At 35.4% G+C, this 72,089-nt stretch overlaps 3 protein-coding genes across 3 annotated transcripts; 1 reads left to right on the top strand and 2 right to left on the bottom strand.

The window, feature by feature from the left end:
- Window positions 1-34,925: 34,925 nt before the first annotated feature.
- Window positions 34,926-37,368, bottom strand: LOC132612654 (zinc finger BED domain-containing protein RICESLEEPER 2-like). The gene is made up of 3 exons (XM_060326768.1): window positions 37,265-37,368; window positions 35,290-36,680; window positions 34,926-35,059 (listed from the first exon to the last, which is right to left on the bottom strand). Exons 1-3 carry the CDS (start codon window positions 37,366-37,368, stop codon window positions 34,926-34,928), a joined length of 1,629 nt encoding a protein of 542 aa, XP_060182751.1.
- Window positions 37,369-56,976: 19,608 nt separating this feature from the next.
- LOC132614593 (ABC transporter G family member 1-like) lies at window positions 56,977-64,959 on the top strand. Its single transcript, XM_060329077.1, has 9 exons — window positions 56,977-57,262; window positions 58,782-58,861; window positions 60,725-61,189; window positions 61,609-61,692; window positions 61,796-61,921; window positions 62,346-62,540; window positions 63,002-63,088; window positions 63,203-63,461; window positions 64,434-64,959. Exons 1-9 carry the CDS (start codon window positions 56,986-56,988, stop codon window positions 64,820-64,822), a joined length of 1,962 nt encoding a protein of 653 aa, XP_060185060.1. The 5' UTR covers window positions 56,977-56,985; the 3' UTR covers window positions 64,823-64,959.
- Window positions 64,960-69,991: 5,032 nt separating this feature from the next.
- On the bottom strand, window positions 69,992-70,806 carry LOC132612653 (F-box/kelch-repeat protein At3g06240-like). The gene is made up of 2 exons (XM_060326767.1): window positions 70,617-70,806; window positions 69,992-70,533 (listed from the first exon to the last, which is right to left on the bottom strand). Exons 1-2 carry the CDS (start codon window positions 70,804-70,806, stop codon window positions 69,992-69,994), a joined length of 732 nt encoding a protein of 243 aa, XP_060182750.1.
- Window positions 70,807-72,089: the final 1,283 nt, after the last annotated feature.

The following is a 72,089-nucleotide window of genomic DNA, read 5'->3' as shown; positions in this document are numbered from 1 at the left end:
GATCAAACTTTGATCCATTTTAGAACGAGTCCTTTTAGTTAACCAGATGATTAGTGATGAGTCAGAGTCTGATTTCTTGGCTCTAGACCGTGTGAAATATGGATGCTCCGCCAGTTCCCCTTTAGCACAAGTCAACCTTTTATTTTGAAAATAATTTTAAAAAGAAAAAAGATAAAACAAGAAAAAGAAAAAAAGAAAATGAGTCAGTATACGGTAAGGACATATTATTGCATATAAACACATTATTGCACATAATACATCGCGTTTTATAATGCAAGGGACCTCTTTATGCCAGAGGTAGGCCTAACGAATATTTGAAGGACAATCATGTCTTTTATGTATCATTCCACAACTCCTCCTAAAAGTAATTTGCAAGAATAAAAATTATTACATGCCAATAATACATCTCAAAATCAACCTAAGATATCTAATACTTCAACTTCACTAATTTCCTTTGGTTGTCTTCAACCTCCGGCATTAATTAATGCTCCACGGCAACCTGCAACAAAATGTCAGTTTCCTTGAAATATTTATCTATAGAGTATTAGGTCCACATATTCCACATATTTATCCTTCAAATAATGCACATAGATAGTGAGTAGTGTCACTTAGAGTCATAGACTCATTTGGACATTTGGTAAGGTTGACTAATGAACTTAATACACCAAGGGTATTAAGCTTCCTAGGTTTAAAATGATGCATGTCCTTACAAGGTTTTGGTTTCGCTCTACCCTAGGTAGACTAAGAATGGTTTTCCTATGACACAAGGCTCCCCCAAGCGGACAACTTGGAAGTGGAAAGTCCGTGGCCGTCGACTGCACCGCCGATCGACTAAATCCACAAGACCAATCCAACTAAAGGGGTAATTTAGTAGTGCACGGGCGCAAACTGCGAAGCCGCTTTAAGTGTGTGAATATGTGTGAGTTTTCCAGGAGTAGAAGAAATATGAGCGGAATGCCAATTTAAGGAAAGCAATAACATCAATATTTACATAAGGAATAAAATAAAAACAACCAAAAGCACATAAGGAAAAAGCAGTAATAAAGGCAAAAAGAAAAACAAACAAAATATCCAACAAACTATTAACCTAAGTCTGTTATGGTTAGAGCCTAAAGTCCCCAGCAGAGTCGCCAAGCTGTCACACCCCATTTTAACCGGATAGATTAAGGAGTATGACGTATTGGTGATTCCTATTTATTTTATTTGAGGAGTCGCCACCTAATTAATTTAATGGTGAATTAGGACACCTAGAGATTAACTAAGGTAAAGTTAAAACTAAACCTCCGTTAATAGTCTGCTTAACCAGTGTGATTCTAGGTAAGGGCTCTATATTATCCTAAAGGGAAGGGGTTAGGCATCCTTTAGAATCCGTCAACTTACGGTTATCCGACCAAACTTAGGTTAATTAAAAAAACACAGTGCTTAAATTATATAAAATGAAAAGTTTTGGAGGAAAACAATGTCAAAATAAGATTTACGAAAAAAATGTAATATTTTGTATAAAAAGAGAACTTTAAAGGCTATTTTAAAATAAAACAGGGTTGTTAAGATCTTGAAGAAAAAAAATATGATAATGCAATTTAGATATGATTTGTGAAATAATTTGCAAAAAACAAAAAAGAGATTTTAAATGTTGTTTAAAATAAGCTATAAATATTGCTAAGCTTTAAATAATAATGTTGTTTTAAAAATGAGACTTGCAACATGCAATGACTTGCATATAAATAGAAGTTTTTAATAAAAAACCTAGCCAATTTAAAATGGGAATAAAAATTACGCTTATGTAGCAAATCTAAACTTATTTTATAAATAGAAAAAGGTGATAGAATTTTCCTCCCTTTTAACTTTGCTTGGTGTTATTTGGCTAAAGAATAATATATGATTCAATGAAGCTTAAGAAATGTTTATAGAATATACTTTGAGTTTATATTAGCATGTTAATGATATTTTAATTTTTTTTAAAGATAGCAAGCATAGATTATAACTCTTTTAACTCAAAGTATGTAGTCATGCTAATTACTCCAAATAAAAATAAATGTTGTAAATACTATAAATAGTTTTACCATATATAGAGAAGAATGAGACTTAAAGTATTAATTACTAGTTTCTTTTCTAAGTCAACTACCCATCATGCTAAACTAAACCACTAATTTACTAGAGTTCATCTAAGTTAAAAAAAGTAAAGGGGTTAGTCGAATAATACAAATCCAATACATAAAGTAGAATAAGATAAAAAAAAGGGGGCGGGAATTAAATGGATCAGCCCGTTTTAAGGCCCAACTGCTACGGATTCTGCTGATGGAAATGAGCTCAGCCCACATATTTTGGTCTGTGGACAAGAGGCTGGACAGAGAGGGAAATCACATTTCGTTGGGCCTTGGCCCAACATCGAATGCGGAAGACGAGTCTCTCGAAACTCGTACGCGATGGTCATGCAACAAAATAAAACAAAAGGGTTAGTATCTAATCGATGAATGTGGCTAAACAATATAAGATGCAGATTCAATAACTAAACATGGCTTCATACCAGTTACACTACTAAGCAAAACAAACTAAAAGGGCTAAGTATAGCTTTTAACCAACTGACATACTAAACAAAAACAACCTAAATAACTGAACACAAGTTTCTTACCACCTGCAACATTAAGCAAACAAACTAAGTAGTTAACCCAGAACAAAACTACTCATGATGGCGTGGGAACCAAAACCAAAATAACAAGGGAATGGACCAGATCTGCCCGACTTTAGCCACTTGAGGGATGAGGGGTACATGAGTATATGCTTGAGACATAAAGGATAATCTTGGGTTAAGAAAACATTACCATAATAAATATCAGCTTCTATACTTCATCACACCAATCACAGCATCATATCCACTCTAATAATAGACTAACAGAACCAATACTCAAGCAAACAATAGCTTAAACTAGACCACCACATACTGATAATCAGATCCAAATATATATCTGAATTCTACTTCAGATCATTCAATAACATAGGATATATGCTTAACAAGGACAAATTACACAATGCATTCGTATATATTTAAACCAACAGGATGGCTTAAACAAAAAGTAAACTACACATTAATCAAGAGCATCTAAACATGTCTTAAACTGAACTAACATATAATGCAGGCAAGCCGACAACAAGTAATTAAGCAGGACAGTGAAACTACATTCTCTACACATTTAAACACACCCTAGGGATATATTGAGCTAAACAGCAAGTTAAGTATAGAAACAGATTACATATCAGGACTGGAAGATAAAGGATATGAAGTTTACTGACTTTGAACTGAAGCAAACATCATTCTAAACCAGCAAAGCTAACCATATATATACTTATATTAACATAAAGTCATTTAACTATACCAACGGATGAATGTGCTTGCATACAATTGAATCAATAGTAAAATCACAAACCACAATATTGCACCTACTAACAAAATATTACTAAACTGATGCAGGTTCTGCCAACATAATTTGAAACCAACCAACATCTAATCTTCATTATGGAATGACCAACCTTGTTATGACAACCAAAATTAATCAGCATGGAATGCTTACTCAATATAATACCGATTTAAAGGTCACTTAAGGCAGTTGATCTAACATGCTATACTAATCAACCAATTCAACTTTAATATAGCTAACTGTTGCAGGTAGGTCGAGCATAGAGGATCAGGTTAAAATGGTCTATAGGGCCATGAAAATTAGATCAAGCCGAGATGCCTAGACAAATTCTATTATCAAACTGAAACTAAAGTATTAGAAGAAGAGAAAATATTTATGCTGATAACATGAACAGGCTCACACATATTAAGCTTTCATATGAAAAAATGATTAAAGCAACTTGAATTAGATAGGAACAACACAGCTCACACATTTTTGAACCAAACTAAAATCAAACTCCTATGTCCAACATATCCGATGGCATAAAAAGAACTAACTTGGCGACTAAACCATCATGCAGGATTGATTAAATACGAACTGATGTCCACATACAAACAGACTTATCCATTAAACAAGCTAACCAACTCTAACCAAACAGCATATAGAATAGCAACTGAAGGATGTGAAAACAAATAGAAAAGGGGAATTACCTTCTCCGGGTGCAGCGAAATGAGGCGCGGAGTCTCGATTTATCCTCGAACACCACTAAATCTGAATTTGCACGCGCTCGAATTCAAACAAATATTAAAGCAAAACAGAAGAGAATTTAATGCTTGAGACAATATCTAGAAAATGGAAAACTGATATTTTACAGGGAACCTCGTACGATTAGGGACTGGTATTTTTAGAGGTATTCGAAGTTGAAGAATTCAATATTTTGGGAATTTTTGTGACTGAAAAAGAGGACCTAGTTCTTGAGGGATCGAAAAATACTCCAGTTTCTTTGGGGCTTTCACCGATCTAAAATCGATTCTTGGGGGATTTACCAATATATAAAAAAGAACCTCAGATTCTAGGGGGTTTCGCCTCTCCCGCCCAGCCTCCCCAAATGGAACCTAAAATTGAGTATTTATAAGAACAATTAGGGTTTGCTACGAAAAAAAGATGAGTGAGGAAAGAGAGAAGAGCGGGGGGACAAGGTTGAGTGGGATGTCGGAGAGGCATGGGTGTAGCAGTGGCGTGATGGTGTCAGACGCATGGTGTAGTGGAGGCGTCGTGGGGGAGACGATGACGATGAAAGAGAGAAGTGGGGAACGGCAAGGTGAAGTGGAGGACAGAGGTAATCGTGGGAGTGACAGTAGCGAGTGGAGATGATGATGGCGGAGACAGGTGTGGTGCGGCGTGGGGTGTGTCAGAGGTGTCGGTGATGAAGTGGGAGTCACGAAGGGGGTATGGGTGTGGTGGAGATGGCGGTGATGGAAGAGGGAAAAGGAGGGGCGGCGCTAGGGTTTTTTGGGGGGAAGAGGAAGAGAGGCGGAAGGAAGAAGAGGAAACGAAGAGGCGGAAGAAGATGAGAGGTTAGGGGAAACCCTTATTTTGTGCGAAATGGGTCAGACCCAGTCCATAAATGGACTGGGTTAATTCTTTTTAGACCGGGTATTAAGAGAATAGGCTAATAAATTAAAACACGAATTATTCTAAAAATTGAGATAAGAGGTGTGGACTAGTCCAAAAATATTAGAGATTAATCGGACTTTGATTTGGGGTCCGGTAAGTCAAATCACGAACTGAGTGCAAGAAATAGTTCGGCTTCTAAATTTGAATAAGAGACCTATTTAAATAACTTGTGTTAAAATATTGATCGACATGAAATGCGCAAACATTAATGCTCAGATAAAAAATGGCGTTGTAATAGCCGTGTAATAATATTCCGAAAATCCACAGTAAGATAAATACTATTATTTAATTATACAAAGATAAATGCGATGCGTGCGCGTAAGCTGGTAAAATGCCGAAATGATAAAAAATTATGAATTTGTAATAATAGTAATAAATAATAATGATAATAATAATAATACTAATAATAATAATAAAAATGCGGTAATAGTAATAAGAATAATTAATAGAATAATGCAATAGCGGTATTGATAAGAGGCTAATAATTATAGTAAACATAATATATATATTTTTATTTTTTCCAAAAATATTAGAAGCGCGAAATAGGTATTTCGGAGGAGAGGCGGGACAAAATTGGGTGTCAACAACTTGTCCCTCTTTGCCCGGTAATGATGAAAAGAGTTGTCGGGCAAAGACGTTGACTCGATAGCCTATTTTGTCCCGGCTAAAGGAAGCTTGAGAAAGTTATGACCGAACTCCGGTCTCTGAGTTGCCTACATATCTCGGGCTGTACGAGAATCAGGTCGAGTGTAGTTCTGGGACAATTACGACACTTGAACCCCAATTGGCGCGAAACTTGCAAAATATTGTCTCAGTGCTGAATTATGATAACACTGGGTATTGTGATAGAAACTTGAGAATTCTGAAAATTGAATTGTTGGAACGCAAGAGAATACTTGTAATTAGAGACGAATGTTCGAGGTAGATCTTTGACCCGTGTCGGGAAGTCTGATTATCCTTCCCGACAAATTGCCCCAGTTCGCTGCTGAAGAAAAAGTTCCACGAGTTGATGTGTGATGCCAACTTTGATATTGTCAAAAGCCACAAGCTACAAAACAATTGTTAGCAATAAAGAAATAATATGTGTAAATAAGACAGGGTTGGAAAAGTTTACACTTGTAACCCCTGTTTCGAAAGTTGAATCCACAATATACTTTGGAGATGAATTAAATTTACGGCTTCCAATTGAGTCGATATTGAGATCCACTTTAACGAGAGCTAAATCCAAAATTGAATTTGAAATACCCCTAAATTGAATTTGAAAATACCCGCATTCTGAGGTGGGTGCCTGAACTGAAATATAAGATACCCGCATTCGGAGGTGGGTGCCTGAACTGAAATATAAGATACCCGCATTCGGAGGTGGGTGCCTGAACTGAAATATAAGATACCCGCATTCGGAGGTGGGTGCCTGAACTTGAAATATAAGATACCCGCATTCGGAGGTGGGTGCCTGAACTGAACATTGAAATACCCGCATTCTAAGGTGGGCGCCTAAATTGAAAATTGGCATACCCGCATTCTAAGGTGGGTGCCTAATTTGAACATTGAAATACCCGCATTCTAAGGTGGGTGCCTGGATTGAAGATATACATACCCGCATTCTAAGGTGGGTGCCCAAATTAAATTTTGAAATACCCGCATTCTAAGGTGGGTGCCTAAATTGAAAATTGACATACCCGCATTCTAAGGTGGGTGCCTGGATTGAAATTGACATACCCGCATTCTAAGGTGGGTGCCTAGATTGAAATTGACATACCCGCATTCTAAGGTGGGTGCCTAAAATTGAAAATTGACATACCCGCATTCTAAGGTGGGTGCCCAAATTAAATTTTGAAATACCCGCATTCTAAGGTGGGTGCCTAAATTGAAAATTGACATACCCGCATTCTAAGGTGGGTGCCTAATTTGAATTTGGAAATACCCGCATTTTAAGGTGGGTGCCTATATCATGTCCACTTCCCATGGTGCAAAAAATGTAAATCCACATCCACTTTCAGGGTGCAGAAAAATAAATCCAAGTTCACTTTCACAGTTCAAAATATAAATCTACGTCCGCATTTCACGGTACAAAATATAAATCCACGTCGACTTTGACGTCCGTATTATACGGTACAACAGTAAATTTACATCTACTTTCACGTCTGCATTACACGGCGCAAAAATAAATTCACTTTTACTTTCAAAAACATAAATCTGTATCCACTTTCTACAATTATATGTATATTTTTTTTGTAATATAATTCTATTTCCACTTCCATGCTCGCATCCACAATGTAAATGTAAATCCACGTCCACTTTAGAAATAGTATTGTAAAAAGATATCCACATCTTAATCCATGTCCCGTTGTGACGGAAGTTAAATATATAATTAACCCCCACAATTTGATATACGATGCAATATTTCGATCTTGTTATCTTATTAACACACTTCATTCTAAAAGAATTTGATAATGATTTGAACATGTATGAAGTGATGACGAAATTGAGGAATTCTAACCAATAACAGGTGATCAAGGTCAGTGTCCATGATTATATGTATTCGATCCATCGATGAATGTCACGAGCTAAAACAACTGTTAGTGATAAGAATCAATAGCTGGGTCTAAAAGAATTATACTTACAGCCCTTGGTTGAGAAGACGAACTTGTGTCTACTGTTGCAATTGAAATTTCGTGATGAGTGGAACGACGCCCACCGTTCGGCATAAGCTACCTTTGCATCCACGCTGAAGAGTATTTGCATTTTGAAGAAAGTTAACTTTTTGATCACGCCCATAATTTAATACATGCACCGTGTTCATGTTAATTGGACCTGTCTCAACAAAGAAAAATTGTGAGTTTAAAAGAAAATTGGTTGACTTGTGCATGTCGGGGAACTTGGCCCTTGAATTGACTTTTGTCTCGGTCGCGTCCACGTTCTTCGATGTCTCACCACATATCTTGCTTTGCCGGGGAGTTTCAGTTATAAAAAAAAAAAATGTATTTTGAAAATAAAAGTAATGAGATTTGGATGACTTTGAAAGGAAATACTTAGTGGCTCTAACATGTAACGTGATTAAGAAGACTCGATTTTTGAATTTATTCACATTTTAGAAATATGGATGGACTTGTTTAAGACCACTTTTATGCTACTTCTAAAAATTTGTCCCAGTTTCAGTCTTAGAGATGCTTGATTCTGGACAATTGAAAAATAAGAACTTATAATGAAAGTTTTCGAAAGTGATTTGACCGACTTCGAAATTTGTCCCAGTTTCAAGTCCTGGAAACGCTTGGTTCTAAACGATCGAAAAGTGAGAAAATTGTAATGAAAATTTTTTGAAAGTGATTTGACCGATTTCAAAAATTTGTCCCAGTTTCAAGATACTAAGACACATGAATTTAAGTGGTGGGAAGACCAAGTCTTGTATAAAAATCCTTATGTATTTTATAGGAACCAAAATGTTTGGACAAAATGAAGATAAAAATTTTAAGATAAAAGGGCCGAACCCGCCTCGGGTTGCCTACGTATCCCAAAGGAATCAGGCCAGACGTAGTTCGTGGTAAAAATAAAGACTTTTGAATTTTTGTTTTTTTTTTTTAATAAAGGGGGGGCCGAACCCGATATGGGTTGCCTACGTATCCGAAAGGAAATCAGGCCACACGTAGTTCCACCCATACAACAAAACACTGAAATATTTTGAAAAAGTGGCCGAACCCGATGTGGGCTGCGATGTGGGCTGCCTACGTATCCAACAGGAAGTCAGGCCAAACGTAGTTCGTTATAAACAAAATGACAGAATCTTAATTTAAAAAGGCCGTAACAAAACATAGAGGCAACATGACAAAAGGAACTAAATGTTCTAGTTGATGCCTCCGGCCTACTACAAAAGGAAATTTAAACTGAAAATACTGAAACTCCCGACGAACCGGGGCTAAGATAGAAGTTCAATTTTGCAACTCAGGTCCTGGCTCAGCAGCCTATAAAGTCAATATTTCAGCAAAGTCTTTGATTATCGCAGCATGATCATCTTCATCTTCCACGAACAGGTTCTTGACTCCCTCCACGATATCATCATAGGCAACTTCAACAATCAGATCTGAAGGTTTTGAGAAAGTTTGATCAATGGTAGGAATAGGTTTTGGCAATGCAATCTCCTTCATTTTATTTTTTCGTGCTTTCTTCACTTCTTCCTCAGTTGGCTCATATCCCAAACCGAATGTAAACTGTTGCGTAGGGAGAACGACTGGCTCAACCCGCCCATTTAGTGTTTTCCCTAGCCCAAATCCAGGTTGGTACCCATTTCTCACCATTTCTTTTGCAACCATAATTGCGGCGCATGATCTTTTGAATTCTTGAGTTTGACACACTTCACTCTCTTTAGTGACATTCACAACCTCCCAAGCGTGGTAAGCTGCTCCGTCGAAACCTCCTTCTGCCTCGATGAATGGAGTGGATTGCTCTATATAGAAAGACGTGTCTCCTTCTCCATGTATACATATTTGTTGTTGATCCCACTCGAATTTGACAGTTTGGTGCAAAGTAGATGGTACAGCCCCAGCCAGATGAATCCACGGCCTACCTAACAGCATATTGTATGACGTGGAAATATCAAGTACTTGAAAGTCCATAATGAATTCAACAGGGCCAATCAACACTTTCAACTCTATTTCCCCAATAGGACGCCTTGGAGCCCCATCAAATGCTCGAATATTCATATCACTGGTCTTGAGCTCGCTAACATTATATCCGATCTTCTTCAGACTTGTTAATGGACAGATGTTGAGTCCAGAACCCCCATCAACTAATACCTTAGCCACAAACATGTTACGACACTTGACAGTTATATGGAGTGCTTTGTTATGCATGCATCCTTCCGGCGGCAATTCTTCATTATCGAAGCTGATTCGATGACTGTCAAGCACGCGCTCAATCATCCCAGCTAACGCCTCACTAGTTGTTTCGCTTGGAACATATGCTTCATTCAAAATCCTCAACAGTGCATTTCTGTGCATATCTGAACTCAAAAGCAAAGAGAGAATAGGAATTTGAGCATTGGTCTTTTTCAACTGATCCACAACTGAGTACTCACTAGCTTTAATTTTCCTCAGAAATTCTTCTGCTTCGAATTCATTCACGACCCCTTTGGGAGGTACGTTGGTTTCCTTAAGTTGCCCCAATCTAACTAGTTCTTCTGGAGAATAGCACCTCCCAGACCTTGTCATTCCTGACGTCTTAACCTTGTCAGTGATCGTGTCCTTTCCTCGACATTCCATCACAGTTTGTTGATAATTCCATGGTACGGCTTTTGTATCGAGCACTGGCAACTGATTTGGTGCTCGAACTACTTCCACAGGCGTTGATGAAGCTCCTAATATCTCGACAGGCACACAACCCCTTATCACTACAGCCGGAGAAGCAACGGCTACAAAATCATGATCCTCCACACGATCCACAGGCACTATAAATTCGGCTGGGTCGTCAACATTTTCATCTATTCCAATCATATTTATCGTGGCCCCATCATGGATCGGGAGTGGATTGTTAACCACATTTGGTGTTGGTGGTTTGACCGTGATCTGTTTTGCTTCAATAAGATCCTCAACCTTATGCTTCAATGCGTAACAACGATCAGTGGAATGGCCTTTTACCCCCGAATGATATGCACATGTTTTAGTGGGATCAAAGCTTCTGGGTAATGGATCTGGAATTCTACCTTCCACGGGATATACTAAGCCTGAAGCTTGCAGTCTTTCGAAAACAACGCTCAGTGGTTCTCCCAATGGTGTGAAATTGCGAAACGGTTTATTTGGGCGAGGTGCGGATGCATTGTTTGGATGATGAGGTTGTGATGGTGGAGCTGGATATGTTGGTGGTCGTGGAGCTCGATATGCTGGTTGTGTGTTGTAAACAGGGTAGGATATTTGTGGTGATTGAGGTTGGTAAGATGACAAAGCTTGGTCATAGGGATGTGGAGAATATTGGAAATATTGTGAGTGGTGAGCGTTAGGCTGGTATCGCGGTGGTCGTTGATGGCGGTATGATGTGTTTCCCAAGGCCATCACCGATGCTGCTTCTTTCTCTTTTTTCTTTCCATTTCCGAGAGTACCAGTTTGTATAGCCCTACTGGTAGACTGCAAAGCTGCTAGACTTGTTATTCTCCCTGTCTTAATGCCATCTTCGATCATGTCCCCAGCTTTGATCACTTCTGCAAAAGTTTTTCCACTCATTGTCACCAAACGTTCATAGTATTCCGGTTCTAGTGCTTGAATGAAGAAAGTAACCATTTCTGTCTCCTCCATGGGTGGGTGTACCCTAGATGCTTCTTCCCTCCACCGTATAGCATATTCTCGAAATGATTCGGTGAACTTTTTCTTCAACTTTGTAATTGAGATTCTGTCAGGAGCGATCTCAACATGAAACTTGTAGTGATCCACAAAAGCATTTGCCAAATCATCCCAAGTACGCCATTTGGTGGTATCTTGCTTAGAATACCACTCCAAGGCTTTTCCACTCAAACTCTGATTGAATAGTTTGACTCTTATCCCTTCATTCTTCCCCACACCAATCAACTTTTCACAATAGACCTTCAAATGGAAGAAAGGGTTCCCCGACCCATCAAACTTCTCAAATTTTGGAATCTTGTAACCTGGTGGCAATTCTACCTCAGGAAATGCACATAATTCTTCATATCTCACGCTTTGGTTACTACCAAGTCCACGCAAACTTCTCATGGCATCTTCCAAACTTTTGAGCTTTCTATTTATCATTTCATCATTAACTGACCGTGCCTCATTTTCAACTTCGACATAATGATCAACATCTGTGCGACATTGTCCTTGAATCTGTGTCATGGGTGGAGCTGTGGTATAAGTATACACCGGCGGAACTTGATGTGTGTCATGTGCTGGCGGTATGAATTGAGCTTTTGAAGAGGTGGTTGTAAATAAAAAGGGAGCATTTTGAGTGAGGTGTTCGGAACGAACTGGCTGAGAAGTGGTGAAATAATTTGCTTGGTTAAATTCGTCCAAATTTGGGAATGGATGTGGCACAGGCAAAGTTTGACGAACCCCATGAGATGGAGTCATATGTGGTGGCGTTTGAGAAAATGACCGGTTGTGAAGTACCATGTGACTTAATTCAGCAACTCGTCGCTCCAAACGAGCAATGATCTCCAAATGTGTTTCTGGTTGATTAGAAGATGTGGGATCACTCGTGATCGGCAAACTAAGAGATGGCTCAGATGAAGTGGTTGCATTGATCAAACTTTGATCCATTTTAGAACGAGTCTTTTTAGTTAACCAGATGATTAGTGATGAGTCAGAGTCTGATTTCTTGGCTCTAGACCGTGTGAAATATGGATGCTCCGCCAGTTCCCCTTTAGCACAAGTCAACCTTTTATTTTGAAAATAATTTTTAAAAAGAAAAAAGATAAAACAAGAAAAAGAAAAAAAGAAAATGAGTCAGTATACGGTAAGGACATATTATTGCATATAAACACATTATTGCACATAATACATCGCGTTTTATAATGCAAGGGACCTCTTTATGCCAGAGGTAGGCCTAACGAATATTTGAAGGACAATCATGTCTTTTATGTATCATTCCACAACTCCTCCTAAAAGTAATTTGCAAGAATAAAAATTATTACATGCCAATAATACATCTCAAAATCAACCTAAGATATCTAATACTTCAACTTCACTAATTTCCTTTGGTTGTCTTCAACCTCCGGCATTAATTAATGCTCCACGGCAACCTGCAACAAAATGTCAGTTTCCTTGAAATATTTATCTATAGAGTATTAGGTCCACATATTCCACATATTTATCCTTCAAATAATGCACATAGATAGTGAGTAGTGTCACTTAGAGTCATAGACTCATTTGGACATTTGGTAAGGTTGACTAATGAACTTAATACACCAAGGGTATTAAGCTTCCTAGGTTTAAAATGATGCATGTCCTTACAAGGTTTTGGTTTCGCTCTACCCTAGGTAGACTAAGAATGGTTTTCCTATGACACAAGGCTCCCCCAAGCGGACAACTTGGAAGTGGAAAGTCCGTGGCCGTCGACTGCACCGCCGATCGACTAAATCCACAAGACCAATCCAACTAAAGGGGTAATTTAGTAGTGCACGGGCGCAAACTGCGAAGCCGCTTTAAGTGTGTGAATATGTGTGAGTTTTCCAGGAGTAGAAGAAATATGAGCGGAATGCCAATTTAAGGAAAGCAATAACATCAATATTTACATAAGGAATAAAATAAAAACAACCAAAAGCACATAAGGAAAAAGCAGTAATAAAGGCAAAAAGAAAAACAAACAAAATATCCAACAAACTATTAACCTAAGTCTGTTATGGTTAGAGCCTAAAGTCCCCAGCAGAGTCGCCAAGCTGTCACACCCCATTTTAACCGGATAGATTAAGGAGTATGACGTATTGGTGATTCCTATTTATTTTATTTGAGGAGTCGCCACCTAATTAATTTAATGGTGAATTAGGACACCTAGAGATTAACTAAGGTAAAGTTAAAACTAAACCTCCGTTAATAGTCTGCTTAACCAGTGTGATTCTAGGTAAGGGCTCTATATTATCCTAAAGGGAAGGGGTTAGGCATCCTTTAGAATCCGTCAACTTACGGTTATCCGACCAAACTTAGGTTAATTAAAAAAACACAGTGCTTAAATTATATAAAATGAAAAGTTTTGGAGGAAAACAATGTCAAAATAAGATTTACGAAAAAAATGTAATATTTTGTATAAAAAGAGAACTTTAAAGGCTATTTTAAAATAAAACAGGGTTGTTAAGATCTTGAAGAAAAAAATATGATAATGCAATTTAGATATGATTTGTGAAATAATTTGCAAAAAACAAAAAAAGAGATTTTAAATGTTGTTTAAAATAAGCTATAAATATTGCTAAGCTTTAAATAATAATGTTGTTTTAAAAATGAGACTTGCAACATGCAATGACTTGCATATAAATAGAAGTTTTTAATAAAAAACCTAGCCAATTTAAAATGGGAATAAAAATTACGCTTATGTAGCAAATCTAAACTTATTTTATAAATAGAAAAAGGTGATAGAATTTTCCTCCCTTTTAACTTTGCTTGGTGTTATTTGGCTAAAGAATAATATATGATTCAATGAAGCTTAAGAAATGTTTATAGAATATACTTTGAGTTTATATTAGCATGTTAATGATATTTTAATTTTTTTTAAAGATAGCAAGCATAGATTATAACTCTTTTAACTCAAAGTATGTAGTCATGCTAATTACTCCAAATAAAAATAAATGTTGTAAATACTATAAATAGTTTTACCATATATAGAGAAGAATGAGACTTAAAGTATTAATTACTAGTTTCTTTTCTAAGTCAACTACCCATCATGCTAAACTAAACCACTAATTTACTAGAGTTCATCTAAGTTAAAAAAAAGTAAAGGGGTTAGTCGAATAATACAAATCCAATACATAAAGTAGAATAAGATAAAAAAAGGGGGCGGGAATTAAATGGATCAGCCCGTTTTAAGGCCCAACTGCTACGGATTCTGCTGATGGAAATGAGCTCAGCCCACATATTTTGGTCTGTGGACAAGAGGCTGGACAGAGAGGGAAATCACATTTCGTTGGGCCTTGGCCCAACATCGAATGCGGAAGACGAGTCTCTCGAAACTCGTACGCGATGGTCATGCAACAAAATAAAACAAAAGGGTTAGTATCTAATCGATGAATGTGGCTAAACAATATAAGATGCAGATTCAATAACTAAACATGGCTTCATACCAGTTACACTACTAAGCAAAACAAACTAAAAGGGCTAAGTATAGCTTTTAACCAACTGACATACTAAACAAAAACAACCTAAATAACTGAACACAAGTTTCTTACCACCTGCAACATTAAGCAAACAAACTAAGTAGTTAACCCAGAACAAAACTACTCATGATGGCGTGGGAACCAAAACCAAAATAACAAGGGAATGGACCAGATCTGCCCGACTTTAGCCACTTGAGGGATGAGGGGTACATGAGTATATGCTTGAGACATAAAGGATAATCTTGGGTTAAGAAAACATTACCATAATAAATATCAGCTTCTATACTTCATCACACCAATCACAGCATCATATCCACTCTAATAATAGACTAACAGAACCAATACTCAAGCAAACAATAGCTTAAACTAGACCACCACATACTGATAATCAGATCCAAATATATATCTGAATTCTACTTCAGATCATTCAATAACATAGGATATATGCTTAACAAGGACAAATTACACAATGCATTCGTATATATTTAAACCAACAGGATGGCTTAAACAAAAAGTAAACTACACATTAATCAAGAGCATCTAAACATGTCTTAAACTGAACTAACATATAATGCAGGCAAGCCGACAACAAGTAATTAAGCAGGACAGTGAAACTACATTCTCTACACATTTAAACACACCCTAGGGATATATTGAGCTAAACAGCAAGTTAAGTATAGAAACAGATTACATATCAGGACTGGAAGATAAAGGATATGAAGTTTACTGACTTTGAACTGAAGCAAACATCATTCTAAACCAGCAAAGCTAACCATATATATACTTATATTAACATAAAGTCATTTAACTATACCAACGGATGAATGTGCTTGCATACAATTGAATCAATAGTAAAATCACAAACCACAATATTGCACCTACTAACAAAATATTACTAAACTGATGCAGGTTCTGCCAACATAATTTGAAACCAACCAACATCTAATCTTCATTATGGAATGACCAACCTTGTTATGACAACCAAAATTAATCAGCATGGAATGCTTACTCAATATAATACCGATTTAAAGGTCACTTAAGGCAGTTGATCTAACATGCTATACTAATCAACCAATTCAACTTTAATATAGCTAACTGTTGCAGGTAGGTCGAGCATAGAGGATCAGGTTAAAATGGTCTATAGGGCCATGAAAATTAGATCAAGCCGAGATGCCTAGACAAATTCTATTATCAAACTGAAACTAAAGTATTAGAAGAAGAGAAAATATTTATGCTGATAACATGAACAGGCTCACACATATTAAGCTTTCATATGAAAAAATGATTAAAGCAACTTGAATTAGATAGGAACAACACAACTCACACATTTTTGAACCAAACTAAAATCAAACTCCTATGTCCAACATATCCGATGGCATAAAAAGAACTAACTTGGCGACTAAACCATCATGCAGGATTGATTAAATACGAACTGATGTCCACATACAAACAGACTTATCCATTAAACAAGCTAACCAACTCTAACCAAACAGCATATAGAATAGCAACTGAAGGATGTGAAAACAAATAGAAAAGGGGAATTACCTTCTCCGGGTGCAGCGAAATGAGGCGCGGAGTCTCGATTTATCCTCGAACACCACTAAATCTGAATTTGCACGCGCTCGAATTCAAACAAATATTAAAGCAAAACAGAAGAGAATTTAATGCTTGAGACAATATCTAGAAAATGGAAAACTGATATTTTACAGGGAACCTCGTACGATTAGGGACTGGTATTTTTAGAGGTATTCGAAGTTGAAGAATTCAATATTTTGGGAATTTTTGTGACTGAAAAAGAGGACCTAGTTCTTGAGGGATCGAAAAATACTCCAGTTTCTTTGGGGCTTTCACCGATCTAAAATCGATTCTTGGGGGATTTACCAATATATAAAAAAGAACCTCAGATTCTAGGGGGTTTCGCCTCTCCCGCCCAGCCTCCCCAAATGGAACCTAAAATTGAGTATTTATAAGAACAATTAGGGTTTGCTACGAAAAAAAGATGAGTGAGGAAAGAGAGAAGAGCGGGGGGACAAGGTTGAGTGGGATGTCGGAGAGGCATGGGTGTAGCAGTGGCGTGATGGTGTCAGACGCATGGTGTAGTGGAGGCGTCGTGGGGGAGACGATGACGATGAAAGAGAGAAGTGGGGAACGACAAGGTGAAGTGGAGGACAGAGGTAATCGTGGGAGTGACAGTAGCGAGTGGAGATGATGATGGCGGAGACAGGTGTGGTGCGGCGTGGGGTGTGTCAGAGGTGTCGGTGATGAAGTGGGAGTCACGAAGGGGGTATGGGTGTGGTGGAGATGGCGGTGATGGAAGAGGGAAAAGGAGGGGCGGCGCTAGGGTTTTTTGGGGGGAAGAGGAAGAGAGGCGGAAGGAAGAAGAGGAAACGAAGAGGCGGAAGAAGATGAGAGGTTAGGGGAAACCCTTATTTTGTGCGAAATGGGTCAGACCCAGTCCATAAATGGACTGGGTTAATTCTTTTTAGACCGGGTATTAAGAGAATAGGCTAATAAATTAAAACACGAATTATTCTAAAAATTGAGATAAGAGGTGTGGACTAGTCCAAAAATATTAGAGATTAATCGGACTTTGATTTGGGGTCCGGTAAGTCAAATCACGAACTGAGTGCAAGAAATAGTTCGGCTTCTAAATTTGAATAAGAGACCTATTTAAATAACTTGTGTTAAAATATTGATCGACATGAAATGCGCAAACATTAATGCTCAGATAAAAAATGGCGTTGTAATAGCCGTGTAATAATATTCCGAAAATCCACAGTAAGATAAATACTATTATTTAATTATACAAAGATAAATGCGATGCGTGCGCGTAAGCTGGTAAAATGCCGAAATGATAAAAAATTATGAATTTGTAATAATAGTAATAAATAATAATGATAATAATAATAATACTAATAATAATAATAAAAATGCGGTAATAGTAATAAGAATAATTAATAGAATAATGCAATAGCGGTATTGATAAGAGGCTAATAATTATAGTAAACATAATATATATATTTTTATTTTTTCCAAAAATATTAGAAGCGCGAAATAGGTATTTCGGAGGAGAGGCGGGACAAAATTGGGTGTCAACAGCGACTCTGCTGGGGAGAAAGAGGTTCTAACCACATGGACTCAATTTGTTATTTAAGGGATTTTGTTTTTATTTGAGTATTTGTTTATTATTTTATTTGCCTGTATTTATTTTAATCGTTATGCATACCCTTCCCCTTGTTCCCTTATTTGTTTAAGTACATATCTACTATTTTTTTCATACACTTTATCAGTGTCCTTTTTTGACTAACAAGTTTTATTTACCATATTTTTTCCTTAATCATGCATTTTATACCCTATTTGAACGAACTACGCGCACCTGATTCTCATCAAAGATGAGATACGTAGGCAACCCTTCTTGGGTTCGGTACCCCTTATTCAAAAAATACCAAAAAAAAAATTAGATTCATATCTTTGACTTGGTTGGTACTAACACAGTTAGGAATGTGTATCGGAAAGAAACAAATAACAATCAACATGATGGACTAGACTGACTTTGTGGTAAGCTATAGATTCTTTTGGTACCTCTCGTTCACACTTTAAGTGACACTTGAAAAAATTTCTTTCATGCTTGTAAGACAAGAACAAAACTAACCTCATTGTTTCATGTGCATTGTGAGGTGAACTTTAGATAGCGTTCAATTGCATTGCATTGTGATCTAGAACTTGGCCTGAATGTCTGCTCAGGATAAATTATGAGTAACACTTGGTATAGGAAATGATCGTAGGCCTTCTTTGACCCGTTTGAGCCTTTCTAGCCTACCAAATGACATTGTCCCTAGCATTTCCGCTTTGATCCTAAAGCCTTTTCTTTGGCAACCACATTATAAGCCTATACCATTTCAGAGTGCTTACACGCACTATCCCTCTCTTGGCTCGACCTCCCTGAGCGAACTAAAAACGTGCAACCGCGGATAGAGATCCGAGCTGAACTTCCAATTAAAAAAAAAAGGGATTCAACAGTCTCAGAAAAAACAAAGGCTAAGAACGACCTCCAAAGCAAGAAGGAGCCCAAAAAAAAAACTAAGTCATTCGGGATCTCGGACATACAACCCGTTATTCCTTTTTATTTTTCACACTCCGGCATACAACCTGGAATTAGCATCAAGACTTCGAGCATACAACCCAGGTCAATTCTCTTAATCCCCACAGAGTCTCGGGCATACAATACCGAACTCCCAAAAAAAAACAAAAAAAAAAGCTCCAACTTGCAAAAGAAATCGCACAAGTACAAAAGGAAGGGACACTAAACGAAGCAGATCAATGTCAGAGCACACAAATACAAAGCACAACCATAGTGCAACGCTCAGGGAAGGATTAATCACTCCTTACCCAAATGATATCCTCCCCTTTTACCAAGCCTACATTGCAAACCCATAACAAGCCCTATGTGATTCTATGCTAGGGGTTCTCACATTAGTGGATACTGATAAGTTGGTATTTTACCAACTTATTTCTTCTTTAATCTTAGATTGTTGCTATGTTTTGATTAAAAAAATAGTGCATTTAATGTCGTTTACTTCCATTTTATAGGTTTATGTGATTTAGAAGTGATCGGAAGAAACCAAGCGAAAATAAAGTCAAAAGGAGGACAAAATGGAACAAAAACTGCACAGTTTTGGAAAACCGGGACAAAACTGCAAAAAACGGGCAGAACTGCAAAAACTGAAATCTGGGGCATATTTTGTCATTTTTTGAACTTGGAAAAATTAGGGCAGCTACAAAAGAGAGACTTGGGGTATATCATTAACATCTTTGGCAGTTTTCATCAAGTTTGGAGACTAGATTTCTACACCACACTTTGGGGTTGAAGATTTGAAGATTTGATTGAGCATTTCTTAAACCTTTAATTCATTTCTTCAATTTCTTGCTTTGTATTGATTATCTAAGTGTGTATCTTTCTATTCCATTACTTGAATCTTGTTTATGAAAATATTCTTGATTAAAGTTTGGTTTAATTTGAAACTCTTGTTATGCTTATGTATTGAATGATTTTTATTGCTATTGAAATTGGTCTTTGTTGATTTAATTAATCTTGTTCTTGAATGTTTCCAGAGGTATTAGCTAACCGTAGGACTCACCCATTTACTTAGATTGAGCTCGGAAGAGGAAATCTAGGTTGGGAAAGATTAATTAACAAGAATTTGGGTCATTAAACTCATCTAATAACTTGAGCTCGGAAGAAAATAGTTACTTGAGGTTAAATTGATTGTGTTCAATATCACACTCTAAGGCTTGGAAAAGCTTAGAGTGAAATTCATTGATTTGGTTGGAAGACTTTCAATGAGATTTTAGAAATCATTATCTATTAACATAAACCCGCTCTTAGTTGTAAAATCGTGAAATACATTGGATTGTTACTTGAGTGCAATTTCCTTTGTATCCATGCTTGTGGTCATTGATCATTTTACTCGCTTTCTAGGTTAGTTTATATTTTTGCATTAGTTATAATTTTCTCCAAAAATTAAAATATTATCTATCGTTTGGCTTTAGCTTAGTTGGTGAAGGTCCTTACTTTCTTAATCGCCTAGCATATTGTTCTTTGTGGGATCGACCCCGACTCATAGTTGGGTAAATTCTATTGCATACGACCGTGTACACTTTCTCTTTGAGGAGTGGATTTGGACGTTATTAATTTTGTCGCCGTTGGCGGGGAACAATTTGGCATATTTCGGTTAGTTTGAGATTTTAGCTTACTTGCTTTGGTTCAAACTTGTGAATATTTGTGAAAATGTGTTTGTGATTTTTTTTGTGTGTTTTGTGTTTAATTTTTCTTTTATTTTTACTTTTGTCTCTATGGCATCTTGGAATGAAAATGTGTTTGATGGTTGCAATTCATATTTTGATGATTCATGTCCATATTTTAGAGGACCCCACTTTTGGCAAGATCGTGAAAATGCTCCCGGGAGAGAGATGTGTGCACCGTCTCAATCCTATGATGGGAATATTTGTAATATCTGTGGTGGTCAAGGTGGACATTGGGGTGATTGTCCTAATTATTTTGCTCCCCCTCTCCCAAGTTGTTCTAACGAAAATGCTAGTTGTGTTTTTGAGTTTGATAGGGGCAAAGACATGACAAGTGATGGACAAAGTACCGGATATGAAGGCATCATGGCAATGCTCCAAACATACTTAGATCGAGAAGCTAAAATGGAGGAAGAGCGAAAACTCGTCCAACAATCCGTTTTAGAAAATGGAGAAGCTATGAAAAGAATGAATGATTCATTTGAGAATGCCAATTCCTCAATTGTCATAGAGGTGTCTACTCCTCAAAATGAATTGGTTGAAGAAGAGATTTCAAATTTGAAAGATGAGCCCGAAAATTCTTGTGATCACAACGAAAGTTGTGAAATTGAAGAAATGGTTCAACTTGAAGAAGAAGAAGAGCAAAATCTTGAAGAAGAAATCTCCAATTCTCAAAAAGAAGAAGTTGAGGAAATTTTGAAAAGCATAATGGGGAGGAATGAAAAATATGGGCAAGTCTTGACCAAATTATGGGAAGAAGTTTAACATGGAGATGATGAAACTGTCCAAAAGGTGTATCTCACCATGGATGGATTTTTACAAGAGTTGGACAACTCTTACAATGAAGCAAAACTTGAAAAAATGGAAATTTTGAGCTAAGATTGGCTAATGAATCAAGCTCAACAACTTGAAGTCTATGGAGATCACCGTGAAGGCATTTCACGAATGATGGAAGAATTTCTAAAAATGCATGTTGAGCAAAGTCAAGAGATGGAGCTACTTGAAATTGCTATCCGGAAATTGGAGGCCGAATTGAATGCAAAGATTGAAACATGTAATGCTCAATATCAAAGGACCATGGATTGTAATTTTGAGTTGGTTTCCAATGAAGAAAATGTCAAGATCGATTTTCATGAGCTAATGGTGAATTGCCAACTGACCAATCCAAAAATAATGCAAGATGCCGAGATTGAAGAAATGATATTAGAGTTGAATAAAAAGGTTCACAAAGTAATTTTTGAGGACTCTAGTTCATTTGTGGGCGAGGATGTCAAAAATGGAGCGAATTTGAAAATGGCGCGCCTTAGACCGCATTCCAACCATTTTTCAACATTATGCTTGGTTAGTGAAAAAGTTGAACTAACCGAGCCTATGGAGAATTTTGGAGATGAAGAACAAAGTTTTTCATTTTGAAGTTTGCTATGCCAAGAAGATAAAATGACATGCCTTACTTACGGGTCAAGAAGTGCAAAATGCGACACCCGAGAGTTGGCTTCTTTGCTTTCCTACCACCGCCTCACGAGCATCACCGGAATCTTGATTCAAAGTTGGGGCGCAAATTCATATCTTCCAAATGAAGGGAAATGTAGTAAATATAACTGTCGTGCCGCGACGTAACTTAAGCGCTTGGTGGGAGGCAACCCATCGTTTTAAAAATTTTAAATCGTTTTTGAAATTTTATTTTTTAGAATAGTTTAGTTTATGGTTTTTGACTAATCTGCAAAGTTTCAGATTTTTTGGAGTTGTTTTGAGCAGGTCGGATTTCCGGACAGCCCCAAACTAGTAGCTGCTGAAAATTGCAACATTGTTAACAGGACTGTTTTGCACAGTTTTTGCAAAATTGAACAGTTTCTGCAAAACTGTCCAGTTTCTGCAGAACTGTCCAGTTTCTGCAGAACTGTCCAGTTGCAAAAAAAAAACTGTTCAATTTTTTTTTGTCATTGTGGAGTGAGGACACTGCAATATTTTTAGTTGGGGGTGACATGTGGTAACACATTATATTTTGGTTATATTTGATTGTGTGCCTTTGCCGGACTTATTTTGTGGATAGTTGTTACAAATGGAACTTGCTTAAAGTTTAAAAACTTTTTTGTTGGCATGTTGTGGATTAGTCACTTTTATTATTTTATTTCTGTTCTTAGTTAGGTGATTTCAGAGTAAAAATGGTGTTCCCCTTGACCAATTTTGGCTTGCTTGGTACCAACTTATTTAAACCTTGGCGTATGAATTCTTGATTTTTGAAAAAAAAAATGATGATGAATGGATCAGAGTTTGCGGTGTCACTGCAGCTTCGCATGTTCAACATGCTAAGCCGCATTATGTAACTAGCCACCTTCTGACATGATATGTGTTTGGCCTGCAGTCCCGCAAACTCAACTTGCGGGACGCACCATGGGCCGCAAAATGTTCCACTGAAAAAAAAAAACGATTGAAGTAAGGATTCTTGTTGTGACTTTTAGATTCAATTTTTGACTCTTACTCTCACTAATTAGTCTCTTTAGGCTATGACTGACTTTGTGAGTTCATTTTGTTCAATTGTTTTTTGGATGCATATTTCACTTGAGTTTGCATGTGCCACATGTTGTGAGGTTTTTGTGAGTTCTTTTGCATTACTTGTGGTCTAGAACTTGCCCGGAATATATTTCAAGGCGAAATCCTAGACTACACTTGGTTTAAAAAATGATGTTAGGCCTTCCTTGGATCGTTTTTGCGCCTTAAATATCCTACCCTTGCATGTTTTCCCTAGTTAACCCCTTTTGAACCTTTTAACCTTTTCTTTGACAACCATGTTACAAGCTTTACCCTGTTGTTCATTGATTCATCTTTTGGTACTCTACCTCCTTGAAAGTGCAAACATAGGCTAAAAGCCTAAGTTTGGGGGTGATGGTTGGAAAAAACTATTATGTGGGAGTTACTTTAAAGGTGAAAAGGTGGGAAAAAAATTGAAAACTTCCTTGTTATTTTGAAAAAGAAAAAAAAGGAAAAGAAAAATGAAGGAAGAATAAAGAGTTGTGATTAATGGGAAGACTAAGTGGTGAAATAAAAAAAATGAGTGGAAAAATTTCAAAGGAAGTGTGCTTTGAATGTTGAAAATTGTAGTGCTTAGGGAGGTTTTGAGTCACTTTACCCAAATTGTGCCCTACCTTAACCAAAAGCCTAAATTATAACCCGTTTAAGTCCTAATTGATTTTGAACCAAGTGTGTCTACATTAGTGGAGAAATACGTGAAGGGCAAGCTTATGGTACTACTTGTGTGCATTTGAACATCTTTGTGTGAGAGAGAGTTAATTCTTTCTATTTGATATCTCATTTGAATTATATTTTCTAAGTGTGGGATTCTCTCATGAGTGTGATGGCACATGAGAATTTAAGTTGCGAATTTTTTCCATTTTCCAATTGAGAGGAATGAACAAAAGAAAGTTGTTTTGTGATAATAAGACAAATTTTGAAGCTTTAGTGTCATGACGTGATTTCTACTTTGATTAACATGGTGTTTGAGCACTTTAAATGAAAATGAAGTTTTGAGAAGAAGTTGGCGATTCATATGTTTTGGATTAATTGTTGGTACCAATCAAAGTCATGTGTTTGGTACCAATCAAAGTCATGTGTTTGTGCTTAAAGTAGACCTTTTTGACTTGGTATGATGTTGGTGCACTTTTGAATGGAGTCCTTTGAAGGAAATTATAATTTGATTTGCTTGAGGACAAGCAATAGTTTAAGTTTGGGAGTTTGATAAGTTGGTATTTTACCAACTTATTTCTTCTTTAATCTTAGATTGTTGCTATGTTTTGATTAAAAAAATAGTGCATTTAATATCGTTTACTTCCATTTTATAGGTTTATGTGATTTAGAAGTGATCAGAAGAAACCAAGCGAAAATAAAGTCAAAAAGAGGCCAAAATGGACAAAAACTGCACAGTTTTGCAAAACCGGGACAAAACTGCAAAAAACGGGCAGAACTGCAAAAATTGAAATCTGGGGCATATTTTGTCATTTTTTGAACTTGAAAAAATTAGGGCAGCTACAAAAGAGAGACTTGGGGTATATCATTAACATCTTTGGCAGTTTTCATCAAGTTTGGAAACTGGGTTTCTACACCACACTTTGGGGTTGAAGATTTGAAGATTTGATTGAGCATTTCTTAAACCTTTAATTCATTTCTTCAATTTCTTGCTTTGTATTGATTATCTAAGTGTGTAGCTTTCTATTCAATTACTTGAATCTTGTTTATGAAAATATTCTTGATTAAAGTTTGGTTTAATTTGAAACTCTTGTTATGCTTATGTATTGAATGATTTTTATTGCTATTGAAATGAGTCTTTGTTGATTTAATTAATCTCGTTCTTGAATGTTTCCAGAGGGATTAGCTAACCCTACGACTAACCCATTTACTTAGATTGAGCTCGGAAGAGGAAATCTAGGTTGGGAAAGATTAATTAACAAGAATTTGGGTCATTAAACCCATCTAATAACTTGAGCTCGGAAGAGAATAGTTACTTGAGGTTAAATTGATTGTGCTCAATATCACACTCTAAGGCTTGGAAAAGCTTAGAGTGAAATTCATTGATTTGGTTGGAAGACTTTTAATGAGATTTTAGAAATCATTATCTATTAACATAAACCCGCTCTTAGTTGTAAAATCGTGAAATACATTGGATTGTTACTTGAGTGCAATTTCCTTTTTATCCATGCTTGTGGTCATTAATCATTTTACTCGCTTTCTAGGTTAGTTTATATTTTTGCATTAGTTATAATTTTCTCCAAAAACCAAAATATTATCTATCGTTTGGCTTTAGCTTAGTTGGTGAAAGTTCCTTACTTTCTTAATCGCCTAGCATATTATTCTCTGTGGATCGACCCCGACTCATAGTTGGGTAAATTATATTACATACGACCGTGTACACTTTCTCTTTGAGGAGTGGATTTGGACGTTATCAGATACTTACATAACGGCCAAGCTTATGGTATCATAATTGCATGTATTGAACATCTTTCTGAGTATGAGTGTACTTCTCTAGACATCCCAAAGTTAAAAAAAAAATACTAAATATGTGTGAAAAAAGGACTTTCTTCCTAGCGAGGGTACGTGAAACATGAGGATAGGTATAATTCAAAACCTTTACTTGAAGCAAGACGAATAAAGCTTGTCGATACTTAGGTATGTCTGAGGTACCACTTGAAGCTGTAGGAATTACCAATAAGTCGATCTTGGACGATAAAAAATGGTGATTCTTATGCACAATACTAATTATTGGTACCAACTGAAGTCGAGGCATGTTATATCAATCATTGTTATTATTAAAAAAAATAACTAAATATTTTTCACTTTTGCTAGATTTTTGTTTTCATGATTTTGCTATTTTTCTTAATTGTTTATATTGCACAGTAAATATAGTTCAAATGTTGTTGTGTTGTTACTAACTCTACAGGGTATCTACATCTGGTCTCACCATAAAAAAAATCCTCATATTTCTCCGCTAAAGCATGAAACTGGGACAACATTTTTTAGTAAACTTCAAAAATTCCGCAAGGGCACATCACATTTCGCGGGAAGTATGAGAATTTTTTTTTGTTTTTTTTTCCAAACTGGGACAGAATTTTTGAGGGGCCCCTAAAAAATTCCACTGTAACACCTCGTGCATTCGGGTTAAGATTTGTCTTATAAGATGGGGGTATAATGAACCCAATTTGAGTAGAGTATAAATGGTGTTTGAAACCCAATCAAGACATGAGAAGAGTCTTTGGGCAAAACAAAGTTGAAAATCACTCTACGGGGCATGTTTGCAAGTGAGTTTATAGAAGGTCTTACTTCCAACGACCATAACCCCATTATTAATTTGGAATTTGGGAAAACTTCCTTGATGAAAGTTGTATCCCTTTGAAATAGATTTCCAACGGTATATTATGGGCCTTGAACAGAGCTATGTACAAAACGTTATGGCCATTATACGACAGACAGTCTGAGTAGAAAATTTCTACGAACCATTTGACGGTCCGTAGGAAATTTTGACGGCCGTAAAACAATTTGACGGTCCGTCAAATTGACACAGACCAGCGTAAAATGGTCACAGAAACTGATATTTTGCTGGGCAGATTTACGGTCCATTTTGACGGTCCGTCAAACAGTTATACGGTCCATTTTGACGGTCCGTCAAACAGTTATACGGTCCGTCAAATTGACACAGACCACCGTAAAATGAGCACGGAATGTCCAAATCACTGGAATTGTTTTTATCATAATTCTAGGTTGAATCCAAGTCTCAATCCAAATTCAAATAAAACAAGTCTCAAACTTCAAGAACTTCCAAGATATGTTTTTATCATAATTCTAGGTTGAATCCAAGTCCCAAATCCCTTTCTAACTTAAGTAAACCCTTCAAATCCATAGAGTGTGATTGGAACATTATTGTTGGATATGGAAAATCCTAGAACCCGAATTCAAGAGGATTGAACTTCAAAAAGGTAATGTTTCTACTCCCTAATCATTTATAGTTGTAAATTGATGAATTTTTGGGAGAATAGTAAATGGGTTTGATAAAGAGAATTATATGAAATATGCTAGGGTTTTTGGATTGTTGACTTGGGATTGTTGTATTCATATGGATGATGAAGAATGATGTCAATTACATCTAATTGAGATTGTAGAATCAACTAGAAGTAATAGAATGGGGATTGGGTGAAGAAAACACCATTAATGAAGGTTGTGGAGCTTTATGCCCACCAAGTGTTTGATAAAATGCTTAGATGAACAAAGCATGGATTTTGTTGCTAATTTAGAGTCCCTATGACCTGTATTGCTATAGATTAAAGTTGAAGGGATTGAAGGACATTGTGATACGCTCAAAAGCAGGAAGTTAAGGTATGTAGAACTTCCATCCACATGTGGGAATTTCTACGTTCTTCCCCATGATCCGTTTCTTAAAATCCATGAAGTTCAAATCCTAGGGCATTAAACCCAACATATTGGTAGCCCATATTTATGTATATGAATTTTGTATCTATATTCGTTATTGTATTCCTAATCTTCCATTACGGTTATTAGGAACCCCAGCTTAATCCATGAATCATGAATTCTTCCTCATGTGTTCTCATTATGTTTACATGAAACTTTATGATTTTATCTAGCAAGCTACAAACATGTTTTCACGTCAATTATATATATGATTACGAACTATTCTTATTACTCATGAATCAAGAACATGTTTGCAAGACTATGACAAGTTATCTTATGAAACTATTTTTACAAGTTATTTCATGAAACCATGTTTACAAGTTATTTCGTGAAATCATGATTACAAGACAAGTACAAGTTAATTCACGAAACCATGCTACAAGTTATTTCGTGGAATCATGATTACAAGTTAATTCACGAAAATCATGGGCTTCTTAGCCAATTATATTATGTTCATCTTTTTGGGAGTTGCACGAATTACCGAGAAGGCTTAGATAGCCTGAAACTATGTAGCCACCATAGGACAAGGATCGCTCCGCCTAGTTAGGACGATACCTTAATTTTACATTGAATGGATCCATCAGGCACGTTACCACCTTATACCCTGGAAAGGTATAGGGGCTCTGCTGGTCCGGCGAGGTACCAGACTCCACGTATCCACGTGGTGATATAATGTGTCGGTTTATGAAATGCTCTCCCTACTTATCATGTTTTGCTCATGTTATATATATATATATATATATATATATATATATATATATATATATATATATGTGTGTGTGTGTGTGTGTGTGTGTGTGTGTGTGTACTCATGCTCATGATCATGTTCATGTCCAAGTTTTCAGTTTCAGTTCTTATCATGTTATTCCATGTCTCATGTTGTTTCTTTCGGTTTCTTTACATACCAGTACATTCAATGTGCTGACGTCCCTTTTTATTGCCCGGGGGCCTGCATTTCACGATGCAGGTACGGATTTACAGGACGACGCTTCTGCTCATTAGGATTTGCACGTACCAGCTTATTGGTGAGCCCCATCTCATTCGGGGTTTAAACATTGTATTTCTTTATTTAGCTTTGCAACTAAAGGTATGTTGGGGGCCTTGTCCCAGTAAGTATGTTTTCCAGTCAGACTCATGATAGAGGTTTCATAGACTAGACAAGTCAGTTATGTCATGTCAGACATTTGGAGTCGTATAGCCATTTTGGCTCACTTATGTTTACACAAGTATTTTATTAAGTATTATGACTTACTACGTTTTATAAAGGCTCATCATACATTCACGTTATATTCTGCTTATGTTATGTATCATGATGATTCAGCAAGCCATGTGGTTCGCTCGGTCACATACAGTCAGGCACCGAGTGCCGTGTTACGTTCAGGCCATGGTTCGGGGCGTGACATCCACTAATGGCGCATTTCGAGATAAAAGGCACGGGATCGTCCAGCCCCACAGTAGGACACTGCATTGGCTCGTCCATCCCCAGAACAGGACACCGAAGGCATCATAGTCTAAAGACATCATTTGCTTTACTTTAACAACTTTACCCCGGACTTTACGGGATTTGCATCAAGTCTCTGAAAACAACCAGAGACATCATTCACTTTACTTTAACAACTTTATCCTGAACTTTACAGGAATTTCATCAAGTCTCCGAAAACAACCGGAGACATCATTTACTTTGCTTTATCCTCAAATTTAAAGGAATTGCATCAAGTCTCCAAAAACAACCGGAGACATCATTCACTTTACTTTAACAGCTTTATCCCGAACTTTACAGGAATTGCATCAAGTCTCCGAAAACAACCGGAGACATCATTCACTTTACTTTAACAACTTTATCCTGAACTTTACAGGATTTGCATCAAGTCTCCGAAGACAACCGGAGACATCATTCACTTTACTTTATCCTGAACTTTACAGGATTTGCACCAAATCTCCCAAAACAACCGGAGACATCATTTACTTTACTTTGTCCTGAACTTTACAGGATTTGCATCAAATCTCCGAAAACAACCGGAGACATCATTCACTTTATTTTAACAACTTTATCCCGAACTTTACAGGAATTACATCAAGTCTCCGAAAACAATCGGAGACATTATTCACTTTACTTTAACAACTTTATCCTGAACTTTACACGAATTGCGTCAAATCTCCAAAAAACAACCGGAGACATCATTCACTTTACTTTAACAACTTTACCCCGGACTTTACGGGAATTGCATTAAGTCTCCGGTTATTTACTTTACTTTATCCTGAACTTTACAAGATTTGCATCAAGTCTCCGAAGACAACCGGAGACATCATTCACTTTACTTTATCCTGAACTTTACATGATTTGCACCAAATCTCCGAAGACAACCGGAGACATCACTCACTTTACTTTGTCCTGAACTTTACAGGATTTGTATCAAATCTCCGAAAACAACCGGAGACATCATTTACTTTACTTTATCCTGAACTTTTAAGGATTTGCATCAAATCTTCGAAGACAATCGGAGTGTCACGACCCAGCCCCGTGGGCCTCGACTGGTGCCCTACTTGGACACCCCAAACAGACTTACATACTAACTCGTCATATTCCAATTTAGTTCAGATTTCACATTAATCCTTTTTAAACAGATTGGAAGCAAATATTATCTTAAGCGGTCGCACGTGCAAAAATGTCATATCAAAGTCAGAAGGGGCGGCGGAAAACACATCGCCGAATATATGCACATATACAAACATATGGGCCACCATGGCCGCTATAACAAACAGGATCGCATTACGACGCAAATCACAAACAGAACAAACACACACACGACCCATTACCCACATATATGACTACAGGCCTCTACAAACCAAAACGGAAACATATGACGGGACAGGGCCCTGCCGTACCCCTAATAGTCAAATAAGAAATATATATGCATAACAAATATATATACCAAAATATGGGCTCCGAATCAAAAGGAGCACTCTGTACTGGCAAAAGGTGTGGCCTACTCTGGCGGATCACGAGTCTCTGTACCTGCGGGCATGAAACGCAGCCCCCGAAGAAAGAGGGTCAGTACGAAATATGTACTGAGTATGTAAAGCATAGAGTACACAAATCCAAACTATAACTGAAATAAAAGGGTACAAGAAGTGAATATCGAATCAGTACATCAAGGTCCGTGCTGAAAACATAGGTATATATATATATATATATATATATATATATATATATATATATATATATATATATAATATACAAATAAAAGGAAGTCATGCATAAGGCTCAGGAACGTGGTCACCCCTCCGACACAGGTGCCACAACAAAGCATACTCCACAAGGTTTCAAATCTCCGTACACACCCCAACATAACATATCATCACAATATATCATATCATCAGAACATATCATATGCCATATCACATCATAAGTCCATAAACGGTACCCGACCCTATGGCGAGGTCTCGGGAACCGTAACACATCATACTGCCGAATATGTTATAGTACACACGATCACAAAATTGGCCCGGGATCCGGCGAACGATATCGTAATAACATGCACGAGCGGAGTAGTGAGAAACTAATGCAATTTACATGTAAAATAATGGTAAAGACTTAGTATGATCATATAACAACAATTTTAGGTAATCTAGCTTGAATAACCGGACCATATGGGGTCTGTCTCACAAAAATATTTCTGAAGTCGAATTTGTAATTCAGAGTATATATTAGAATATAATGGAGCCACTAAAACATCATTCTTTGATAGCTAGAATCATAAACAAAAGTTCCTTTTTAACATTATACAAAAGTAAGTAGGATAGGACAAACGAAGGAAGTCTCGGGGATAGTGGGCCCACCTCGGGTCAAGTCGAGGTGGCGTACATGAATCACGAACATTAGGCTCTATGGAGTCATCCATGAAAGTTTCAGAGCGATCCGATTACGTTTGTGAAAGTTACGGATGTTTGATCATTTTTCTAACAAAACATAAGAATTATAGTTCAATTACATTGAATGAATAGTACCCAAAATCAAATTCGGATTTTCATGAACAGAATTGTCCCCGAGGCTCAAATCTCAACCTAGTATATCTAGGACATGCCAAAAAAAGGAAAGGGATAGCTTTACATACCTTATTCGCGTCCTACGCTCGTCCGAGCTCAACTCCCGTTTCCACCAAAATCTACAATTGGTCATAGTTACCAAATATGAGTTACAAGCTTTTAAGAATTCAAACTTAAATCCATATTTGTCTACCTAAATTTCGGCAACATTTCCCCTATAAATTCAACATCCCCGAGAATTAACTTGGCCATAATCAACAACAACACCCACAACAATAACAACAACATCAAGAATCACAACAAAATACATTCTAACATAAATGTTCTTCCTTTTTACATTATGCAACAATTCTCATCCCAACTTCACACTTCCAACCCAATATCAACGTTCTCATATTCATTTACTAATTCAAGGTTATTCAAACACAATTTAATAACATTTCAAGCAATACTCAAGGATTCAAACAATCCCGCCAATCCCATATTCCATCCGAAGCTTCTACAAATGCAACAAAACAACAAAGTCACATTGTTTTCTTCCAAGTTCATGAATGACAACCATAATCCACATTTTTGAATTCTACTTTCATAGTTACATAAAAACCATATTAAAAACATATAATTCCCCATAACGTCATACAACCAATTTCAATGCCGACTTCAATCGTTAAACCTTTATTTACGTCATAAATGTCACAACGACACATCTAACACACTAAATGAATTTCATTTCACCTTCCCTTCACTACCCTATAGTTCACGGCCACACACCCCTTTCACACACCCACACGGTCATGCACACACACATTACAATTCCAAAATTTTCATTCAATTCTAATCGTTATAACATATATACTTCTTCCATAACATAAAAGAATAAATTCTTACCTTTTTCTTCAATTTTCCACTTGCCACAAACGTCGTCCTCTCGCTAAACTAATTATACCATGTCGAAAAGCGTCTTGAACTTACTAAGGATTCAAGAAGAACGACATTTTTGGATGAAGGTTGAAGAACTAGAATTTTTTTTTCTCTAAGCTTTCGGCCGAATGGCCTTTCTCTTGATGCCTTCAAGTTTTGTTTTGTTTCTTGAACCTTCTAATGGATGAATATGTATATATATAATTAGTCACATGACTATTTATTTGGGCTTGGGCCAAGGCACATGGCCGGCCACCCTTATACACTTGGGCCTCATTTTCTCTTTTTATTTATTGAGCCCAAGTAGTCATAAATCTTATTTGCAATTCACGAAACTAATTTATAAAATTTCAATTTTCCCTTGGCCTTCCTCCGTATTTTCGCAACAATATTTTTCATGAATATCACACATATATTAAATAAAACAAGAACATAGCCTTCATTTCCTACAAAGCAAGATTATTCTAAATTTTTCAAATGCGCAAAAACGCGGGATATAACATTCTCCCCCCCCCCCCTTTAGAACATTCGTCCTCGAATGTTAAGTTAGCCTTATAGATCTTACCAACGTTTTAGGGGAGGTTCTCTATTGGGCGACGCACACGAAGTATTTATTAATTAATGTAACAATAACAGAATTTAAATTACCTGAAGGCACAAGAAACAGGTGAGGATATCTCTTCTTCATTTCGTCCTCTGCTTCCCAGGTCATTTCTTCCTTATTATTGTTTCGCCATAAGACCTTAACAGACGGTATATCCTTGGTACGCAGCCTCCTCACCTGACAATCCAGAATAGCTACGGGTTGCTCTTCATAAGATAGGTCCCCCGTCACCTGAATATCATCTACTGGGAATATTCTATCAGGATCACCAACACATTTACGGAGCATGGATACATGAAATACCGGGTGTACTGCCTCCAGATCGGACGGTAATTCTAGCTCATAGGCAACCTCACCTATCTTCCGAATAATCTGATACGACCCGATATACCGCGGACTAAGCTTAACCTTTTTACCGAATCTCATTACACCCTTCATAGGCGATACCTTCAGAAATACCCAGTCGCCAATTTCGAACTCTAACTGTCGGCGTCGTTTATCTACGTATGATTTCTGTCTACTCTGGGTAGCCAATAACCGTTCCCGAATAAGTTTCACTTTATCAACTGCTTGCTGAATCACATCTGGCCCAATCAGTTTAGTTTCGCCCACGTCAAACCAACCAATCGGAGATCTGCATTTCCTACCATATAGGGCTTCATACGGCGCCATCTGGATACTGGAATGATAACTATTATTATAAGCAAATTCAATAAGTGGCAAATAATCATCCCCGCTACCTCTGAAATCAATAACACAGGCCCGCAACATATCTTCCAGTGTCTGAATAGTGCGCTCGGCCTGTCCGTCGGACTGAGGATGAAATGTTGTACTAAGACTCACCTGAGTCCCCAATCCTTCCTGGAATGATCGCCAGAAATTCACTGTAAACTGGGCTCCTCTGTCGGTGATAATAGACACAGGAACCCCGTGAAGTCTTACTATTTCGTTGATATACAATCTAGCATAATCCTCAGCCGAGTAAGTAGTACGGACCGGAAGAAAATGGGCTGATTTCGTCAACCTGTCCACAATAACCGAAATAGAATCATACCTGCGTGGAGTGCGCGGAAACCCTACAACGAAATCCATATTAATCATTTCCCATTTCCAAGCTGGGATTTCCATTTCCTGTAATAATCCGTCGGGCTTTTGATGCTCGATCTTGACTTGCTGACAATTTGGGCATTAGCCAACAAGCTCTGCAATATTCCTTTTCATACCGTCCCACCATTATAAACATTTAAGATCGTGGTACATTTTTGTGGAACCAGAATGAACAGAATACCGAGCATTATGCGCTTCGCCCATAATTTGCCGTCGTAACTAGGGCTGCTTATCGGGCGGATCGGATGGATTATTATGTTAACGGTTCGGCTTAACGGTTATCGGCTTTTAAAAGTACTAATCCGCTAGCCAACCTATAAGATAACGGTTGGTTCGGTATCGAATTAACAATTATCGGACGGTTATCGGGCGGTGTATCGGTTAAGTATGGGTTACCAAAATGCTCTTATAAGTCTAGCACAAGTCATCAGGCAAAATTTATGTCCAATCTGCAGTTCTAATACTAATGAAAAGGCAAAAGTAATCATCACTTTCAAAATTTTATACACTTACCAGTTACCAACACGTGTTAATTTGTCCCTTGCAGTTGCAAGTGCTTTTTCTTAGTTCATAATACAAAATATCACAAAAGCAAAGGAGCCCCCCCAGACTCAGTAGAGCATCACATTGTTGGAAGAACTAACAAGAACCAAAACATAATTGCACAACTTCTTTCAGTACATAAGAGCTTTTCCTTGCATAACTTCTTTCGCATAACTGCTGGTGCTTTTTCTATTGCAGCAACCAGAAAGTATCCTACAATAAAAAACAAAATTGTTAATATGTAAAATTTTAAGTGCATTCAAACAAACAACGAGAAGATAACAGAACATTATGAAAGTCACCTTGTACTATATGTCAACTACAGTAGGGTCTTTTCCAGCGCTGGCTAAATCTGAAGAGAAAATTATCATAATGAGTCATGTAATAAGTATAAACCATTTACAACAATAATATACAACAAATATAATAAAAAGTATTATTACCTTGTTCAAGCTGCTCGAGATTATCAAGATCTTCCTCAACGCTAACAGGTTGTTTTAATTTTTCACTTCGAAGCCAATCTTGAAGACACACTAGAGCTTGCATTAATTTAGGAGTCAATGAACTCCTAAATGAATTAGGAAGACGTCCTCCCGTACTAAATGCAGATTTAGATGCCACACTTGAAACTGGTACAGCTAATACATGACGAGCCATCTCAGCAAGAATAGGAAATCTAGCTGAGTTCATTTTCCACCAGTCTAGGATGTTAAATTCTTTACTATCATCCTCAGTTTCTTCACCAAAATATTTATCTAACTCCGTTCTAGCATCCACACGTCCACTCGCTGTTTTATAGTTCTTTAGATCTTTCATGAGTGATTCTAAAAGTCCTGTACTTTGGGTACTTACTTGACTGCTAGAAAGCCCGAAAGTAGAAGTGTCCAGTGAAGAGCAAGGTGAAGATTCTGCAAGCACGTTGCCTTTTGAGTTGGATTTTACATACTCGCTAAATAATGAAGTCATGTACTTCTTTACTTCTGCTTGTATAGATGGCCCTTTTTCCCCAAATATCTTTACAAGTGCATAGCTAACTGATTCAAGCTTGTAATGAGGATCTAAAATGCACGAAATGAAAATTATCTTATTCATTTTTGCTGGATCTCCCCAATACTTATTAAATTTTTCTTGCATCTTTTTTGCCATATCGCTTAAACCAGTGTCTTCGCTTGCCATCAATTGATTCAAATAAACAGCAACCGCACAAATTTCAAGAAAATGAATATTTGACGTAACATAACGTGATCCAGATATTTTCAAAGTAAGAAGATAAAATATCTCAAGAAATCTCGTAATTCTTTTCACATGGACCCAATCACTACTCAAAAGTTCACCGGCAGTGATTCCAATTTCAACATACGAATTTTCAAGATAATGTCTTAGGCCAATTTCACGGGAAGCATAATTTGAAAATGCATTCTCAAATTCAACAGCCCTACTCAACATCAGATAGGTGGAATTCCACCTAGTTGGAACGTCTAAACATAAAGATTTTTTGCAACTGAGTTGTTCATCGTCACAACTTTCTTTAAATCTTTTCAACCTCGCAGGAGACTGCCTAACATATCTAATTGCATGTCTAACACGTTCAATATACAAAGAGCATTCTTTTAAACCATCCTGGACAACAAGATTCATGATATGAGCCATACACCTCACGTGAAGGTGATTACCGTTCATCAAATTAGTTCCCATTTTTGTTAATTGCTTAGACAATTCTTTTACTGTCACATCATTTGAGCTTGCATTATCAACTGTGACAGTAAAGATCTTATTTATCCCCCACTCACGTAAGCACCTACTAATACCATTTGCCATATCTTCACCTTTATGGCTAATAATAGGACAAAAATTAAGTATTTTCTTGCGCATGTTCCAATCACTATCGATCCAATGGGCAGTGATACACATGTAATTGATTCTTTGTATAGAAGTCCATGTGTCAGTGGTAATACAAATTCTCTTTTTTGGTTTCTACAAAATACCTCCTCAACTTTTGCTTTTCTTCATTAAATAGATTAAAACAGTCCCTAGTTACAGTACTACGGGAAGGGATCCAAAAATGAGGTTGAGCCATTTTCATAAATTCTTTAAAACCTTCTTTTTTCGACAAAGCTAAAAGGAAGCTCATCAACTATTACCATACGACATAAAGCCTTCCTACACTCTTCTTGGTCAAATTTCCAAGAGACAGCAGCTATATCACCTTAACTACCCCCCGAAATAGATTTAAAGCCTATGGTTGATTATTTTTTATCAACAAGAGGAGTAGGAAGTTTAGGACATGTCAACAAATGACCAAGAAGAGTCGACGTACCATCTCTTGACTTAAAATAGTACAACTTATAGCAATGGCTACATTTTGCTTTCGTACCTTCGGAAGTTTCAACTTCTGTAAAATGATCCCAAGCAACATACCTTTTTCTCATTTTTTTAGCACTAGTTGACAGAGTTATCTCAGCATGACTTACTGCATTTGAAGCCTCACTTTCACCTATCACCTTATCACTTTTTTCAGCCATGTTATAAGTTTAAGACTTTGAGTCCATGTAATAAGAAAAACAATTCAATAAACAACCAAAATTAGAACAGGCAAAATATGATCGGCACAACAAATAGTAACGGAAAATACACATAGCACAGAAAAATAGAGAATTTGTTAATCCAAATACAACATAGACACATTATGGTAGTGGAAGCAAAATTGAAAATAGAAACAGAGCAAAAAATGCAACAACTTTACATCACAGGGCTGGAAATAGATGAACAGATAGTCAAGCCAAATGAAACTCTTGCAAAAATAAATCGATCACACAAGACCTTGCAGTTCATGTATTGAGCCAAATAAATTGATTTGTAGTTTTTGATTTTATCAAACCGTGGTGTGAACTTGAAGTTGCTACTTGCTAATACTAGGAAATATGTGTCTTTATGGAGTATTGACTAGGGAGAATTCTAAAAGTTGCAAAATAGAGGAAACCCCATGGATCAGAAGGGGAAAACCCATTACGAATTTACGATCATAAGTGGAAAAAAAAACTCGAAATTTACCTTGCGTGTGGTAGCAGACTAGCAGTTGCTGAGTTGTTGTGGACTTGTGGTTTAATAACAAATGCAACCCAATTTTGCGATCTTCTCTTCAGTCTTGACGCCGTGTAAAAAGCAAAAAAAAAAAAAAAACCCTAGGAATCCATTAGTTCAACTGAGTGGAAAATGAGTTGAGTGGAAAATGACAGCACTAAGCGTCTGAGTGGAAAATGAGTTGAGTGGAAAATGACAGCATTACAGCAGTTCCTATTCTTTAGTAAAATGAGGGTTATTTTCTAAATGGGCTGTTGCAACTATTGCAGCCTTATTTACTAAATGGGTTGTCTTATTAATTAAATGGGTTTGGCCTGTTGAGGCTTATTTTAAGTTTACAAATTACAATTACCATGCATATTTTATATGTTTAGAAATTATAATTACCATACATATTTTATATTTTTAGGGATAAAAATATAATAAAATATAATAGATTCTTAACGGGTTAACGGTTTACCCAATAAGAAAATTGAGTAATCCGTCCCCCGCACCGATAAGCCGTTAATTATAAAATTTAAATTCATTCCCCACCCGCTAATCCGATAACCCAATACTAATAAGCCAATAAGCCAGTTTTGCTGTTGGGTTATCGGTAGCGGTCGGTTTTGAACAACCCTAGTCGTAACCCTGCAACGTCCGGTACACATAATCTGCCTCCATATAATAATACCCCTTCAGGCCAAATTTCGAATGAAGTCTTTTCTTTATTAAGGGCCACATCTCTGTACTGTACCAGAATAGGATCTTCGAACTGACGTCGCTTTACCTCTTCCATAATTGATGAGTCAGCAACTGCTCGAACAGAAACCCCAGTATCTACAGAATCTGCCAAACGGACTCCAAGGCTGGCTAATTGATGAATCTCACGAACCAATTCTTTCTTATCAGGCTGCACGTCAGTCAAACAGCCCATGGACTTGCGGCTCAGTGCATCAGCTACCATATTGGCTTTCCCAAGGTGATACAGAATATCGACGTCATAATCTTTCAATAATTCAAGTCATCTTGTCTGCCGCAAATTCAGCTCCTTTTGTTTAAAAATATACTGGAGGCTATGGTCCGTATAAATATCAACGTGAACCCCATATAAATAATTCCGCCATATCTTCAAAGTATGAATTACCGCGACCAATTCCAGATCATGAGTGTGATAATTTCTCTCATGCGGTCTGAGCTGCCAGGAAGCATATGCTATGACTCGACCGTGCTGCATTAACACACAACCTATCCCAATACCCGAGGCATCACAATAAACGACGTACCCATCTGACCCTTCTGGAAGAGCTAAAACTGGAGCTGTAATTAGTTTTTCCTTCAACGTCTGGAAACTGCGCTCACAGGCATCAGTCCACTGAAATTTTGCTGTCTTCTGAGTTAGCTTTGTTAATGGTGCCGCAATAGAAGCAAAATTCTCCACAAATCTTCTATAATATCCGGCCAAACCCAGAAAGCTGCGTACCTCTGTCGGTGTAGTAGGCCTAGGCCAATTCTGTACTGCTTCAATCTTCTGCGTATCGACCCGAATACCATCTGCTCCGACAATATGCCCCAAGAATGCCACAGATGTCAACCAAAATTCACATTTGGAGAATTTAGCATATAATTTTTGTTGCCGAAGTGTGTCAAGTACTGTCCTCAAATGATCTGAATGCTCCTCTGCTGATCATGAATAAACTAAGATATCATCAATAAACATAATCACGAACATATCAAGAAACGGCCGGAATACCCGATTCATCAGATCCATAAATACCGCTGGAGCATTAGTAAACCCAAAAGACATCACTCTGAATTCATAATGCCCGTACCGGGTCCTGAAAGCAGTCTTCGGAATATCTGCCTCCCGTACCCGTACCTGATGGTAGCCCGAACGCAAATCTATCTTCGAAAAATATTTAGCACCCTGCAACTGATCAAATAGATCATCAATCCGGGGGAGGAGATATTTATTCTTTATAGTCACCTTATTCAGCTGTCGCCTAATCGATACACATTCGCAGTGACCCGTCTTTCTTTCTTACAAATAATACCGGCGCTCCCCAGGGTGACGTACTGGGTCTGATGAAGCCTTTGTCCAGTAGATCTTTCAGCTGCTCCTTCAATTCTTTTAGTTATGCAGGTGCCATTCTGTAAGGAGGAATGGATATGGGCTGCGTATCTAGCAACAGATCTATCGTGAAATCTATCTCCCGTTCAGGCGGAAGACCTGGAAGCTCGTCTGGAAATACATCCGGGAATTCATTGACAACTGGAACTGATTGGAGAGTAGGTGTCTCCGCTTTAGTGTCGTGCACACGGACCAAATGATAGATATAACCTTTCTGAATCATCTTCTTAGCCTTGAGGTACGAAATAAACTTACCCCTCGGCGATGCTGTACTCCCTGACCACTCTATAACTGGTTCCCCGGGAAATTGGAAACGAACTAACTTTTTCTGGCAGTCAACATTAGCATAGAAGGAAGCTAACCAGTCCATGCCCATAATAACATCAAATTCCAGCATATCTAACTCTACCAAATCAGCTTTAGTGCAACGATCATATATAATCACAGAACAATCTTTATATACCTGCCTCGTTATAATAAAGCCCCCAACCGGTGTAGCCACTTCAAATGGTTCTATAGGTTCGGGTGTTATTCCAATTTTAATAGCAACGAGCGGGGAGATATACGATAAAGTAGAACCAGGATCAATCAATGCATATACAGATCGAGAGAAAACCAGTAATGTACTTGTAACAACATTTGGCGAAGCCTCCTGGTCCTGACGGCTGGCCAATGCATATATGCGGTTCAAAGGACCGCTAGAATCTGAACCACTGCCACGGCCCGCCGGTGCCGGCATACCGCGCCCCGCAGGGCGTATAGCTGAAGGAGTAGAGGATGAACCAGCAGTTGATCCCGTCAGCTGAACTGTACCACCAGAACCACTCGCCAACGGGCAGTCACGCATAACATGGCCCTGACGGCCGCAAGAAAAGCAGGCTCCTGTAGCTCGGTAGCATTCCCCTGGGTGCGATCTCCCACAATAAGAACAACGGGGCCTGGGCGGTCTGGACTGGCTGGGACCCCTGGTCGTCTGTGAACCTGGTGCTCTGGAACTCTGGCCGGCCCTAGACGGTCCTGCACTATCAAATCGTCTACCCGTGGACTGTGTACCCCGGCCTGACGGAGGAGGATATCTGCCTGACTGCTGTGACTGAGGCTGCCCGCCTCGAAAATCTCCAGAATATCCCGCTAATCTGTCCCTCTTGGGCGGCCTCTTGTCTCGATCTCTATTGGGCTGCTCTCCCCTATACCGATCCTCCATCCCCTGGGCATTAGCCTGTAATCGGGCGATATCCATATCAGTCTGCGATGTCATTGCCATACAGCTGTCAACCAGGTAGCGGTTCAGCCCTATCACGTACCGGTGCATCCGATCAGCCATATCCGCTACTATAGCAGGCGCATATCGAGCCAGAGAATCAAACTCCAAATTATACTCACGAACACTCCGACCCCTCTGCCGCAACTGCAAAAATCTATCAACCCTCGCCCTCCGTAACTCCGGGGGCAAAAAGTGTCGGAGAAAAGCGGCCACAAACTCGTCCCATGTAGCTGGGGGAGCACCCTCACCTCTGGACAGCTCCCAGGACTCATACTAATTAGCCGCGACATCTCGTAATCTGTGCGAGGCTAACTCAACGGACTCGGTCTCTGAAGCCCTGACCAGTCCCAATGAGCGCCACATCTGCCGAATGAAGTCCTGGGGGTCCTCCTGGGGACTACATGTCAGAAAATCACGGGCCCTCAGGCTATCGCGCCTGCCATCATCATTACCTCTCAGCCCGCGTCGGCGAGCCTGTCCTGCCACCAATGTCGTCAACAACTGTACGACCTCCCTCAACGTCCTATCCTCCGCCCCTGGCTGAGGAGCTGGAGGCTCGAGCGCTAGAGTCTCTGGAGCTAATGATGGACTCGCTCCAGGCTCCTCCTGTGGTGGTGTAGCCGAACCCTTTGACTGCGGCAAAACATTGGGCATAATCTGAGCACGAGCCCGAGTAACCCTCTGCGTCTGACTAGTCTCTCCTACCATCGCCTTGCCCTTCTGGGCAGCCGTCGCCTTCTTCGGAGGCATCTTTGAAAAACACAACAACCGATCAGAAAGGAATCATCCTAATAGCACAGCTCTATCGCACGATCTAGGATTCAAAGAAAGGTAACACCCTAAATGCCCTGTAGCCACTTGTTTATAGATGTGGTGCACAACACACCGATAAACAAGACTCTATGAGACACGGCCTGTAGACATTCCGAGGACAAACCGCTCTGATACCACTTTTGTCATGACCCAGCCCCGTGGGCGGCGACTGGTGCCCTACTTGGACACCCCAAACAGACTTACATACTAACTCGTCATATTCCAATTTAGTTCAGATTTCACATTAATCCTTTTTAAACAGATTGGAAGCAAATATTATCTTAAGCGGTCGCACGTGCAAAAATGTCATATCAAATTCAGAAGGGGCGGCGGAAAACATATCGCCGAATATATGCACATATACAAACATATGGGCCACCATGGTCGCTATAACAAACAGGACCGCATTACGCCGCAAATCACAAACAGAACAAACACACACACGACCCATTACCCACATATGACTACAGGCCTCTACAAACCAAAACGAAAACATATGACGGGACAGGGCCCCGCCGTACCCCTAATAGTCAAATAAGAAATATATATACATAACAAATATATATACCAAAATATGGGCTCCGAATCAAAAGGAGCACTCTGTACTGGCAAAAGGTGTGGCCTACTCTAGCGGATCACGAGTCTCTGTACCTGCGGGCATGAAACGCAGCCCCCGAAGAAAGGGGGTCAGTACGAAAGATGTACTGAGTATGTAAAGCATAGAGTACACAAATCCAAACTATAACTGAAATAAAAGGGTACAGGAAGTGAATACCGAATCAGTACGTCAAGGTCCGTGCTGAAAACATAGGTATTTATATATATAATATACAAATAAAAGGAAGTAATGCATAAGGCTCAGGAACGTGGTCACCCTCCGACACAGGTGCCACAACACAGCATACTCCACAAGGTTTCAAATCTCCGTACACACCCCAACATAACGTATCATCACAACATATCATATGCCATATCACATCATAACTCCATAAACGGCACCCGGCCCTATGGCGAGGTCTCGGGAACCGTAACACATCATATTGCCGAATATGTTATAGTACGCACGATCACAAAACCGGCCCAGGATCCGACGAACGATATCGTAATAACATGCACGAGCGGAGTAGTGAGAAACTAATGCAATTTACATGTAAAATAATGGTAAAGACTTAGTATGATCATATAACAACAATTTTAGGTAATCTAGCTTGAATAACCGGACCATATGGGGTCTGTCTCACAAAAATATTTCTAAAGTCGGATTTGTAATTCAGAGTATATATTAGAATATAATGAAGCCACTAAAACATCATTCTTTGATAGCTAGAATCATACACAAAAGTTCCTTTTTAACATTATACAAAAGTATGTCGGATAGGACAAACGAAGGAAGTCTCGGGGCTAGTGGGCCCACCTCGGGTCAAGTCGAGGTGACGGACATGAATCACGAACATTAGGCTCTATGGAGTCATCCATGAAAGTTTCAGAGCGATCCGATTACGTTTGTGAAAATTACGGATGTTTGATCATTTTTCCAACAAAACATAAGAATTATAATTCAATTACATTGAATGAATAGTACCCAAAATCAAATTCGGATTTCCATGAACAGAATTGTCCCCGAGGCTCAAATCTCAACCTAGTATATCTAGGACATGCCAAAAGAAGGAAAGGGATAGCTTTACATACCTTATTCGCGTCCTACGCTCGTCCGAGCTCAACTCCCGTTTCCACCAAAATCTACAATTGGTCATAGTTACCAAATATGAGTTACAAGCTTTTAAGAATTCAAACTTAAATCCATATTTGTCTACCGAAATTTTGGCAACATTTCCCCTATAAATTCAACATCCCCGAGAATTAACTCGGCCATAATCAACAACAACACCCACAACAATAACAACAACATCAAGAATCACAACAAAATACATTCTAACATAAATGTTCTTCCTTTTTACATTATGCAACAATTCTCATCCCAAATTCACACTTCCAACCCAATATCAACGTTCTCATATTCATTTACTAATTCAAGGTTATTCAAACACAATTTAATAACATTTCAAGCAATACTCAAGGATTCAAACAATCCCGCCAATCCCATATTCCATCCGAAGCTTCTACAAATGCAACAAAACAACAAAGTCACATTGTTTTCTTCCAAGTTCATGAATGACAACCATAATCCACATTTTAGAATTCTACTTTCATAGTTACATAAAAACCATATTAAAAACATATAATTCCCCATAACGTCATACAACCAATTTCAATGACGACTTCAATCGTTAAATCTTTATTTACGTCATAAAATGTCACAACGACACAACTAACACACTAAATGAATTTCATTTCACCTTCCCTTCACTACCCTATAGCTCACGGCCACACACCCCTTTCACACACCCACACGGCCATGCACACACACATTACAATTCCAAAATTTTCATTCAATTCTAATCATTATAACATATCTACTTCTTCCATAACATAAAAGAATAAATTCTTACCTTTTTCTTCAATTTTCCACTTGCCACAAACGTCGTCCTCTCGCTAAACTAATTATACCACGTCGAAGAGCGTCTCGAACTTACTAAGGATTCAAGAAGAACGAGATTTTTGGATGAAGGTTGAAGAACTAGATTTTTTTTTTCTCTAAGCTTTCGGCCGAACGGCCTTTCTCTTGATGCCTTCAAGTTTTGTTTTGTTTCTTGAATCTTCTAATGGATGAATATGTATATATATAATTAGTCACATGACTATTTATTTGGGCTTGGGTCAAGGCACATGGCCGGCCACCCTTATACACTTGGGCCTCATTTTCTCTTTTTATTTATTGAGCCCAAGTAGTCATAAATCTTATTTGCAATTCACGAAACTAATTTCTAAAATTCCAATTTTGCCCTTGGCCTTCCTCCGTATTTCCGCAACAATATTTTTCATGAATATCACACATATATTAAATAAAACAAGAACATAGCCTTCATTTCCTACAACGCAAGATTATTCCAAATTTTTCAAATGCGCAAAAACGCGGGATATAACACGGAGACTTCATTCACTTTATTTTGTCCTGAACTTTACAGAATTTGCATCAAATATCCGAAAACAACCAGAGACATCACTTACTTTACTTTATCCTGAACTTTACAGGATTTGCATCAAGTCTCCGAAGGCAACCGGAGACATCATTCACTTTACTTTATCCTGAACTTTACAGGATTTGCACCAAACCTCCGAAGACAACCGGAGACATCATTCACTTTACTTTGTCCTGAACTTTACAGGATTTGCATCAAATCTCCGAAAATAATTGGAGACATCATTTACTTTACTTTATCCTGAACTTTAAAGGATTTGCATCAAGTCTCCGAAGACAACCGGAGACATCATTCACTTTATTTTATCTTGAACTTTACAGGATTTGCACCAAATCTCCGAAAACAACCGAAGACGTCATTTACTTTACTTTATCCTGAACTTTACAGGATTTGCATCAAATCTTCGAAAACAACCGGAGACATCATTCACTTTATTTTATCCTGAACTTTAAAGGATTTGCACCAAATCTCTGAAGATAACCGGAGACATCATTCACTTTACTTTGTCCTGAACTTTACAGGATTTGCATCAAATATCCGAAAACAACCGGAGACATCATTTACTTTATCTTATCCTGAACTTTACAGGATTTGCACCAAATCTCCAAAGACAACCGGAGACATCATTCACTTTACTTTTTGCTGAACTTTACAAGTTTTGCTTCAAATCTTCGAAAACAACCGGAGGCATCATTTACTTTACTTTATCCTGAACTTTACAGGATTTGCATCAAGTCTCCAAAGACAACCGGAGACATCATTCACTTTACTTTATCCTGAACTATACAGGATTTGCATCAAACCTCCAAAAACAACCGGAGACATCATTCACTTTACTTTATCTTGAACTTTAAAGGATTTGCACCAAATCTCGGAACACACCCCGAAGACATCACTTACTTTACCACCTTTAACGACTTTGCCCTAAACTTTACAGGAATCTTCATCAAGTCTCCGAAGACAACCGGAGATATCACATGGCTACACAGCCTCATCTGCATTTACGCCGAAACAAAGGCGTTATCTTCTGCACTGCATTCACGCCGAAGCAAAGGCGTTATCTTTTGCACTTGCATTTTTTGCCGAAGCAAAAGCGTTACTTTTCGCACCAGCACTGCATTCACGCCAAAACAAAGGTGTTATCTTATGCACCAGCACTAAATTCTTCGCCGTAGCAAAGGTGTTACGTGGCGTGATATCCTGGCAATTCGAGGTGTGTAGAAACTAGAAAATAAGAGTTCGACTATATTTTTATCAAAATGATTGTTTGTTCGGTCGAGCCAAAATTGGCCACGATGTCAACTTCTTTGTCCAAATACTCTTACATCATCTCCGGTCAAAGAGGGGCAGTTGTTGACACCCAATTTTGGCTCATCCTTTTCGAAATTAACGTCTCAGCACAAAATAACATAAAATGCAACTTTTTACATATTTTCAAACTTTAATACGATTTATTGATACTTATCCTTATTTATACAAAGATTAGGATTTTTATCAATTTATTGTCATTTGAATTAATTTAAATAATCATTACTTTTTCCGAGTCATCTGTACAGATACGGCACAACAGTGCAATTATATCTTAGTAAATAATCATTTTTATTTCTTTACACCACATTACATTTTCAAATATCAATCATATTTTTATTTACATTTTTTTAAATTGCATATTAATACTCACATTTTTATATGTATATTAGTTATATTTTAATACAGTTGGTTAATACAGAAAAACCTGGAGAGTTTATAATAACACAATTAATTCAAAGATATTTCAAAATTCACCTTGTTCAAATTACCGAATTATCACTCAGTGTACAGGTAAGATCTCATCTACCCCTCATATAATTTCTTTTTCCCTTCTCTCTTCTCCACGGGCCCCACACGTTTCTTCTTTTTGACTTTTTCACCTGATCCTCAAAATTTACCCCTTCTCCCCTACTTTTCAACAACACAATCTTTATTCTTATACACTCAAATTTACACTTCCTCACTCTCTTCCTCATTTTCTACATCTTTTATTTTTTTCCTACCCTTTTTGACTTTTCTCCCATTCTTTTACCCCTCATTTTTTCCAGATTTGTTTCTTCCCCCCCCTTTTTCTCCATGGCCCCCACTATTTTCCTCCTTTTTTTGACTCCCTTTGCTTTTTTTTTTTGTTTTCAATCTCACGAGATTTCTTTGATTTTTGAATAGATTTGGTTGAAAAATGCTCACTTCTCTCCTTTTTTTCAACTTTTATCTTCCATTTTAATGGGGTGACTCTTTCTCATTTTTTCGAAAAAAGGGGCTGATCCCCATTCTCTTCTTGACACTTAAAAAAAAACCTTTCATTTCTTTTCCTGATTCGTCCCATAACCCATTCCTGCTCTTCCTTCTCCTCTTTTTGAAACTTTGCTAACTCTCCCATTTTTGAAGATCTCTACCAAGCTTTCTCATTAGGTTGATTTGGTGCTATTTGATTTGTGGTGGTTATTCGGATTTGTTGTATCTCTATTTGTAAAATAAAAAGAGACTGTATTCCATGTGAGTTTTCATGATATCTTGACATTATTGTTATTATTATTATTATTATTATTATTATTATTATTATTATTATTATTATTATTATTATTATTATGTTGCTCTTGGTATAGAAATACTACACATCTGGCCGATGAAGAAATTTTCGTCGATTTTCGAGGCCTTCCCTGCACATAAGACGTTTTTTTTATATTTTAAATCGCAATATATATATTTATTATAATTTCTTAATTCATTTTGATAAATATCTATCCATTATTGACGTTTTTACTAAGTCTTATGCAGGTATCCGGAGTTACTTCCCGAAGATGACACCCAAAAGAAGTTCAAATAGCTTTTCAAATTCTTTGTTTATGTCCACTATGCTTGTAAGTTTTATATACATACTTCAATATTTAGGTTTTAGAATTTACTCTCATCATTAATTGATTAGGTGTATATACTTAACTAGTTAAATTAGTTAACTCACCTTAAGTTGCAGACTAATTTCATGTCCATTCCTTATACCTTTTCACATACCCAAGCTGTTAAATTGCAGATGACTTTTTTAAATAATTTTTTATATCACATATGTTTTAAATCTTTTTTTTTTAAAGAAAATCGTTCATTGTTAAGTAAATACCTTTATAGTATATTCATTTAAAGCTAAAATTGTTAGTCACTGTAATTGCACACTTTATTTACTTGTAAATAATCATGTAATACGTATTTTTATACATATGTAAATACTTACACCTTTTACTACATAAACATTCATGTTAGTTATTCTTTAGTCTAAATTCTATTAATATTTTTGTAAATAATAATCAAGCCTTTTTACACAATCCCTCGTATAGTTAAAATTGGTTCAGCCGGGAACCACATTTGTGGATTCTGAAGGATGCTTAACACCTTCCCTTTGGAATAATTTGAACACTTACCTATACTCTCACTTATTTTCGTAGACAATTTTAAGCTGCATATATCAATAATTTATAGGTACCCTAGCATACCTTAAATGCTAGGTGGCGACTCTGTACATAATTAATTCTTTTAGAGCCCCTAAGTTGTGCTTTGTTTAGCCTTTGGTAAAAATAGGGTGCAATACCAGTCCATCCAGAAGAAAAGTAGTTTCAAGTATCTTGGGTCTATTATGCAAGGTAGCGGGGAGATTGACGATGATGTCACACATCGTATTGGGGCAGGATAGATGAAATGGAGGCTTGCTTCCGGAGTGCTATATGACAAGAAGGTGCCACCACAACTTAAGGACAATTTCTACAAAGTGGTGGTTGGACCGACTATATTGTATGGGGCGGAGTGTTGGCCAGTTAAGATCTCTCACGTTCAAAAGATGAAAGTTGTCGAGATGAGAATGTTGCGATGGATGTGTGGCCACACCAAGAGTGACAGGATTAGGAATGAGGATATTCGGGACAAGGTGGGAGTGGCCTCAGTGGAAGACAAGATGCGAGAAGCGAGATTAAGATGGTTTGGGCATGTGAAGAGGAGAGACACAGATGCCCCAGTGCAGAGGTGTGAGAGGTTGGCCATGGATGGCTTCAAACGAGGTTGGGGTAGGCCGAATAAGTATTGGGGAGAGGTAATTAGACACGACATGGCGCAATTACAACTTACCGAGGACATGACCTTAGATAGGAGTGTTTGGAGGACCCAGATTAGGGTAGAAGGCTAGTAGATAGTCTCATTATCCTGCTTTATTAGTAGTCGTATTATCGTAGTATAATTTCTTGTGCTCTGATTTATGTTATTATCTGTTATTTCATATGCTTTGATTATTCTATGCTATCTGTGTCGTTTGCGTTATTTCATTTCCACATCGCTTTGAATCTCTTAGCCCTATCTGACTCTTTTTATGCTTTTTTTTTATTGAGTCGAGGGTCTTTCGGAAACAGCCGTCCTACCTTGGTAGGAGTAAGGCCTGCGTACACTTTACCCTCCCAGACCCCACATTGTGGGATTTCACTGGGTTGTTGTTGTTGTATGTGATGTCGAGTTTATATAGAAGTAGTAACTATCTTGCGATCATCCTTTTTATGTTAAAGGGGGTTTCTTGAACAAACAGGGGCGGAGGGAGGAGGCCGAGGGGCTTCGTCCGAACCCCATTCGGCGACAAATTACACTGTTTATACGTGATTAAGATTATTTATGTATATATAATAGACCTTGAACCTCCTTTAGCTTCTTTGTGTGTTTACTTTTTCATATTTTGAACCCCTTAGTGAAAATCCTGACTCCGCCACTATGAACGAAGAGTAACTTCAATGTTCAAGCCCACCTATTTAATGTAAGATGAACATATAGATGTCGACCTTACTTCACTTCCTTATAATGTCTTGCCTACTGTTTTCAAATAATGCTTCATTTTCATGACACAAAAAAAGCTCAAAACGACAATCGAATCGACCTTGTCCTTGTTTATGGAATTTGAACTAAAATAGACGCTTTAAGTTGAATGAAAAATTTTAAACTAAAATACGCTGGGCAATTTGCAGGATTAGCCTTCGCTAGGGGTGATCTTTAATTTTTGTTCCTCAAATCAGTGGTCTTTAATTTTTATCCTTCTCTAAAATCTCATTGGTTCCGGGTTCGAACCACGCTCAGTCAAATTTTTTTAAAAAAAATCACAAGGCATAAGTTGGGATTTGCAGGGAATAAGTTGGGTTTCAAACTCTGTCTTGAGGCCAAAAAAAAAAATCCTGGAATTTTGCAAATAAAAGTTAGACCTTAAGGCCTAATTTTGGGTAAAAGCAAACATCTGCCTTAAGACCTCCAATTTCTGCCCTGCGAATCTCAACTTAGGCCTTACAATTTTTTTTAACTGAGTCTGGATTCAAACCCAAGACCTCTGAGTATTAAGCGAAGGACAAATATTAAAGACCACCAGTTTGAGGGACAAAAATTAAAGACCAACCCAAAGACGGACAATCCGCCCAAAAAAAATGCGCTCCCATCTACCATAGATGGGCCTTTATTTATATATTACCTCCAAGATGAGGTATGGTGAAATTATTGATTTTGAAACTATGGGATATAGCATGCCCACAAATTATTGATTTTGACGTGTAGTTGTGGAAGATTTGAACTGGATGAGATACTTTGTGGGCATGCTATGGTTATTATAGTATATAAGGTACCAACATGGAGAGGACCATTCATCAGCCTACTACAACAATGAGAATTTCCTCGATACATATGCAATACGGGTTGAGACTCTTCCATGCGAAATTACATGGAATATATCAATACATGTAATGAAAGAGATTGTATTGTCACTAGATTATAAAAGACCATTGGAAAGACGAGCTGACAAAAGAATGACATCATTCCACGAGGAAAAATTTAAGAAATCAAGGTGACATGCAGCAAATGTGGTATAGAAAGGCACAATAAGAAGACTTAGCTTGTGGTAATATTCCACAAGGAACTTAAAATTTGAGAATGTTATTGTGTTTTTCTTTAATGAGAGTAGAAACTTATTACTTGGGTTCAATTTTGATAATGATAACGTTGAGTGTTGATATAAACTTGGTTATCAACAATACAATTTTGGTTTCAATTGCCTATAATGAAATCTTACCGTTTACCGAAAATTTGTATAATTAGTGTATGAATATTGTATGAATAATGCATTTAACATGCTAATGTGTTATACTAAAGTGATTGAGATGTGTATGAAAGCTATTTGTCTATGGTATAACTATATAAACTGCTTGTTGTATGAACACAAAAATATATGTCACAAACCCATGCATATTTTAAGAAAACATAAATGCATATTAATACATGTTATATGGACTACATTTTATATACACACCGCTGCATTGCTTTGATATAGATATTTAACTTACAATCTGTTAGTCATGTGTGAAACAAGTGCAAAATATAAACAACCTTGTGATGCCAAGTTTTATCCAATATGTATCAAATGTAATTTACTAAACAAGAGATTTATAACAAGATGAATTACAAGATTAAAATAATAAAATAATAAAAAACTAAGATAAATCCAATTAAAGTGTAGCATAATGAGTCACCAATAAACTATCTTTTTACATCAAACACTACAACTAGTTTACTAAATAAACTATTTTTGACTTTTCTTTTGGATCTCGGTAATTTGCGGGATAGGTTTCTTGCAAATTCTTGGCACACCTAATTTATTGATAACCATTCCAATGACTTCACTCTCATTATAGCTCTAGCAGTCCGCTTTGCCTTGCGTAATGCCACAATAGAGCACCATACGTACTGCGGGGAAGACTATGATCGAAGCAATCGTCCTTCGAAATTTCCACGAGGCCTTGACTAATATATTCAGTAAATGCAAATACATAGACTCCACAGTTACTGAAAAGAAAGTGAAAATAAAATATAAGAGAAATTTATTTTTTATGTATGAAAACTGTTAACACATAAAGATCATATTTCATATATTAAAACACATACTTTGATTCAGGATGTTGTTCTGGAAAATCATCCATCAAGATATATTCCAAATAATCACAAATGCCCTTCTCAATGTAGGCCGGTTCAGTATTCCAGTCTATGTTGAAGAAGAGGGGTATCATTTTTGCTAGTTTCTCAATAACTTCTGTAACCGCAGCAATGTGCGCAGCAGGTAATGAATCAGACATAAAGACACTTGCTTTTTATAAACAAAACAGCTAGTACCCAATGGTATTCCTTGCCTACATTAATTGATATAAGTACATAGTCGACTTTATCCCAAGCGAAACGATATTTGCAAGCCGCTTAAATCCACAGATAACTTGCGCCATATCATGATCTGGAGTGATCAGATTAGTATCATAATTGTTATCCTTAAACTGCTGGTGGATCAACTCAACCCACTACTTGAAAAGAATAGTTAGTTGTTACGTATCTGACTCGATTATTTGGCCCATACTTAGCCTGTTTCCTTGAGTAAAATATAATCATAGCAACTTGTTGAAAAACATGTCAATGAAACTATGAATCAGCTTTCAGGAAATCATATTTCATACAAATTACATACATATTATTTAATCTGATCGAACACATGTGCAGATTTTTATAAGCTAAACTGTCTAAAAACTATTACTTCAAACTGGAGCAACACAGCTGACAACAATAGATTATAACCACTTCAACTATTGATTTTCTCTACTAACACGAAATCTGGTTCATCAAATCAATCTCCACAACAGTTCAATGCACCAAGAGATTTCAAACAACCAAAACAAGTTCTTAATCATAAAACATTTGCACATAAAGTGCTAACAAACTGAGAAACTTTTAGTGGATAAATAAAGACAGGATTTCAGCACTAGAACTACTCAGTTCTAATCAATTATAATTTCACGTTCAAGTTAACCTTTTATGAATTTACAGAAAAAGTCATGAAATTACAGTTGCAATTTGAATTGCCAACTTAGTAATTGAGGAGCCAACTTTCAGTTCTTTTTCAATAGTTCTCTATATTAAGTCAAAAGACATAAAAAGTTTTTTTTAAAAAAATCCATATACCTTAAATACACATGCACATATATGCTAACTAATGTCTTACATGACATGAAAAGGTAAAAAACCACATTTCATACACTTTACATAGATATGCTAGCTAATGTCTTATATGGCCTAAAGGTAATGAATAAATAGTAATAAGTAACAAATTATATACATTTCATACAAACATAAACAAAACACACCATTTTTTCCTGATGCACATAAGTTTTTATGCACAATCTATAAGCATTTTATACACTCAGTAACCACACACATCCCCAAAAAAATAGTGCAACCTGATTTTCATACACATTTCATTCAAAAAACAGTAATCAGATAGTAATATTAAGGTAAACAAAAATTATACACATTTCATACACACAAACAAAAAAAACCTAAAAACCGATACACAATGCTTTACGTACACAATCCACATAATCAACTGTGAAAACATTCTAGAACTAAAGTATATAAATTCTATACACAATACATACAATCAAACAGTGAAAGTAAATAAAATGAATCCCAATTTTTTTTATACCTTCAATTTCGGCTTGATCCTTCTTCTTCAATGTTCAGTGTTTGGTTCCAGTCATCTCTTAAAGCTCGTTGAAGCCACAATGTTAGGGCTTTTACGAGGAGAAAGATTCATTGTTGTTTTTTACACATTATTTCGCACAAACAAATGAAAATAGGATCGAAAACACTATTAATACACAAAATGACGATGAACAATAAGAATGGTGAAAGAGTGGTTTGAAGAAGATGAATTGTATATTTTGTTGATGATGATGAAATCGTAGTTTGAAGTGGATGAATTTGCGGTCTCAAAGTTGAGAGAAAATCACATTAACTAAATTTCTGTAGAGAGAGAAATATTTTGAAAAGAGATGGAATTAAATGGGTAACTACTATCCAGAATTCAGCCAAAATCAGATCCCTAAAGTTTAGCCCAAAATCATGGGTCTGTGCATAATCCTAATCTGGTATATTTTATAATTAACTTGTTATGTTTTGTAAATAAGGAAAAGTATCCCTATATTTAGTAATATAAGATCTTAACTAGTATTGATAGGTCATTTTCCCATAAAAAAAATTATATTCGATTGATTGTTTGGACAACAAAGAAACCCCTTAAAAAGATTCTTGTTAAAGAATAAAGAGTGCTTCCACTTATAGCACATGTCCATGATATTTAGAAGCCGTTTGGACGTGATTTGGAATCATAAGATGAAATCGTGAGATGATATGCAATTTGGATTTCTTAAGTATATTTTTTCTTATAAACATAAAAACCCCACAAGTTATGAAAACCATCAAAATTTTCCCAATTCTTATACGATCTTACCAGATGAGCAAGTCATAGTTCATAAGAAAATTAATACGTTACTAGAAGGCCTTTCTATAAATTATAACATCAATTGATTAAACTTAGTTCAATAAAATGGAAAATTAACATGAGTTGTAGTGTAACTACTCTTTAATATAATCCTCCCACATGGTTGGTAAGAGTAAATTTGTTATAAATATACTACCAACTTATAGATCTTTTAATATTTGATCTAAATGGTTGGTAAACATGATTAGTAAATATATCTACCAACTTATGAATCTATTTTTACAAAATATAAACTTCTGAGTCAACTTTTACATTTAGAAAGTTTGAAATCATGATTTGGAATCCCAAATCATGCCTTTTTGGATGATTTAAGATTTCATCTCATGAGATGAAATAGCATGTCCAAACGCTAATTTCATCTCATGAGATGATATCATGAGATGAAATTAGTGTTTGGACATGCTATTTCATCTCTGTTTTCATCTCATGAGATGAAATCTCAAATCATCCAAAAAGGCATGATTTTAAAAAATATAAATATAAAGTTTGACCTATACGTTTATATTTTGTAAAAAAAAAGATCCATAAGTTGGTAGATATATTTACCAATCATGTTTACCAACCGGGAAATGCATGCTCGACGTGAAGAGATTGTTCATACCATGTGAGAGGATTATATTAAAGAGTAGTTACATTACTATTCATGTTAAATTTTCCTTTTTATTGAACTAAAGTTTGATCAATTGATGTTGTATTTTTTAGAAAGGTCTTCTAGTAGCGTATTAATTTTATTATGAAATATGATTTACTCATTTGGTAAGATTGTACAAGAATTGATTTTTTTTTTATGGTTTTCACAACTTGTGGGGTTTTTATGTTTATAAAAAAAACTGTAACTTAAGAAATTCAAATTGCATGTTCAAACATGATTTCATCTCGTGATTTCATCTCATGATTTCATATCATGAGATGAAATCATGTCCAAACGGCCCCTTACTATTTTCTTTTCGGATGGTATTCCTCTTCAGTCACTAACCAAGTTTAGTTATTTTAAGTCGAAATGAAGGCATGTATGTAAGTTATCCCAAGGTGGTTATTTTTAGGTCAACCACCTTACGTGCAGTCAAAACTCAAAACATAAAAGGATCCTAATATAATACTGCTGAGTATGACTATATTTAGGCTAACTAGCCCGAATACTTAATTCCCGGCCAACAAGTGTTTTGATTGTTGTTACTTTCTTTTTACTTTTTCATTGTTATCTACTATTGTTATTGTTATTGATCTTGTTATTAGTTTTAGTGTTTTTGTCGACGTTGTTTTCGTTAATTTTTGGTAATTACGCTTCCAAAAGGTTGTACCAGGCCAAATTCTTTTCTTGTTTTACTCAAACAAAGTAATTAAGAGAGGGTTTTCCAATCTATGTAGATTATTTATTTCATTGTTTCTTAAAATTAATCATATTGAGCTTAAAGCGGTTGTTTAATGCACATAAACTAAAAATGAAGAGAGATTGCGGCTCACTAAATGACGGTAAAAAACTTATCTGCATCATGAGTCTCAGCCAAACAAATAGACTATGATATGTGATTATATATACTTCTATCATTTAATCACGGTTAATTAATACATATTCTTACTATATTAAGTCATTTAAATATAGTAATTGTAAACACCCACTATAAAGAAATCTAGACAATATCAAATCACCTAAAAGATATCTACAAATAAGTCTCCTTACAGTGTGAAATTTGTAATCTTTAAAGTAAAAATGGTTATCTATTATAACAAGTAAAGATAACCTAATGGTGTAACTCCCTTATTTTGTTTCCACTTACATAGCTTAAATCCATTGTATAAACACATAGATTTTGCATATTTTTTTAGGGAATTTTACACTGTATGCCAATTATGGCAAAATATTTACCCGTTTTAGCCTATCTTTTTTAAATTATGTTGTTGTATAATATTGTATGTTGTTGTATAATATGTCTACAGTAGATGTATAAAGTTATATGTTGTTGTATAATATTGTATACTAGTCTTATACATTATTGTACACTTTTATACAAGGTGTATATATTGTCTACAATAGGTGTATAAAGTTGTATATTGTTGTATAAAGGTAAATATTCAAGTTGTGCCATGAAATGTTGGACTGTAGGTTTGTAATTTAAAATATGGGCTATGATATGTAATTTTGACCCGTAAATTGTTTATAACTGAAATTTTCCCTATTTTTTAAGGATATCATTAAATATCTTAGCCGTAATTAAGTTCCTCCCTTCTCTAACTACTATTTCCCTTTTTTTGTTTTCTTCCCTACCTCTCAACCTCCACATAAGGGATCACCAAAATATTATATATATGCACACTACACACATACACTTATAATACCAACAAATAGAAAGATCTTATACCATGGATTCTTCTATTAAGGTTCCAAATAACCAATCAAAAAAGAAAGAAAGTGATCCATTAATGGCCACAAAGATTAATTCTTTTAAAGGAGATGATGTTGACGATCAAGATGGTATTTACTTAACATGGAAGGATTTGTGGGTGACAGTGCCAGATAAGAAAGTGGGAAGAAGACCAATTCTTGAAGGGATCAGTGGATATGCACAACCTGGTGAAGTTTTGGCTATTATGGGACCTTCTGGTTGTGGCAAATCAACTCTTCTTGATGCATTGGCAGGTAATTAAATTTGTTCTTTACTCTTTTGGAATCCGATATTTGAAATTTACCGGCTTGATTAATCTAAATTCACGTCTAATATGTCGCTAAGAAGGTAAAACACTCTTTACTAAGAGGTTCTCCATTTTCAAGGGCTAATTAGCTTTGCTAGTTGAATTCTTTTGTCGTACTATTATAGTTCTGTCAATTTTTTTTTGTCAATATATAAAATATTGAATTTCCTTAATATGAAAAAAGATTTTAATCATTTAGTGTGACATCAAAGAGGTTTCTAATTTCTAGTATGGCATTCTAATATATTTTTTGAATGTTATTTTTTGAATTCTTGATTCCCCTAACTAGCTAGGTGGACAACTCCTACAAAAGTTTTCTCATTACCAATGTGCTCGATATATGGCCAAGTAAAATTGAGTATTCCTTAGTTAAACTTTTGACAGAGAATATTGAAAATGTTTCTGTACAACGATCAGGTTTTTAATTTCCTGTTAGAAGATGTAATAAAGGACTTTGTTCTTTACTTAATATTTTCATTAAGGAGAAAATTATTGACTCAATGAATTTGAATTCATGTCGAATATATGACCATTAAAGAAATAAACCGTTCTTTACTAAGAGGTGTTCTCTATTCTCAAGAGCAAAACTTATGAAGGCAAGAGAGTTCAACTGAATATCTTTTGTCAAAAAATTATATTGTATACAAATTAGGTTAAAACAATTTTTTATATAATGTATAAATTATTGAATTCGCGTGATATAAGAAACGATTTTGGGTATACTGGCAAAAAGAGGTTCAGAAATCATGATGAATCATCTGTTACAATAGATGAGTTTTTTTTCTTTAATCTTTTATTCAGACATCTTTCAAATCTTATTCTAAAAAGAGTATGATAAATAATATTTGGGGAGAATTGTCCAACAAACCGATGATTTTATGGTTGGTGACCAAGCTGTCTCACTTTAAGATAAAAAAGATACTTAAATGTACTATAGTATAAAATCTGTTGATAAATTTTCCTAGTACACATGAGGTGAAAACTTTAACTGATGATTTTATGGTTGGTGACCAAGCTGTCTCACTTTAAGATTAAAAAGATACTTAAGTGTACTATAGTACAAAATCTGTTGATAAATTTTCCTAGTACACATGAGGTGAAAACTTTAACTGATGATTTTATGGTTGGTGACCAAGCTATCTCACTTTAAGATTAAAAAGATACTTAAGTGTACTATAGTACAAAATCTGTTGATAAATTTTCCTAGTACACATGAGGTGAAAACTATATATTATAATTAATTAAGTAATTGGTGCATAGTGATATCATTTTCGAAAATTATACTAATTACAGTAGACAAGTCAACTTGTCTGATATAAGTAGGTTAGCGACTTATCCCCTCAGTTAATTAGTCATTATTATTATTATTATAAATAGACAGTAAATGGATTGTTAAATATTGATGCTTTAATTTATTATGTTTTCATATTATAACGAATATATAAGTGATAAATGAAAGTTTGCAGGAAGATTAGCTTCCAACACGAGGCAAAGTGGAAATATACTCGTCAATGGCCGTAAGCAAACACTAGCTTTTGGAACTTCGGTACGAAAATTATATTTGCTTATCGTTTTTATCAGGTTATTAAATATTCTTGCAATTATTTTATAAGTAACTTAATTGCATAATTATTAGAGTTATATCCTCAAATATGGAGTAACAATAAAAATTTAACGTAATGGGTCGACAATCGAGCGGTTTTGCACTTAGTGATTCATTAAATTTGAGAAGATCCACAGTCAAACGGATCACGCGTGTGCATATATATATATATATATATATATATATATATATATATATATATATATATATATATATATATATATATATATATCAACTAAAGGTCAAATGTGCTCAATCAAAAATCACAAGGACCAAAACCATAATTCACTGACATTCGAGGGACTAAAACTATTAATTTCCAAAAGTTATCATACAAAATTACATACAATTATCTTTTCAATGACCCGAATCCCATATATATATATATATACACACACACACCAATCCACTAAAGGTCAAATGTGCTTAATAAAAAATCACAAGGATCGAAATCATAATTTACTGACATTCGAGGGACTAAGACTGCTAATTTCCAAAAGTTATCATAAAAAATACATACTATTATCTTTCAATGACCTGAATCCCATTTATATACACACACACACCAATCAACTAAAGGTGAAATGTGCTTAATAAAAAATCACAAGGACCAAAATTATAATTACTGACATTCGAGGAACTAAGACTGCTAATTTCCAAAAGTTATCATACAAAATTACATACAATTATCCTTTCAATGACCTGAATATATATATATATATATATATATATATATATATATATATATATATATATATATATATACTAGTTATGTGAGTACAACAACAACAACAATCATATACCCATTGTAGTCCCATAAGTGGGTAGTTATATGAAAGCAAAATTTTCATTCCACTCCTTTAATATTTTAACTTCCATTTTGATGAAATTATTTAGTTCAAATCAAATGTGGAGCCTGAATTTGACATTTATAACTTATGTATCCTAATTTTCTAAAGTTATTTAGTTTTAAATAAATAATCTATACATAGTTAATGAACTTTTAAGACAAATACATAATTTAACTTGTGCAGCGGATGGAGCTGCTTCTCTCTTAATTAGGGATTAGGGGTTCGAACATGGATATGAAAAAAATCTTTGGAGGAAGCGCTCCTCCCGAATAGGCGCGATACAGTGCGAATTATCTGGATTAATTGGGCTCAAATGCGAATATCGAGCACCAACCAGAAAACCAAAGAACATGAAAAATGAGGTAGGAGGTTCGATAGCTTTTCAAAAGTAGACCTTAAAAGCAAAAAATAAAAAAAAATTGACTTAAATAAATAAGATTAGGACTTAAAAGTAATTAATTAAAAAGTTTTAAAAAAAATTGGAAATTATTGTGAGGACTACAAAGTCCCAGATTCGATAGCTTTTGAAAAGTAGACCTTAAAAACAAAAAACAAAAAAATTGACTTAAATAAATAAGATTAGGACCTAAAAGTAATTAATTTAAAAGTTTTTAAAAAATTGGAAATTATTGTGAGGACTACAAAAGTCCCCACATTTGCTCTTATATGTAATAGAAATATATATATATATATATATATATATATATATATATATATATATATAAATGTATATATACACACACCAATCAACTAAAGGTCAAATATGCTTAATCAAAAATCAAAAGGACCAAAATCATAATTTACTGACATTCGAGGGACTAAGACTGCTAATTTCCAAAAGTTATCATACAAAATTACATTCAATTATCTTTTCAGTGACCTGAATCCCAATTATTTGTTTCACTGTTAGTGCACAGAATTCAAAAACTCTTTTTTTTCTTTCGTTTTCACACAGGCCTATGTGACTCAAGATGACACACTAATGACAACACTAACAGTAAAAGAAACAGTATACTATTCAGCTCAATTGCAACTCCCTCAATCAATGCCATTGCATGAGAAAAAAGAAAGAGCAGAAGCAACAATAAAAGAAATGGGATTACAAGAAGCAATGAACACAAGAATTGGTGGATGGAGTTCAAAAGGACTAAGTGGTGGACAAAAAAGAAGAGTTAGCATTTGCATTGAGATTTTAACAAGACCAAAACTATTGTTTCTTGATGAACCTACAAGTGGTTTGGATAGTGCAGCATCTTATCATGTGATGCACAGAATTATCAAGATTGCACAAGAAGATATGAGGACAATTGTGGCATCAATTCATCAACCTAGTAGTGAAGTTTTTGAGCTATTTGATAACCTTTGCCTTCTATCTTATGGTAAAACCATTTATTTTGGTTCTAGTTCCAAAGCAAATGAGGTATGTAAAGTTAGAGAATTTTAATCTTTGATAAGTTTGGTACGACGGATCACGGAGGTCATTTTTTTTGGAAAATATTTTTCATGGGGAAGCCATTTTCTAGTATTTAGTTATCAAAAATTATTTTTCTATTAGAAAGGGACAATTGACTCCCTTGACTAATGGACTGGGGAAGTCATTTTCGTTTCAACTATCTTAACTTCTAATTTTCTACTATACACTATTATTAATCTTTGGAATACATTTTTTCCAAAAAATATTTTTATTTCACCAATCAAACATTGAAAATATTTTTCAAGCAAAAAAATCTCATGGAAAATGACTTTTGTCGTACCAAACATAATAATTGTTCAATCATACTCTAATTGTATAATATTAAAGGATTTACTGATGGATCTTCATCTCTATGTTTGCCCTAGTTTTTTGCTGTCAATGGATTTCCTTGCCCATATATGAGGAACCCTTCTGATCACTATCTTAGAACTATTAACAAGGATTTTGATGTAAGTTAGACATATTTGATTACAAGCAATTATGCAGTTTTAGTTGAATTAGTACAACTATTATGTCATAACCTTTGAAATATAATATTGTTTTTTCATTTAGGACATTGAGGAAGGATTTGGCAAAAAGATAAGCTCAGGAAAAGCAATTGACACTCTTGCCACGTCATATGAATCCTCAGAAGCCTGCCTCAATGTCCGCCAAAGGGTAGTCGTCATATCTCAAAAGGTAAAAATGCCCTCAATATTCCTCTTCACAATTAAGGTTTAACTCAAAAAAATAAATAAATCGGAGTTACAACTTATATGCATTGTTATTGTAAAAACATTTAGAAGAATTAATTTAAACCGTCTCTCATTCAATTCCTTAAACTAAAAATAGTTGGTGGACATATAATATATGATAATCCATGTATTATATATGTATAACTGTGTATGATCAGTGTATAATCTATGTATACCGACTATGAAAAGTAAACATCATTGAATCAAATCGGTTATTTGAGTAAAAATCCCAAAATTTTACACTATCAGTACTTATTTTCAAATTACTAGTTCTGGTTTTTATAAATAGTCCATAGTTATCTTTTTAGGAAATCTTACAATGTAAACCTTATCAGTATTTAAGTTGTTTTCATGTGTCTATGTAGTAGAATGGACGGTTGCTCGAAAACAAGGGAAGCCAAGCGGGATTCATCACACAGTGCCGGGTTCTAACTCAAAGATCTTTCATTAATATGTATCGTGATTTAGGCTATTACTGGCTTCGATTTCTCATATATCTTGCACTCTGCTTGTGCATTGGCACTATTTTCCATGAAATTGGCTCCGATTATGGCTCTATTCAGGTAGAAATATGATTTAAATTATTTATACATTATAATTTTTTTACACTATTAGTAGTTTTATTCGTCTATAACATGTTATTTACTTTATTTTTTTGGTTATCAATTAAACTTGTTATAAATAGGTAACTTTTGTTGTGTCTCAAGTTAATCTGATAGTGCAAAAAAACAAAAATAATGCACTACAGTGCAAGGAAGTTAAGCTCAGAAATTGTATTAACAATATAATTTTTTAATGTTATATGTGTAGTTTAATATGTTATAGCAGATTACTTATCTTATTGTCTAGGAACTTAATATATTGATTATGGACAATTACTTATAGTTATTTTTTAAAGTGACTGATGATGTAAAATTATGTTCTATTATCAGTGTATTACAAAGTAAAGCTCAGATTATTATGTAAATGACCAGAAGATGCACCTTTAATTTTTCTGAGATTTAAATGTTTTCTCCCTTTGCAGGCTAGAAGTTCAATGCTTGTATTTGTGGTTGGCTTCTTGACATTCATGGCAATCGGTGGATTCCCTTCCTTTGTGGAGGAAATGAAAGTAATGTTCTTTTGTCATCTTCTCCACCTTCTTATAGCTTTTTGAACTTTGATTTAAATTATATATGTTTAAACATTTTATAGTGACTTGATTGTATATATATTTTTTTTCCAGCTTTTCACGAGAGAAAGGCTAAATGGGCACTATGGTGTGGGTGCATTTGTCATTGGCAATACATTATCTTCAACTCCATTCTTGTTATTGATCTCCTTGGTACCTGGAGCAGTGGCTTATTATCTTGCTGATGTTCAAAAAGGGATCGATCGTTTTGCCTATTTTTTCCTAATGCTATTCGCTTGCATGATGCTAGTCGAGAGCCTAATGATGATGGTTGCAAGTATTGTCCCTGACTTCCTCATGGGAATCATCACAGGTAAGAGTGATAAATGAGCGGATTGAGTCAAGTGTGATAAATAAGCGGATTGAGTCAAACTGAAACAAGTAAAACATTACTATTAGAGAATTGCTAATTTCCAGCAAACATTACATAAGAAGTTGGCCCGTTCAAATAGAAAATTCATCGAATATGTTACCGACAAGTCAAATTTTAATGGATTCCCTTGAGGAATTTCCTCGGAAAATTAGTGATTTTCTGATCATGAGTATCATTAATAAACGGGTTATGATATGATATAATCCCTCAAAGCTTGCTTGGGCAGGCCATATGGATGAGTCTAGATGAGAAAATTAAGTAAGTAGTAATAGCGCGGGCTAGTTATATTTTAGCCTATTAAAAAATATTCAATGTCGTGTATTTTAAATTTCACAGGTTGAAAATTCATGACAATATCCTAGAGTTTTACCTGTGAAAATTTAAAACCCCATGAGAGTGACTATTTTTCAATTACGGAGGCTGAAAAGTGGAGTAACTATTTGTGAAATTTACCTAGAAAATAATTTGTCATTATCCAATCTGTGCAATAAGATCCAATTTCCTCTTTTTTTTCTTTAGAATAAATTGAAAGCTAATATATTTTTCTTAAGTTCCAAATTTATATGTAGTTTTTTCTTTCCTAATTTGTTTTTGTACGTGTGGGTTTGGTTTGCATCTTCACTCTATTAGATATACTATATTGGCTCATCAATAGTTCTTTGGGTCATTTTGGGTTCAATCTGTTGAGTCAAGTCAACAAACAGGTCATAACCTATGGTGCTCGGATATATTCTTAAAAAATGGTGCCACACTGATATATGTTCATTCCTCTAAATATAATGTATCTTTTAAGGACTCAATATAGGTGCGACAACATTTTTAAAAAGTCTGAACAACATAAATCATAACTAAACTTGAACATATTAGGTTTATTACTAAAAAATGAGTTGCTATTGCCACGTCTAATCACAGGTGCTGGAATTCAAGGAGTAATGATGCTCAATGGAGGCTTTTTTCGCTTGCCAAAAGATCTTCCAATGCCAATTTGGAAATATCCAGTGTACTATTTAGCCTTCCACAAATACGCAATTCAAGGGTTTTACAAAAACGAGTATGAAACTTTTACATATCTCACTGATGAAGGATTGGCTGTGATAGTTACTCGTGATGAAATATTGAGAGATATTTTTCAAGTAGAGTTGAATTATTCTAAGTGGGGAGATCTTGCTATTGTTTTTGGCATGGTGGTTTTATATAGGTTGATTTTTCTTAGTATTATAAAGGGTAGAGAGAAGTTTAGGCCTGTGGTAAGAGGTTTTAAAGCACGTTCTTGGGGGCACAAATATTGTTGTAACACATAAAATATTTTCTGCGTAGTGATTTAATTTTGAGAGTCTGACTAATTTATTTTCTGCTTACTTGTATTGTATGGTGGGATTAATTTAGTAGTAGCACTCTACGTAAAGTTCAAATATGAAATGGTTTACTTTGTTTGATCTTTAACTTACGTCATGTTGGCTTAAATTCGTTCCTCTTGTATAACTAGATGGCCTATGATCGTGCGCAGCACGGGCCCAATACTTCGGATTATAGTGTATCTATGTATATGTAGTTGTGTTTAGATAGTGATAATATATATATATACACACTGCGTTCAAAATACGATTAATATAACATTGTAGTTTGTGTTCCGTATCTAAAACTTTATTATATTCATGTTTGCTACGAAAATTTATTAATACTTTTAAACTATTTTCCTCTCCTTGAGATAAAATAATAGCAATATTTAAGCTACTTTCAATTTTAATTCGATTAATTTAAAGGTGTAAAATACTTATTATTTTTTATCAAATTTTGATTTGGATAATTCTAATTCAAATTATTAAATTAATTTTACATATTTAAAACGAAACAAAGTAGAAATTGATTTTCTATTTAAACGAAGAAATGCTATTTTTTAATTTTTGGTAAATATTCTCGGTTTAGCTCATTTTACTTGTCATGTTGTTTTTTGCATGGTTTTTTAAGGAAACGTGAATTAGAATTATAATTTGACTAATTTACCTTATTCATTATTTGATATTAATCTCTTTTCACATTTATTAGAGTAAGAATAAAAATAAAAAAAAGTAATTAAATTGTATCTTATTTTTTAAATATATAAATTTTAAGTATATTTATTTTAGTAAACATAACAAATAAATGACATGGTGGAATAACAAATACAACAATTAAATATTTTGAAGAAAAGTAATAATATAGGGTCCATGTTTTTTGCTTGTAATAATTTCATTTGCTCCTACTAATGGGTTAATATGCATGTGACAATGAATCCACTATTATTGACTTGATGGGGATACTTTGGGAATTACATGAATATTGTTTGATTTTTTAATATATGGGGTGCACGTTTTTTTTTAATATGGGATCCACTTTTTTTTTCATGAGTTTGGAGAGGGTGGGGTCCACCTTTTTTTTCATGAGTTTGGAGAGGGTGGGGTCCACATTTTTTTTTAAGAGTGACTGACGACGAAGCATGGGTAAACCGATACTTCTATATAGCAGAAAAATAGAAATATAATAAAGTATTTTTATCTACCTTTTAGAAGAGTTGGTAATATAAAATATAAAACGTCATTTTTTTACCCTTAAATAAAAAAGCGGGTGGGACCACAAAGGATTTTTTTGCCCTTAAATAAAAATGTAGGACCGAACACGGACGACGATCTTGCTTCTATAAACCGGATCTTCTCTATAGTAGTAATAGTAAAGTAATACATATAAATTTTTTTTATCAAATTTTGATTTGGATAATTCTAATTCAAATTATTATATTAATTTTACATATTTAAAATGAAACAAAGTAGAAATTCGATTTTATATTTAAATGAAGAACTTCCATTTTTTAATTTTTAGTAAATATTTTTTGTTTAACTCATTTTACTTGTCATATTATTTTTTACACGGTTTTTTAAGGAAACGTTAATTAGAATTATAATTTCATTAATTTACGTTATTAATTATTGGATCTCCATTTAATATTATTTTTTCTTTTATGACATTAATCTCTTTTCACATTTATTAGAGTAAGGGAAAAATGAAAAAGTAACTAAATTCTATGATATTTTAATATATAAGTATTTTAAGTATGTTGCTGTACAATAATTTCATTTGCTCCCACTAATGGGTTGATACGCATGTGGCAATGAATCCATCATTATTGATTTAATTGTTTGATTTTGTAAGGATTTTTTTTTAACATTGTTTGTTTTTTTTTAATATGGGATTCACTTTTTTTTTTTAATGTTGCCTGATTTTGTTAATGGGGTCCACTTTTTTTTCCTCGTGAGTTTGGATGTGGTGGGTTCTACTTTTTTTTTCTTCGCTTTTTTTTTTAATACTGGTTGGTGTTTAATATGGGTCCATAAAGAACTTCTATTTTTTAATTTTTAATAAATATTTTTTGTTTAACTCATTTTACTTGTCATGTTGTATTTTACACGATTTTTTAAGGAAACGTCAATTAGAATTAGAATTTCACTAATTTACCTTATTAATTATTTGATCTCCATTTAATAGTATTTTTTCTTTTATGACATTAATCTCTTTTCACATTTATTAGAGTAAGGAAAAAAATGAAAAAGTAATTAAATTCTATCTTATTTTAATATATAAGTATTTTAAGTATGTTGCTGTACAATAATTTCATTTGCTCCCACTAATGGGTTGATACGCATGTGGCAATGAATCCATCATTATTGATTTAATTGTTTGATTTTCTAAGCAATTTTTTTTTAACATTGTTTGTTTTTTTAATATCGGATTCACTTTTTTTTAATATTGCTTGATTTTGTTAATATGGGGTTCATTTTTTTTTCCCGTGAGTTTGGATGTGGTGGGTTCCACTTTTTTTCTTCTTTTTTTTTTTTTAATACTTGTTGGTGTTTAATATGGGTCCATGAAAAACTTCTATTTTTTAATTTTTAATAAATATTTTTTGTTTAACTCATTTTACTTGTCATGTTGTTTTTTACACGATTTTTTAAGGAAACGTCAATTAGAATTATAATTTCACTAACTTACCTTATTAATTATTTGATCTCCATTTAATAGTATTTTTTTGTTTTATGACATTAATCTCTTTTCACATTTATTAGAGTAAGGAAAAAATGAAAAAGTAATTAAATTCTATCTTATTTTAATATATAAGTATTTTAAGTATGTTGTTGTACAATAATTTCATTTGCTCCCACTAATGAGTTGATACGCATGTGGCAATGAATCCATCATTATTGATTTAATTGTTTGATTTTCTAAGCACTTTTTTTTTAACATTGTTTTTTTTTAATATGGGATTCACTTTTTTTTTTTTAATATTGCTTGATTTTGTTAATATGGGGTTCACTTTTTTTTTCCGTGAGTTTGGATGTGGTGGGTTCCACTTTTTTTCTTCTCTTTTTTTTTTTTTAATACTAGTTGGTGTTTAATATGGAGCCCAATTTTTTTTTAATACTGGTTGGTGTTTAATATGGGTCCATGAAGAACTTCTATTTTTTAATTTTTAATAAATATTTTTTGTTTAACTCATTTTACTTGTCATGTTGTTTTTTACACGATTTTTTAAGAAAACGTCAATTAGAATTATAATTTCACTAATTTACCTTATTAATTATTTGATCTCCATTTAATAGTATTTTTTCTTTTATGACATTAATCTCTTTTCACATTTATTAGAGTAAGGAAAAAATGAAAAAGTAATTAAATTCTATCTTAGTTTAATATATAAGTATTTTAAGTATGTTGTTGTACAATAATTTCATTTGTTTCCACTAATGGGTTGATACGCATGTGAAAATGAATCCATCATTATTGATTTAATTGTTTGATTTTCTAAGCACTTTTTTTATTAACATTGTTTGTTTTTTAATATGGGATTCACTTTTTTTTTTTAATATTACTTGATTTTGTTAATATGGGGTCCACTTTTTTTTCCCATGAGTTTGGATGTGGTGGGTTCTACTTTTTTTTTTTTTTTTTTTTTAATACTGGTTGGTGTTTAATATGGAGCCCAAATTTTATTTTATTTTTAATATTAGTTGTTGTTTTTTAATATATATGGGGCCCATAATTTTTTTTTTTAACTTGGAACGGACGACCAAAAAGGAGTTGGTTGGACGACGAAAAAGGAGCCCAACCGGCTCTTCTAAATAGTTAGAATGTGTTGTTGTTCCTTCTGTATTAGAGTTTCTAGAGGCTAATTGTGATATTAGTCATATTTATAACGATGTTGTGCACTGATAATGTGCAAATTTCTTATATCATCGAGTAATATTGACTCACAAATAAGTTTTTATAACAAATCTGATATAGTCACCTGAAAAATAGAGTAATAATCTATCATAACCGGTAAATTCTCATCAATAGTGTAAAATTTATTTACACTGTAGTTAAATCCTTCATTTCGCTAAAACTCAATTGGCACATAGATAAGTACTGTTTGAGAATCTGTTTCTGTTGATTTCGTGTTCAGCCTATTACGTTCCTGATAGACGCAACCATGCTTAGTTGGAAAATAAATTCTTATGATGCCATTGCTCTTAAACCCAAAGCACAATCATCTATGGAACTACTACCGTAGAAAGCTCTAATTAGCGAATTTTGAATTAATTACTTCAGAATATGGTGCTTATTGGTCGGTTTGATTTTGTATGTTGTCGATACGGCTTATCAATTTTTGATTTGTAAACGTGCTAAACCGATAACCAAACCATTATCTCCTCTAATTTTTTCTCCTTTCTCTTGTTTTAATTTGTTCATATACACTCAACTTATTCAGTTATTTCCATATCCATTTGGTGCACACCCTGTTCAGTGTTCATGCATAATAGAGCATAACTCTCCTCTTTTCAATTACGAAAAGTCATACTATGAACTAATGACAACCCAATGAAGCAATTTTTTCCTTTTGTCAACGAGGATGAGAAAGAGTATATCAAATTGGTGTTGTTGATATCCTATCTTTAATGTTGTTAATCAAACCTGGGAGAAACACACAGAATCTTCAAAATCAAACCAACAGAAGTAATTTATAAGTAACACCTTGATCTCACCTTATTAATGTCCATCTGCTCTTGAGTACGTATTATTTAATTAAATAATTGCGGGTTTAGCTCCCATTTAAGTGGAATAGTTGAGGTGTGTACAAGCTGGCTGTTATAAAAACAGTTGAAACTGCTACCGTTAAAAGCTCTAATCAAACGAATTTTGAATTAATTACTTTGGAACATCAATTATCAATCTAAGCTAGGAACAGTTAAAAAAAGCATTACTCGTAGCGGTTATTATATACGATTAGACAAGAAAGAAATAGGTAAAAGAGGGGGTTCCAATCACTTCTTTCATAGCAAAGAAATGGCTCATGTCGCTTAACATGAATTAAGAAAGCTGATAGTTCTGGTGAATACATCTCGAAAGCGAAAATGGATAGATAAACTCGTCAACACAAGTTCTCATTCACACACAAGCAAATACTAAGTAAGTAATTTAGGAAAGATCAAGCTTTCTATATACGCAAATCCTTCCTGAGAGGGATAGGCATCACCATAACCTTGAGGCCATGATCCAAATGGTCCTTTGGATGTCCTAAATACAGAACCATAACGAAACCGAAGTCCGCAGCACAGTAGCACTTCACCATTCCCAAACCTATATATCGGCCTGACTGGATAAATACTAGTTTCTCGTATTGTAAACAATTCAGTCCAAGATTCTTTGACACCATAATCTTTCATGACCCATAACATAAAAGTACCCTCCCCATGAGGATTGTGAGTAGAATGAAAGCAAAGCATTCCTCCCAATACTGAAATGACAAGCCGGTCACTCATGGAGTTGGATACATAGCACATTCGCTCTAGCAAGGGAATCTCTCCGTACGCCTCATTTGAAACGCCAAATGACACCAGAGTAAAACCACTATCTGACATAGCAATACATTCTGACAAACCAAGCCAATGGAATGCTCCGTGTACAAATGCCAAAGAATCCAAACGAGGTTCCATATGAGGCGACACTAACAGAGTTCCAGTTGGATGATTACCAATATTTCTCCAAGAACCACTTTTCAGCGTAAAAATTCATAGGGTACTTTGTCACCATGGGGAGAATTCCCATCAATCTTAAGGATCTTATAGTCATCACTAGTTGCGTCATATCCGAATCCATAAAGTACAATCTCTGCACGAAATCTCATGATGGGAAAGTACTGTTGATTCTCTTGTGGAGGGGTTCCACAGCAAAAGGTGTTCATCAGATCCCTCAAAAATACTGAGAAGAAACAGCCCATCGCAACAACAACGCAAACTGCAGCCCCATGGTTTGCAGTTTAACGGGAAATCAAGTTTTTGTACATCCTCAACCAGTTGGACCGACGATAAAGAACAACAGAAGGTATATATATCTCATGTTTAATAATGGGGTCTTGGCTGACAAGAAGTTTTTGGGAATTTGGGTCATTCTTGGCATGACTGAGATGCTTCTTCTTAAAGTAAGGATCAGAAATTAATGTCTTCCAAAATTTTGAAACACATTTGAATTGAACAAGAGACCGTTCGGGTAACCTGCTGAGGATGTTCATAAGAATTCCCTTTTCGAAGTGAATTTCCATGGCCTAGATAGGAAAGGTAAAGTGATCAGATAATTTTTTTTGAAGTACTCGGAAATAAGACGATTTCCACCAAGAGTTTAGAAAAGATAAACCTGAAAATTTCTTAGATTCTTCAATCTACTGTTTACTAACAAAATAATAAAGTAGAAAATATCAAGTGTACGTACTTAGACCAGTTTGATGCCTTGGCTGTAGGTGTGGTGTCTAGTTTGACAAATAACTTAGTGAAGGCCAGTGTTATTAAAGGCAAAATGCGCAAAAAGCTTCAATAAAGAAAGGCGCAAAATGGAGAAAATATGTACATGTAGTCAAAATGTAATAATTCTAAGCATGAATAGCAAATATGTGGACAAAAAAATTGGAAAAAATTACAATAAAGTGAAATATCAATCGTTTAGTGTCGCATCTTCAAGATTACGCTCATTGGCAAGGAAACGTATGTCTTAGAGCCTTTATAACGACACTGAAGCGCCCGCTAAGGGAGGCGAAGTCTAAAACATTTTTTAATAACTTTAAACACGGGAATACACCTCTTATCCAAAGCAAACACACATATAAATTAACTAAGTCCAACCAACAACAATTAAACTTAATCGTAAGTAACACCCTAAACTCACCCATTTCAGTGATTTCTCATCACAAAATCATAGTACAAACTAATGAAAAACCAACGAATCAGTCTTTTTTTCATTGAAAAATGTTATTTTTAATGTTTTTAAGCATAACCTGGGAAAATGTCTAACAAATATATCATCTAAGTCCAACCAATAACAAATTAAAATCAATTGTAAGTAAGTAACAAACCTATCGTCTCAGAACGTACCTGATCAACATCCATCTCCTGTGCTCTTCCCTGCAAATTGATTTAAAAAAAATTGTGGTTGGGTTTATACAGATAGACGATAATAAAGCATAATAATGCTAGGGTTTCTTTTTGGCGTAATACATAGATATACACTTAA

The sequence above is a fragment of the Lycium barbarum genome, chromosome 10, assembly GCF_019175385.1.
Source record: "Lycium barbarum isolate Lr01 chromosome 10, ASM1917538v2, whole genome shotgun sequence".
Taxonomy (NCBI): domain Eukaryota; kingdom Viridiplantae; phylum Streptophyta; class Magnoliopsida; order Solanales; family Solanaceae; genus Lycium; species Lycium barbarum.
This window is presented reverse-complemented; position numbering and strand designations above follow the sequence as displayed.

What these genes read in the sequence shown, in the direction of transcription:
- LOC132612654 (XM_060326768.1), bottom strand. Translation starts at nt 37,368, where the DNA reads ATGGCTGAAAAAAGTGATAAGGTGATAGGTGAAAGTGAGGCTTCAAAT. An exon ending in GCTAAAAAAATGAGAAAAAG is followed by an intron (nt 36,681 to 37,264) that starts GTATGTTGCTTG and finishes TCCTATTATTAG; the next exon opens with CCATAAAGGTGAAGATATGG. An exon ending in TCTCGAGCAGCTTGAACAAG is followed by an intron (nt 35,060 to 35,289) that starts GTAATAATACTT and finishes TTTTTATTGTAG; the next exon opens with GATACTTTCTGGTTGCTGCA.
- LOC132614593 (XM_060329077.1), top strand. Translation starts at nt 56,986, where the DNA reads ATGGATTCTTCTATTAAGGTTCCAAATAACCAATCAAAAAAGAAAGAA. An exon ending in CTATTAACAAGGATTTTGAT is followed by an intron (nt 61,693 to 61,795) that starts GTAAGTTAGACA and finishes TTTTTCATTTAG; the next exon opens with GACATTGAGGAAGGATTTGG. An exon ending in CCTTTGTGGAGGAAATGAAA is followed by an intron (nt 63,089 to 63,202) that starts GTAATGTTCTTT and finishes TTTTTTTTCCAG; the next exon opens with CTTTTCACGAGAGAAAGGCT.
- LOC132612653 (XM_060326767.1), bottom strand. Translation starts at nt 70,806, where the DNA reads ATGGGCTGTTTCTTCTCAGTATTTTTGAGGGATCTGATGAACACCTTT. An exon ending in TGATGGGAATTCTCCCCATG is followed by an intron (nt 70,534 to 70,616) that starts GTGACAAAGTAC and finishes GAACTCTGTTAG; the next exon opens with TGTCGCCTCATATGGAACCT.